General features: G+C 37.6%; 5 protein-coding genes across 8 annotated transcripts in view; 2 read left to right on the top strand and 3 right to left on the bottom strand.

Annotated features, from left to right (window-relative positions):
* Nucleotides 1-10559, bottom strand: part of gtf2f2b (general transcription factor IIF, polypeptide 2b) — a 21196-nt gene extending 10637 nt beyond the window's left edge. Inside the window, exons 1-4 of the mRNA XM_083536529.1 lie at nt 10359-10559; nt 10165-10238; nt 10035-10053; nt 9568-9712 (exon numbers count right to left, since the gene is read on the bottom strand). Of these exons, the coding sequence (XP_083392655.1) occupies nt 9568-9712; nt 10035-10053; nt 10165-10238; nt 10359-10427 (307 nt within the window). The 5' untranslated portion in view covers nt 10428-10559. The remainder of the gene's footprint in view (nt 1-9567; nt 9713-10034; nt 10054-10164; nt 10239-10358) is intronic.
* On the top strand, nt 3198-4688 carry kctd4 (potassium channel tetramerization domain containing 4). Its single transcript, XM_083536528.1, has one exon. It carries the CDS (start codon nt 3392-3394, stop codon nt 4166-4168), a length of 777 nt encoding a protein of 258 aa, XP_083392654.1. The 5' UTR covers nt 3198-3391; the 3' UTR covers nt 4169-4688.
* A 7700-nt stretch (nt 10560-18259) lies between the features above and the next one.
* Nucleotides 18260-44065, top strand: tsc22d1 (TSC22 domain family, member 1). 4 transcript variants are annotated; one of them, XM_083536514.1, is made up of 4 exons: nt 38047-38121; nt 38209-38314; nt 41463-41514; nt 42632-44065. In XM_083536514.1, the coding sequence occupies exons 2-4, from the start codon at nt 38229-38231 to the stop codon at nt 42890-42892; spliced, it is 399 nt and encodes a 132-aa protein (XP_083392640.1). In that variant the 5' UTR covers nt 38047-38121; nt 38209-38228; the 3' UTR covers nt 42893-44065. The 4 variants fall into 4 exon arrangements, with proteins under 4 accessions (XP_083392637.1, XP_083392640.1, XP_083392639.1 ...); XM_083536511.1 differs by lacking the exons at nt 38047-38121; nt 38209-38314 and adding an exon at nt 18260-21509; XM_083536513.1 differs by having other exon boundaries at nt 38058-38314.
* A 616-nt stretch (nt 44066-44681) lies between these two features.
* Nucleotides 44682-48538, bottom strand: serp2 (stress-associated endoplasmic reticulum protein family member 2). The gene is made up of 3 exons (XM_083536539.1): nt 48308-48538; nt 46097-46169; nt 44682-45060 (listed from the first exon to the last, which is right to left on the bottom strand). Exons 1-3 carry the CDS (start codon nt 48389-48391, stop codon nt 45020-45022), a joined length of 198 nt encoding a protein of 65 aa, XP_083392665.1. The 5' UTR covers nt 48392-48538; the 3' UTR covers nt 44682-45019.
* Nucleotides 48539-64859: 16321 nt separating this feature from the next.
* Nucleotides 64860-71103, bottom strand: lacc1 (laccase (multicopper oxidoreductase) domain containing 1). The gene is made up of 5 exons (XM_083536521.1): nt 70054-71103; nt 69144-69322; nt 68409-68574; nt 67749-67974; nt 64860-67440 (listed from the first exon to the last, which is right to left on the bottom strand). Exons 1-5 carry the CDS (start codon nt 70586-70588, stop codon nt 67263-67265), a joined length of 1284 nt encoding a protein of 427 aa, XP_083392647.1. The 5' UTR covers nt 70589-71103; the 3' UTR covers nt 64860-67262.
* Between the last annotated feature and the right edge of the window lie 986 nt (nt 71104-72089).

Raw genomic sequence — 72089 nt, 5'->3', positions numbered from 1 at the left:
TAAGAGGAGAAAATGTGTCCCCACAAAGACATTGTGAAGAGCAGCATGATCCTTCAAAATGATGAGAGTACTAGGAGAAAACTTATCAGAGAGGCTACCAAAAGGCCAACAGCAACACTGAAGGAATCACTGGAATTTCTGGCAGGTACTGGTCAGTCCTTGCATGCAACTATCATCTCCTACATCCTGAAGAGGTCTTGGCTGTGCAGTAGGGTGGTAAGATAGAAGCCAGTTCTTACAAAGAAGAATATGCACGCCCATCTGAATTATGCCATAAGATTCTTTCAGTCACCCAAAACCATGTGGGAAAATGTGTTATGGTTTGACGAGACAAAATATCAACTTTTTAGACATAATTCTAAATGGTTTGTTTGGCACAAAGCCAATACAGTAAATCATCAAAAGAACACCATACAGACAGTGAAGCATGGTGAGGGTAGCATTATGCTTTGGGGCTGCTTCTCTTCAGTTGGGCCAAGGGCACTTGTCAAGATAGATGGGAAAATGAATAACTCCAAATACCAAGATACTTTGGCACCAAATCTTCTGTCCTCTGTCCAAAAGCTGAAGGTTAAGAGAAATTTCACATTTTTACATGACAATGACCCAAAGCACACATTAAAATCAAGGAGGACATTGCTTCAGAAAAGGATGATCAAAGTCCTGGAATGGCCCAGCCAGAGCCCAGACCTCAATCACATCGAAAACCTATGGCGTAAAAACTCCATGGCGACCCGATTTCAGTACTGTTTTGCAAACTGTCTCTGAAAGATTACATATTCCTTTATTTTCTCAAGGTCTCTTCTATCAAACGAGGGTACCTGGCATTTACGAGAATTGAGAGAGTACAGGTTCGACATAACTGAATCATGTTGGCACGGTCGCTTCTCTGTGCCCAATTAATCCTCCTCCTTTTCCTCCTGACCTTGAGCCAGGCTTCCATTATAAAATTATAAAATTCTTTTAGAATAAAAAGTGGCAATGTTAGTTAATATTCCAAAACTCTTATTCGGTTAGTCTACCAGGAGTAATTTACCCAGTTTGTGTGATGACTTCCTATTATCTTCCATTGCATATTGCCATGCTTCGACTGTCATTTTTATGATGGTACATTTGTGCCAAGAACAGAATGACCTTCTACAAAATGTTATTGTCCATCATGAACTAATATGCAATGCAATAGTCCCATAGTCGTCACTGAGGTCTATATATGCATTTTCTCCATTATTAAACTTTGGATATCTTTCATACATGCCCGGGTGTCTGTGTGACTGATATTCCAGGATCCGTATTGGAGAAAACTAAACAAAAATAAGTGAGATGAGACTCTCAGTCATAGCCAGCTCAGAGACAATCCTAACAATGACCGAACAAAAGCAGCACACACAAGATCTCCTCGCAATTTGAAGTACCTTGAACTTTTTTTTGCAATAGATGGGGTAAAATTCCAAAATGTAGATGTTTAAAAAAAATGTATTCTAACTTTTAAGTATCTATAAAGTCAAAAGATGCTCCCGCAAAGTATTGATTGGGAGGGGTGTGCAAACTTATGCTATCAGGGTGTAAAAGTTTCCCAATAATTACATTTTTTTTCCCTTTTCTGTGGATTTATGTTTGTTGAAAGATCACATTAAAGATGTAACAAGTCTGACATTTAAGTTGTTATTCCTGACATTTAAAAGCCTGCAATTTTATAAGGGTGTGTAGACATTTTATATCCATTGTTTATCTAAATTATTACACCATCATGATTTTTCAGCTTTTCTATATCAGTTCCTGTCCCAAGTCTCTCTTTAACGCTCTATTTAAACTGCTTGTAAATGTATGAACAGTTTTCCTATTAAACTGCAAAGTCTCCTTTGAGAAATGCAGACTGTAACTTGATCTCCTATAAAGATGCAAAAAGGCACTTGAGACATGCTATTTCTTCGACAACTTAGAGCTCTTAAGATGCATGCCCTAAAACTAAAGCTGTTTATTACTAAGTGATCAAAAGATTACAGTTACTTATAATTGGGTAAAGTAGACTTAAGATCTGACTAAAACCATTATCCATAGTTTAAATTTTACATTATTATAAACGGCAAAATGTTAATTATTCCTTCTACCCTTGTCTAGAAAAACGAGCTTGGTGCTATTCTCAAACAGCACACTACTGTCATGCCAATGTCAAAGAGCTAAGCTCCCCTGACCCAGGGCAAAAAGATTATCTGAACTGACTGACAAGATGTCATTGTTAACAGACACAGCTGACGGAAATGCCATGATGGCTAAGTGCAGAGAACGATGCCAGAGACACATTAACACAACGGTCTGTATAAAAGGCATGTCTCCTTAGCGACAAACAGACGTTGCTTAGGCTGTCTGTTATTGTCAGCCCACATTCTTATGCTAATATCACAAAAAAAATATTGAGTCTTAACCCTGGAAGTGTTTTCATGGGCTAATGACAGTGTGTATCTCTTTTGTAATATATTCTGTGGCAGCCTGAGGTCAATTATGTGCCAAACACTTTCTCAGCCAGAGAATAGTTATGAATCAAAGCCTCTACCTTACCTCATAATCTGTGTGCCAGCATTTAAATTTCTCACTAGAATGTATACAAGCATCTTAAAGAAGATTTCCCCTTTAGGCATCTTAAAGTCTAAATCTTAAAGTGCATGCTGCATTGGATACAATTATGCATTCTGAAAGATGAGAAACAAGTCATTTACATAAACATGCCAATGCGCTGTTCTCGATCTGGCCGGGTTTATTTATAAAGCTGCCAATAGTCACTACAAGTACACAATAAGAACAGATGGCCCTCTGAAGGAGAAGACTGACAAAAGAGGAATAAAATGTGTGAAAACTATAAAAATTAATATACTCCCTATTTCCACTGGCTCAGTTTACACCCAGTATAAATTAAACTAAGCTTATGACAAGTCCACCAAGTTCACAAGCTGCTGTCCGGCTGATGATCTCTTTGATCAGAGCCAAATAAGTGCTAATTGCCTAACCAGAGCGGAGGAGCACATTGGAGTGGAGAGGTGATTAAATCCAGGCTGTGAAGGGGAGGCAGGGCTGCACGTGCACTCTCGCTAAGGCACCCTTTCTCTTTCTCCTTCTTTCTCTCCCTCGCTCTCCTCGCTCCCCTTCTCCACTGACGCAGACAAAACCACCCTTAACAGCCCTCCTCCTCCTCCTGTGAGACTGTAATCGTTTGTGACCGTGCTTGCGTGCTCTTGTATATGTGTGTTTGTGTGGCTGCGAAAGGCTCTGGCACTTGCTGGCAGGGCTTAGTGCTCCCGTGCTCCATGCCAGTGCCGCTGCTATTTGCTTGCTCGCCCGCACACACAAAACCACGCTCCTCCCCCCACACACTATCAGGCTGGGCTCAGGAAACGGCATGGAATGGAATCTCAGAAGGATGGAAAGCGAGCTAAGGCAGATCAATCCGGACTTGCTGCAACCCAGCAAGAGCTTTAAGAAGCCCTCCTCGGGCACCATCACCCTCAATGTGGGGGGCTACTTATATGCAGCACAGCGGCAAACTCTAGCCAAACACCCTGGCTCTCTACTTGAAGAGCTTGTCAGTGGTAAGAAAGCCGTGCAGCATGTAGACTCCATGGGCAATACGTTTATTGATCGTGATGGGCCTGTTTTCCGTCACATTTTGAATTTCCTGAGGACCGGAGAGCTGATTCTGCCAGATGACTTCAAGGAACTGGCACTTTTGCGCCGCGAAGCCGACTTCTACAGGCTGAGTGAACTGGCCCAGGCCCTGCAAGAGTGGGAGCAGCAACAGGCAGGTCAACGCGAGCCTGCCTTCCTTGAGGTGACCGATAGCCACGAGCGCTCACACGGCCTCAAAGTCTACTGCAGCAATGCAACCTTCATCGAGAAAGTCAAATCACGCCTGGTACAGATCTCCAAGAGTCGCCTGGATGGCTTCCCTGAGGAGTTTGTGGTTTCATCTAATATCATCCAGTTCCGGCACTTCATCAAGTCTGAGCAGGGTTCACGTCTGGTGCTCAAGGAGGACAGCACCTTTCTGTGCACTCTGGAGACACTCAAGCTTGAAACGGTCATGATGGCTCTTAGAGCTGGTTTTCGGCTGCTCACCTGCCTGGACAGTAGCCGGGGATCAGTAGTGCAATGTGAGGCTCTGCACTTTGTCAAGTGACCCAATCCAGCACAAACGTACCCATCAACCTACTTTGATGTTTCCAGCCATCGGCACAGGACCTGCACTGTATTTACAAAAAAACATTTTGCAAGTTATGCTGCTTCTGCATTCCTCCAGCTCCTACTAACCAGCCTTGAGAAGTCAAAAGAGGTTTTATGTATTGTGTTTTCTTCTTGCTTATAATGTTTAATGTTATTTGACACAAACTAACTTTTTTTTTTATATACAGCAAGACAATGAGCATATGGATAATGGTTTCTGAACTGCACTGTATTATAGAAAACCTTTACAGAATTTTTTCAAATAAGAGGAATTGATTCAGGCTCAGAACAGATTTAGAACAGGGTACACAGGCACTGTGATGTCTGATCAACAGGTTGAAATAAAAAAATGCATGGATAAATAATTCCCCTTTGGGAGCAAATGTTGTAATTGCTTGTGTTGTGAAAAAATACAGTTGACAGCTACTTTTATTCCGAATCTGTAAATGTTTTGCAAAATAAAAAGTATAAATAGTCAATTGTACTATATGCCTTATTTATTGAATGAATGAGTTTATTTGTACTTATTGCTTGTTATATTTAACATTTTTTTAACAGGTCAGTAGATTTGGTTAGACTGGTTTCAAATTTTAACAGTAATATAATGGCAGTGTGTATATGTATGTATGTATGTATGTATATATATATATATATATATATATATACATATAATCTTTTTTAAAGGCTTTGAATATTCATGTATAGGGTTGCATGGGTTCAATATGGACAAATGTAAAGCTCAATTCCTAAATATAATTGAACACAGAGACTACGTTGTGCCCTAAATAAGTGTGCAATATTTTGTATGACCTAAAAACAGAGGGCCATTTTTCAATAATTATAAAATTTCTCCTCAAGCACTGATCCCATTTTAAATGCAGCAAGCTTTTACTTTGTGACAGAACAAGTATCTCTACAAAAACTCTTATTAAGCACAACCAGCCATACACAAATAGATCACATTCACTGTTACCTTATCAAGGAGCTTTCAACATGCTTGTTCTATCAAACATATTTTCTTTGTCATTATTTTATCAATTTATTCATGCGTGACAAAATAACATAACTGTTTCATATTTTCTTCTGCCACCATAAAATACAAAATGAGCAATGCAACTTGATATAGCTTGGTAGTTATGAAGGATATTCATATACATACAGCTTTGAATATCAAGCAAATAAAAATACTAGTGAATGTTGATTAATACATTTGGTTGATGCCTGTGTGAATTCGATTACAGACGAATGCCAGTCATTTTTAAATGAAGTAACTTTGGACATATGGATACACCCACAACAAGGCAGACTGCATCTCCACACACAAAAATACATCTGTTTCCATAGAATCAGTCCTGCACTCATCTTCTGCTAATGAGTCACAATGAATAGTTGACACTTTAGAAGACAGAATCATTCCCATCCCCACAGTTTGTTGTGAGAACATCAAACTGGGTTTCATTTTTAATTGCAGATAAGGGTCATTCATTTTTGATGAGAGACTGTGGGGCTTATTAGCCCTTATCCATGACTGATGATGCAGCTCTAACCCACAGGCATTAGGGCAACAAACACCTTGCGGTGTGGGCAGGGGGAGGTTGTGTGCATTTATTTCAGATGTAACAGCCATTAACTGCTCAAATATTCATGGGTTAGTCTCACATCCATTTGCTGCCAGGCAATACTCCTACATTACAACAAAAGCCCACTGATTCTTATTAAGTGTTCCAGGGGCGACATGACTAACATCGGTATAATAATTAATCAGTCAAGATACCATGTGAAATCAAGTTTGCAAATAACCTTGACGGATCTCGAACACATTTACACCTGTAGAATGAGGCACAGTCAGGTTGGAGATATGATTTGAGTTCTTTCCATAAATTTACATATTAGTAATGTACAAATGTCAGCCAATCACCACACTATTATTTTTGTTCACCAGTCATTTATTCCTTTTTAATACTATACTTTTATTTATATAGCACAGAGTTACACCAAGGATGCAGACATATCACAATCAACAAAGAAAGATAAAAGAATATATTCTAATAAAACACTCACACATCACTCAGGCATTTGAAGGCCACTCTCCTGTGCCAAACTAATACATTTGCTTCAAATTCCTAGTGCGTTAGAATTGAATGTAGTCTAACCAAGCTTAGGAAACTCAAAAAGCCTGCCCACTCAGTAGCAAGGTCTTGTAAAGTATCTTACACAGAGGTGTAATAATAAACTGTGCATTTCTCAATTAGCCAGGGATGAATATCAACACATGAATTTGCATGTCAATTATGTCAAGAAAAGCTTTCATCTCACTATAATCACAATAGATAAACAAACCGAGCCTCTTTATGAGCAGAAATAAAATGTAGCTTTCTGGCTTTTACAGAAATACATATTAGAGGTCTTCTAGTATAGCATTCCTTCAAAACGAGAAATTACTAAAAGAAAGAGAATTGTTGGCTGTCAAAGCTTAACACCAGAGAAACCGGAATCTTAAAGAGAATCTTAAACAGAGCGTTTTGCATTAATAATGTGACGTGCTAGATGGGTGAGAATAGCTGGGTGCGAAGAAAAAAAAGAAAACCCTCACAATTAAGCAAAATCAAACTTCTCAACTTCATAATGATTAAACTTCCTCTGCGTGTGTTAATTAAGCTCAAGATACGGCTTATAGAGAAATGAATTTTAAATGGAAATGATGAATTCCTGAACGCATAATGATCTTACTAGCTTATACTTAATTATACTTTCATCATGATCAAGACACATCACCTTCAGAAATCAACCACACACTGACACATTCAACCATTTAACAGCTACAACGCTAAATATACTGTTTTTTTTGTTGTTGTTGTTTATAATTAAGAGCTGTATAAATGATCAGTAGCTGTAACTCCTACACAAGTGGACAGCGACAATCCTGGCACTATAGCTGGCTATACGCTAATACAGTCTCTAATCAGCTACTGTGACTCATATTTACCTCTTTAAAACATGCTTCAGGCTAACACCATTCTCCAAACACAGAAAAACTGAGAAAATGACTGTGAAAAGAGAGCCAACTTAAGCCTCACCTTCTACACTAATTATCTTGGTCATCCGACTATTATATTCCTTTCAGGTCGGCTCTGTTTTTCCATGTGCAGCATCATTTATGACTTTTTATGGATTCAGTTCATAATACCTGCTGTTTTATATAAGTACTATAATCATGAAACACCTTTCAATGCACGTGCATGCTTCAGCATTCTGCTTTTTGCTCCAGCCTGACCTGGCAACTGACTATATACGCCTACGTGAGTCAAGGAAAGTTGACTTTCCAGCCTGTCACTGGGTGAGAAGTAAGGCTGTTAACAAGCACCATCTCACATTTGACTGTGACACCTTATTAAAGCCTTTGAGGCACGTTCATTCACCACCACTCACTCACTCAACACACACACACACACACACACACACACACACACACACACACACACACACACACAAAACCCTTAAACCACACAGCCGGTTTACTTTGGGAAGGAATCTCACTGCTAAAAACAGTCGTTTCCTCTTTTTCCAAATGCTGCAAAAAACACATTTATGCGATTTAAAATTCCAACTAAATTTGGAGCCTGGGGCTCTTATCCAATGCTCAGCAGTCAGATTAATTATTATCTTGAGACGACTAGTCTGGAACTATTCTAGCTTCGATCCTCTCCAAGAAAAGGCTGTGTGTACAGTGCACATTTACAACAAGATTTTAATGGTGAAGCCGTGTCAGGTTCAACAGCTATGATTTATTTTTTATACAAATACATACTTCATGAGATCTATGTAAGGAAACTTTTCTTACGACGCAAAAGCTAAGATTTGTCAGCTACACAACAAAAAGCTATAGTATAATATCATTTTACATCTTCAAAAGCTTTAAATGCTCCCTTCTTTAATAATAAGAGACCCAGTGAATAGTTTGGTATATATCACAAAAATAACATTATAGTCCAAGCTAAATCTATTCGGTTAATTCAAAATCATTCAGTTGTAAAGGAGAATGTTGCTTTCTACTTTCTTTGCTGTAACATGTTTTGTATATTTTTCTGTGCATAAAAACAATTAAAAAAAATAAAAAGAGTAAAATGTACACATTTGAATTCTTAGAGAAATTCTTAAAATGCCAGCTTTGAGCATTTATATACTGTACCATTTGTTGAAGTGTTTTTTCACCCTGAACTACTTCAATTCATAACTTGCCTTGAAAAATATTCCCCCTCCCTTACCACCCCCATAGGCCAGAGAAAGCTTTTAACTGAAGCGAGAGCCTCTATTCATTGCCAACTTCGGTGGCTAACCTGTTGCTTAGCAACCACTTAATCAATACCTGCGGCTTGCAAAAGCTAGGCAGACGGCTGCAAAAAATATTCATAAGCAATGAGAACAAAGAGAACTTGAGCTTAAATTCCACATTTTGTTGCTTTTGCTTTCAGTCATTGGCTATTTATGAATAAATAAGCCCTTACTGCTAAATCATGCATCACCACATGCATCACTGAAATAGAAATTCTCGACATTGTTAACAATGAACAGTAACAAAAATGTTTGTGGTGTTATAATAATTCTAAACACAGACAAAGACAAAAGATATGCTTCATTAAACTACAGGTTTGGACTAAAGATTAAAGACTGGGGAAATAAATTTTTGTTTGCAAGATTTGTCAGATTGCCTGCATCTAAAACTTCAAAATATGTTTAGGTGCATCACATTGTACTATAAATGGACAGATATTATTGGGCTTTTGGAGGCATTTCAAGAACACTATTCTGAGCTTCAGCCAAACAGCTTGCATGCTTAAAACAAAAACAAAAAAACCCCACCATTTTTGAATATATATTAAAATATATTTGGCATGCAATATGTGTTCAGAGATTCTGAATGCTGATTTGTTGGCAGATTAAGTACATTAGTAGTGCAGACATATAATATTATTTATCAAGGAAAACATTCTAGTGAACTATAAAATAAGTTCCTCTTCTCACTTTTTTTTAATGTCATTTTTATGATCGACTGATCAGTAAAGTCCAGCTTTCAGGATTATTTTGCGATATACAGCGATATATCTATCAATGAGTGGCTGGTTAACATCGAAGACAACACAAGACAATTTTGAAAAACAAAGTGCAAATAGGCGAATGTTGAAGTTGAAGTTTCAACCAAAAATTATATGGAATAACAAATGTAAAATATTGATATGGAGGCCTTCCAAGGTGAATCTTTCCTTTCTATTGTAGATTTTATTAAAGTAGCAAAGAGATTTCAAGTTTCTGACAGACTCCTCTTTTCCATCAGAAGTGTTTGATGTCAAAGCTCACCTGAGGAGTTCTCTGTGAAGACGGCCAGGGTCTGACCCCCCACAGCCTGCATAGTGAATGGATGCTCTCTGGGTGCTCGCACTGACATGGCCTTCTCTCCTGAATGTTCAACCACACTTAGCTCTTCATTCAGATTGAATGACACCTTAAATACAGTAAGTAAGGCCATAAGTAACCCTGCCTTATTCTGTTGCACAGTAAAAATGCATTTTCCTAGGCTTTATGGTCACAGTCTAAAAGGCTGCTCCTACACCATAAATGACCAGTTACAGCAAATTGCAAAAACTGTCACTCTTTTCCTGAAGCCATACTTTTCACATCATTTCATTGTAATTGCAGACATACACTACATACCAATATATATGACCAATGAAACTTTGTGCTTAGCTGCCCATCAATTTATTATTTGTTATACATTTCACAGACAGTGGCTTTAAATAATCACTGAAAGCTGGTTTTATACTCACCATTGTTTTTCCTTGTTGTCTTGCAGAGATGAAACAAAAAGAAAATGAGGTTTGGGGGGAAAATTTGTTTGAATGATCTCAAATCAAATACAGTATTTAATATATTATGTATAAGGCAGATGATGCTTACTTAGTTATTTTTAGTTTGCCAACTTCTCCTCGTCCAGATGCTTTTCCCCACTGTTGGGCCAAATATTTAGGAATCTAATAGAGAAAACATCAGGATTCCAACATTTTTATTTAGACCATTTCTTGTATATGCTCACTAGTACAGCAGTGCATATTTTAACTTAATGTACGTTTTGAAAAATCTAAACAATGAACCTTCACTAGCCAAACGCCAGTGTTTTGTTTGGCTCTGGTTAAATCGACGTCGCGGCCTTTATCAGTCATGGCTGCTGCAGACTCGGATATTGTCTAACGAGGAAATGTGTGCTCCAATAAATAAAAACCCGGTGGTCACTCGGGGTAAAGTTGATTATATAGCAATGATCCAGGCTCATGCGTTTGAAACATAGCCCAAAAGTGCAGTGTATATATACTGACACCTAGTGGTCAAAACTGTTCCACAGTCACACGTGCTTATATTTTAAAAGCTTCAGCATGACACAAAACTAAATATGGAAGCTTTTGCATTTGTTTAGTAAATTGTATTCAACATGACATCTCTTAAACTGAAATATTTTCCAAAACTCAAAAACTTTTAGTCCTGCCTACTCGGCTCAGCCACATAACATTGTCAAGCCACATTGTGATGGACTGCATTCAGAAAATGTTACATGCTCATCACATTAGAAGGATATTACAGAAGTCCTTAAAATGTTCATTTGTCTGGATTTATGCCTGAATTGAACAATACATCAATCATATTCTGACAAATTGTACAATTGTAGTCTTTCTCTTGAGAGTGTGTTTCAGTCAAATTCTTTTTTTATTAAACCTAATCAAAAGTCTAGATAATTAATTTCATGAGCCTCATTTGTATAAATATATGTTCTTTTTTTAATTAAAGCAAATACTTCAGCAGACTATTAGCAAAAAGAATGTCTGTTTAGTATTTTTCTAGCTTTTACATTTAGAAATTCATTTTGATTTGCAATTCAAGTGATTTACTGAAGATAAAGTAAATCTTATCTACATCCAATGCAACAGAACCACCTGCGAGTTTGTGTGATTCAGATTTAACACACTTGCTAAATCAAATCTCAAACCCAAATGGATCTCACACACAAACAATTTACATCACTTGTTTGCAGGATGGTAAAAAATGGATTGCATATTGTCCAGGAAATAATAATAATAAAAAGGAGTAGTTTCATATTTACATTATTTAATAAAAAAGTTATTAAGTTAAATTTATATTTGCATCTGCATCAAACCTTTTCACTATTCAAACTATTCATTCATGCTGAATTGAAGGCTACTGAAAACTAGCAGGCCGTTTACTGCGCTTTAGTTTCACTTCAGCCACCAGGGGGTAGACATGCGCATATCTTACTTTAACCCATTTAATCCTAAATTTTTCCTAGAGATGACATATGAATTTGTGATGTATTTGTAAGTATATTAAACAATTATGGTCAATAATGTAAAAAAAATATTTGAAAAGACCATGAAAAAATGTGTTTTATCTCTGGTCACAGTTGTGACCGGTGGTAGAACACAGGGAGTCTAAGTCTATGGTGTATATAAATACAGAAAAAAACTCGTTTAAAGACTGGATTAAATTGTTGAAGTGTTTTATTTGATTAACAAATAGGTAAACATTATAAACATTGTGCAGTTTCAAAAATATATATATATATTTTTTTTAATTATGATAAAATAACACATTATAGGAAATTGCTTAGAATTTAATCATTATAAATGACACAAAATACTTAAAATTACAAAATGAAAAAACCTTTCAGAAATAAAATAATAAATTAAAACAATTAAATAAACATGTTGACCACAGCACTGTGGAGAGTCCAGGCATAAATTGGCCACCACCACTTTTTTGATCTTATTGTGCTGTGGTAACGGGACACCTGAAGATCAAGTAGATCTACTCCTCCCATTTGTGGATTATTTGAGGTTGCTGGAGGTAGTCATATGCCTTTCTTTCCTTATTCCATCTCCTAACTGGTAACTCTGTGTAGACATTTTCCACATTGCTTGCAACAGTGACCACACTGTTATCCCTCCACCTCACCAGTAGCTTTTCTCCTTCAGACAGAACTTCTGTGAAGCCTCTCTGTAACTTTTGGAATTCCTTCATTGGTTTAAATGGCACATCACACAACTGGTTTTGCCACATGGTCCCAGTGCACCCATATCCTCACTTTGTCATCTCATCAATCAGGGATAATGTGGTGAAAAGGTTGAAGGCGTGAAGTTGCATCCTCCTGGAACACCAGCTTGATCAGCACTACACTTGGCCCATGACCTAACCCAGTCTCTGGAAGAAGGGTATGCACTCCAGCATAAGGCTCCATGTGGTAGAGGTAACCCCCTGAGGACGCCAGGCTCCAAACCTTATAGCCGTAGCGGATGGGTTTTCCCTTTATGAACTGCTTGTACCCGTGTCACGCATAGTAGGGAATCACACTCTCATCAACTGACAGCCATTTACTGAATGGCAGAATTTTGTATGAGTTATTGAGCTCCTGGAAGATTGGCCTCACCTTAAAGAAGGGGTCATTGTTGCACTTTGTGTTGTCCACAACATGGATGGAAGCCATAATTTCATCAAATCTGTTTCGTCTCATAGCATTGGAGATGCTGCTGTTGTGGACATTCCCATCTAGTGACCAGAGCAAATGCCGTCGTGGAACAGTACAATATCCAGAGGTGGCACACTATAGAATACAAGTAGTTCAGCCATGCTTAAATTAAGAGGTGTGTATTTGTTCTATACCGAGTAGAGATTTGACATTTCTATGGTAAGATCTCTCAGAGATGGGAGGTACAATGCTACAAACACATCCAATGGATTTGGATTTGTTGCTTTTAAACATTGTCCTGCTGTTGGTTCATACACAATGTAGTCAGGCAAATTGCTTTTTGCAGTTTTTTTAGACTTTCTGAAAGACCTACTCTTGTTGTTCCTTTTAATCAGCTGAGCGGGGGTGCTTTCTGCCAAGGGCACTGGTATGGTGGTAGTAGTAGCATCTGAAGAAGGCAATACAGATGATAAAGCAGCTTCAAGTTGTTTCGTATGATTTCTGGTTCGGATTTTGAGGTTTGGTTGGTCACTGCAGGCAGGTTCAGGGATGTTTTCTGCAAAAGGCCGGTATGGTGGCAGTAGTAGCATCTGAGGAGGGCAATAAAGAAGATGAAGCAGCTTCAAGTTTTTTTGAGAAACTTCTTGTTTGAATTGTGAGTTTTGGTTGGTCCTCGCATTCAGGTTTAATTTCCTTAATATTATCATATCCAAACAGTTCTGCAGTAGAATTCAAAATTCTTGATGGTATGTGAGCTGAGTCACCAGTTAAATCCATGTCAGATACATCGCTATCACAGTCGCTTTCTATTGCATCTTTCTCTATCCTAGGGACCACTGTTATTTTACAAATTGCAGGCTCTGGATCATCAGTGTCAAGTAAATCCAAAACTTGACTTAATGTCAGTCTGAAAGAGAGTTCATAAAAATAACACAGAATTACATATGGGGAACATAGACTCCCTGTGTTATACCACTGGTCACTATTGTAACTGTCTTTATTTATCTGCAGTTTGACACCAGAATAAAGCATGTATTCATTTAATTTCAATGTGTATGTATAGATAACCCTTTCATGATGATATCTGCAAAAAAAAAAAAAAAAAGCTATTCAAAAAGGAACTTAGTATTTTTACCTGTCCTTTCTGAGCTTTGACGTCATCCTTCCGTTCAGATGGCAGCACCAGGAAATAAATGTGTGTGGTCACATGACCAAACTAACCATTCATGTTAGACCTGCCAATAACTCATAAAGACATCTTACATTTTCATTATATATGAACATATGCTCATAATATGAGTTACTTTTTTAATTTTACACAAAAACATGCAAGGAAAAATTGTGGTCACAATTGTGACCAGTGGGATTAAATGGGTTAAACAGTCTTGGCAGAAATACTAGTAGACTGGTATTCATTCATTCATTCATTTTCTCCCACTTATCCGTAATTCGGGTAGCGGGGGCAGCAGTCTAAGCAGGCCCCCGCCTTCGACTGCTGCCCAATCCTCACAGCACCGTCCCTTCCGGTCCCTCCTGCAGGTGGTGAGCCCACGGGAAGGCGGCCCCACGTCACGGACCTTGATATTTCCCTCGTAAGGGACACCCGGAGCATAGAGAGTTAAGCGCCTTGCTCAAGGGCCCAAGAGTGGCAGCTTGGCGATACCGGGGCTTGAACCCCAGACCTTCCGATCGGCAACCCGGCGCCTTAACCGCTGGAGCCACCACTCCCCCCAGTAGACTGGTATACTAGTCTCAATTAAATAAATGGAACCCTCAAGTATTTCAAATACTGTTCTGTATTTAATTGAGAGTAGACTGGTATACTAGTCTCAATTAAATACAGTACAGTATTTGAAATACTTGAGGGTTGCACGTTCAATTGACAAAACTAAAGGATTAGTTCAAGTTCTGCAATTTAAAGTTTTTCTTATCCACGCTTACCTTTCATCGTATTTATTTCAATTCAAGAGGTCAAAAAAAAAAAAAAAAAAAGAAAGAGCATAATGTGCATAATGAAAGACTGCTAAAACATAGCTGGCTTTAATAGAAAAAGTTTGATCCCCAGTTTGATCCTAAACTAGAAATACTGTATGTGTGGGATTTCCCCAGTATTATTGGATACTCTTAAGTGCTCTTTGAATGTGTGGGTGCAGAGTGTATTCCCACCTTACACGTAGGATAGTCAAGAAACTCGCTATAATCCTGACCAAGATAAGGCATTTACTAATTATTAATAAATAATCACACACACACACACACACACACACACACACACACACACACACACACACACACACACACTGTATATATAGTATTTGATTATTATTGCCTTGCATGCTGTGTCAGAATTTTTTATGGATGTGTAAAAGATTATATTAAAAAGTTTTTTCTTATTATTTTTCTTACTTCTCCATATGTGGGGCCAACACTAACATATCTGACTACATTTCAATGAACTAATTAAAATGGGGGAAAACATGGCCTCACCAAACTGTACTGCCAGACTTATCAGCTTAGAAAGGAACACGAGGAGTTGCATTTGAGAAGAGAAAAATGTATTGCAATGTAAAAGAAAATAAAAAACGAACTACTGATTTAATATTCATTTGGCAACCCTTACTTCACACTTTTAGATCCTTGGCTTTTGAACTCATCTACATGATTGTAATACACCATCTGTCAAATTAAAAGAATTGTGTCTGCACATTCTCCTGCAGTGTTTAAGTCCCTGTAACCCCCCCCCTTTCTTTTATTATTATTTATTACATTTTGGGGGGTTTTGTACATTTTAAACCACTTGTAAGGAGCTGAGCATTTGCTAATGAAAGAATAATAAAAAAATATGCACAGTTATATTAATGTAAATTTACAAAAAAACAATTCTTTAGCACTCAGAACTTATATTGGAATATTGCCTCAAGGTGTGGCAAGCTTGAGCATTTAGATTTTTGTTCAGACAAAAATCGAATTTATATTATTTTGTTATGAAATTGGGGCAAATAATGGACAGTATCGCTTTGTGGCAGTGGCAGCATTATCATTTGTGTCCCCCAACTCAGAATCAATTAATGAATATTTAGATTTAAATTAGTTTTGAGATTGGAATTGAGTTTGACATAAAAATGTTTGTAGCTTGTTTGAACAGCTAATTTGTCTATTTTGACGTCAAACACTGATGTTTACATGCAGTAAAATGTTCATTGTCCAGACAGACAGATTTCTTAAGCTTTTGTTTTTCAGGAATTTCATTTCATTACAGTGTGCATGCAGCCACATCATTTTCTGGCCTCACTTGTTAAATCCATAAACACTTTTTTTTTAGGCACATCTCATCTAATACGGCAAATTATACATAACAGTGACTCAACACTTTGTGGCATTCTTTTTTTTATCTAATCATAAAGATTTTCTAATAAATGTTTATGAACTAAAAACAGAAATCAAGCATAATTGTTCAGGAGGACAATAGCTCTCTGTTTGTTTAGCTGTAGAGTACCATTTTGATTTAAAGCTGCTGACAGCACCAGACACTTACATTGCAATTGTCTCTCTCTCTCTCTCTCTCTCTCTCTCTCTCTCTCTCTCTCTCTCTCGCTGACATTTGTATGGATGCGTACTCGTCTGTCTACCTGCTTTTCACAAAAGGCACATAGTTATTTTGGTATTTTCTTTTTCTCATACTTTTTGTTTTAGGTTGAAATCTTATCAAACTGTATTTCATACACTTCAGTCAATTTGATAGAGGATAGATATAGAGGAAAGATTCAAAGACAAGAAACATGCTTTAGCCCTAGGTCAATCATAACATCATTTCTGTGGGGAAAAACCCACAAGTGAAAGCTGATAGAGGTAGAGGTGTGAAGATCTTTTCATTATCAGCTCTCCCTGAATATGAACTCCCCTGAAGAGTCCCTGATGAGAAAGCACCTGTTTCTTTTAGCAGTTTGGAAATAACGAACATTTCAATTGAACAGAAATAGAAGCATAAAACGTCATTTTATGGGAATGCACTTAGACACATAATAACTTCTGCATAGACACATTTGATATATATGTACAGGTGTCCTGTATACCTCTGATGAAAATTGTCACTAGTATTTCTCCCGTTTGTCATCAAATGTGGACTGCCTTTAAACATTTATAAAATTACTTCATCATTATTCACAAATTAATAAAAAGGCCTTGTATTACTGCACTAGTTTTTTTTACATTTGACCTTACAGTGTTTGCTCCATATATGCCAAGTGACAATATTCCAGTGGAAAAACATGTTGATCGATAACATTTCATGCCTATCCGTTTAAGCTATAGTTTAACATATCACTTAACCATTACCTTGCATTAATCCCATATTCAGATTTTGCAGTCTAATGTAGCTAAGTATGTTTGCTCCTGTTCCAAACAGAAGCAAGGAACAATCAATAATTGTTAACTGATCATATGTCTGCTCACACTGGAAACATCTAGCAGTACTTTCACTGCAGTCATTCTGTGAGAGTATATCAACATGTTTTTCAATGCATTCTTTTGTTAAGTTGTTGTGCCAGTAATGAAAAGGCAATACTTCTTTTTCAGAGAAACTCTTAAATCATTCGTTCTCAACATGTAATCAGCTGAAGTAAAATATATATATATATATATATATATATATATATATATATATATATATATATATATATATATATATATATATATTGCTTAATCCTGTGTCTTTTAAAGTGGGATCGACTGGGTTTACAAAACACAAGGAGTTTCTAAACATTAAAAAAAAATTTTTAAAAATACTCAAATTAAATAACCACAATGACACAAAAGCAAATAGGCATACAAAAATAATGTCAGCTTGAATGATAATTTTAATGTTTTTTTTTTTTTTCTTAATGCAAAGTTTAGGAATAGAACTACGACTCAAAAAAATACAAAAATGTGATACATTAGTAGTAGTAGTATTAGTAGTAGTAGCTGTTATAGGGACCTTGGCAGCAAAAATGGTCACCCAATGTGTTGAATGATTATTTGTGTTTAAGTCTTTAGGATCTAGTTAGGGCGTCTAAACCAAAGGAAAAAAAAAACCTCACACAGTGGGTTAACTAACATTGATAGGAAGCGGACAAGAGACAAGAGACCAACGCCCCGAGATGCAGCTCCCCTCTCACGTGATCCTTTCTCGCGCGCGTTTGCACGCACACACCGAAATATAAATTGCCAAAATGATCTAATTCAATGTCAAGGATGCACAGTAACCCAGTAGTTACAGAAAATACTATTTTCTTTGATACTTTGATCTTTATTATTTATGAGGATCTCACAGCTATATTTGACACTTTCTCTGTTTCCTCTGTTCCGCCTATGACTGAATCTCAAATAATTTCCTTTCCAACACGTAGTACACTACATAGTGTAAAGTAGCCATTATATCGTACCCGGTGCAGTGCACTTGTAGAAGTAGTATGGACGCTATTTGAGACTCAGCCTTCTCTTCAGACTGGCTTTATGTCTGGCCGGCAGCACCGTGAACGCACATGCGCAGTCGCCATATTCCTGAATTCTCCTCCCCTTTTGGTCTCGTCACAGGCGGCTAGCACTAGCACGGCTACATTACAAGGCGATAGCTGTGGAAGAGGATAGCAACTGGTCTAAACTAAAGGCTGGATTAAAACAAGTCTTGCGGCACCGTCGATTTACGCGAATACAATCTGTCGACCTGCCATCGTCGAGGAGTTTGTACGTGTTAAAGCTTCACATAGCGTTCTATTCAAAATGCGACTTCCAGTCTGTTAGCTGTGACTGATAGAACCCAGTGTCGATGCATGCAGTTGTAGCCAACGCTGTCTAATATAAAGAGCGACGTGGAAGTCTTATTGTCAGTCTTGTTTCGGCAGAAAAGCAGACGAGGCATGCTAAATTGACTCGCTTTGAACGCGCGTATCCGATAAACAGCCAGCCAGACCGCTGTTGGCTACGCTGTGAGCTAGCATTACTCAACGACGACTGTTTTGAACTTAGCCAGCCTAGCTAGCGAATTAGCGCGCGACCTGGCCGTGGACATTGTTCAAACACCCGGAGCAAAAGTGGAATTACAGAATCCTGGCTGTTGTTCGTGAAAGCGGACCTTCGTTGTATGTGGAAACTACTTGGGCGAGTGAAACTCTTGCTAACAAACGGCCTGTCGACACGGCAGTTCTTCTAGTCTGTATTTACAACTCTGCCGGAGACCACCCGTAGAAATGCATCATCCTGAGTTGTCAGATCCAGCGAACGCTCGAAAAATGGCGCAGGCGGCGACTTGTCCCAGACGTGCTTCTTCTAACATTGCCGGTGGCTCATCCTCTGCGTTGGCTCCTTCATCGGGGGGTGCCAGTCATGGTAGCAACCTGATTCCGTCAGACGACTGTAAGCCATCAGCGTTGCTCCAGCCCTTGCCCACAGCCGCGTCTTCACTTGGGACCCAGCACCCTCCTCCCCACAGCCTCAACATCCTCTCACAGTCCTCGCTTTTGCCCCCAGGTGTGCCCCCATCAGGTGCACAGATCAAAAAGAAAAGTGGTTTTCAGATCACCAGCGTGACCCCAGCACAGATCTCGGTTAGCACAAATAACAGCATTACAGAAGACACAGAGAGTTGTGATGACTTGGATGAGTCCCACACAGAGGACCTGTCCTCTTCTGAGATATTGGATGTGTCCTTGTCCCGTGCCAATGATGCAGCCGGACCCGAGCGCAGCTCTTCAGAAGATACTCTAAATAACCTTCACGATGCAGAAACCCCTGGAGCCGTGTCCCCAAACCAACCGCCGTTACTCCCCCAAACTCATGGCACTATGGTTAATGGTGCTGTTCACCATCACCATCCTCACACCCAACACCAGCTTCACTCTGCTACTTCTGGAAATATTCATTGTGCTTCATCAGCCTCAGGTGGGACACAAGCTGGGATCCCACTTGGTAATGTTGTCATGTCTAATGTCACACCAAACCCTGGAGCTTTACCAATCATAGACCAGAAAATGCCTTCAAATGTGGGAGGAATAGGGGATAATTCCACTGTTGGCACAGTCAGTGTTGGTCAGCCCTTGATTGCTGCTGCCCCAGGAATGTCTACTGGAATGGCTTCTGCAGCATCAGGTACTACTGCTAGTGTTAAGCCCTTAGCAAGTAATGCTAATAATTTAAACTCCACTGTGCCTGGTTTGGGTGGCATAAGTACAAACAGTAGTGGTGTAGCTCTTTCTAGTGGCTTAAATAATACTAATAACCAAAATGTTAGTTTAATGCGTCAACAGAGCAGCAGCGCAAGTAGTGCTGTCGCCACTGGCACTACCGCTTCTGCCGTTATCGGGTCATCAAGTGCCAGCCATGTGGGAATAACTGACACAATTCAACCTTCTTCTGCTGCACCTGCCTCAAGCACTCAGCCCCAGCAGACCCCAATGCCTGCTCCTCATACCACCAGCTCACGTTTTCGAGTAGTTAAGTTGGACTCTACTTCAGAGCCATTCAAGAAAGGTAGATGGACATGCACAGAGTATTATGACAAAGAGGGTCCAGGTTCTGGGTCCTCTGAAAACGCGCCTAGCACCCGAACAGTGGAGAGCATCCGCCAGTTTGCACCTGACAGCTCAGAGAGAGAGGTTGTTGGTGTCAGCTCTGTAAGCAGCTCAGTCAGCACTCTAAGTCACTATTCTGAAGGTGTTCCCAGTGTGGATGTTGGGGGCTCTTCAATGTTACAGCAGAGCTTTCCACCACCTGCTCACATGCCTGCTAATATCACCAAGCCTCAGATGCATCCAATCAAGAAGGCCAACACTGCCACCCCAGTGCCAGGTAGCAATCATCAACAGGCTCCAGTCAACATGGGAGGCTTGCAGGCAACGACTGGCCATCCGTCTCCAGCTGTACCCCCACAGCAGCTGACATATGCTCAAACAGCACAGCTGACTCCAGTTCAGAATGTGCCAGGAGTCAGTCAGCAGCAGATAGCTTACTCACCTGCTCCACAGCCAGCTACAGCAGCCCAGGTAGCCCCTGTGCATGTCACTTCGCTAAGCCAAGGAGGTACCCGGCCATCTGATTTTGCCCAGTCTCCACAGTTAATCCAGGTTGCAGCTTCAGGATCAACACAAACCCTGCCCCATCTGTCAACCACTATGACTCTGACCATTACTGGTAATGGGCAGTTGATGCCCACTTCTCAGCCACCTGTGGGCAATCTACCTGCTTCTGTGGCCCATTCAGCTACTCAAGGTATCCTGCAACCCCAGCAGGCACCACAGATGGTCCAAGCTCCAATTGGTGGTGTCATGCCACAGTTAGTACAGTCTACAGGTCCTGGAGTTGTACAACAGCCTCCAAAAGGGCCTCAGCTGCCAACACAACTCTCTGTGGAGCAACAGACTCCTCTCAGCAGCCAAGGCATAGGAGCCCAGTTTATCCCTGTTACTTCAAGTCTGCCCACATCTAATGTGCCTCTCTGTATCAAGAGTGATCCTCAGGCCAGCTTATTCCAGAATGGCTCTAAGGATGGTGGGGCTCAGCCTGCAGTCAGTGCCCTTTATGCCACCCTACCACCGCTGGTTGCAACACAGCTGGAAGATGCTCAACGCCTTCTAATACAGCGGCAGTCCCTGCTCACACTTCCAAAACTAGCAACTGGTGATTTTGCCTCACAAAGTGGCACCTCTTCAGCTCCTGAGGAGAGTGGTGGAGTCAGTGCCTTAACTGCCTCAGCCAGTCTGCTGAAGAACTTGCCTGTAGATGGAGAAGATGATGGGTAAGTGTTAAGTTTGTGCTAGATAGTAGACTGATATCGTAATGCCTAGATGCAAAATCTACTGCACAGTAATAATTACTACTTTTCTAATTATTTTATTTTAAAGATTGTTCTCTTTGTTGCACTATTAAATATTGGCATGTTTTTAGTAATATTTAAATTATTAAGAAGAAAAAGAGAAGCACAGTCTACATCAATTTATTGCTAGTAACTGTCCAAGTGTTAACTGGTGCCGGCCTTTAGTTTTGCTCTCACAATTATAAGCTGTAACAGCTCGAAGGGTTGCAGTGATTAGTGTTGTTCTGGTGTGAAGTTTTTGATTGTATAATGGATTGAGCCATCATCATTAATTTAAAGAGACTGTTTAAAAAAAAAAAAAGTTTATTATTATTACTTTACAACTTATTGCGTTAATCAATAAATACAGGTGTGTGTGTGCGTGTGTGTGCGTGCGTGCGTGCGCGTGCGTGCGTGCGCGTGCGTGCGCGTGCGTGCGTGCGCGTGCGTGCGCGTGTTTGTATATCTAGTAAACATTATTCAAAGTAAATTATCTATATGCTATAGTTTAGCTCATTGTAAAACAACCTAGGAAAGCAATCAACTTTTATTCCTAACATAACATAAAATTACTGCTGATTACTTTATTTACTTAATTATCTTAATGATTCAGAATCCCCTTTGACTCCCTACTTATAGGGTGCTAGTGGAATTTAGCACTTTATGATTCATCTGTGTTTAAAGAGAGATGTGCAGCAGCATTTTAGTCCAGCTTTACCCCCTCTTCATTTGTATACCTTTCTCACACAGATCGGGTTAACGTTCACGTTAATTCTGGCTTCTTCTATCAAAGCCATTATTCTTGATATTTTCTGCTAGGTTTGATTGTCTAACTTATATTTACTGTTTCATAAAGTTGCACTGTGTTCAGAATTTTACAGTCCAGCAGTCTGGACAGTCTTAAGAATACCTGCGAGGACAGTATTTAAGCATTACCATAATATAGTTAATGGCTTGCAGGCTAAATAATAAAATGGCTTCCCACTCTTTTATTTTTTTATTTTTTGATGTAATTAAATTGAATGTATTGTAAACTTTGATATGGTGATGTTTGATTGGCACGATTTTGCAATTAGGAATGGATACTCATTTAAACAAAACGTGAGAGGAAGTTTCTGTCATACTTTTAGGTGTGACTGTTTGGCTTATAAGGAAGTGAATAATTGCCTACCCGAAGCATCATGTTGCTGACTAAGGTGCTGTGGAAGTGACACAGGGTTGAAGCAACAAGATTAATCAGCAAGCACAGAGAGTAATGCCTGTTGCTTTAGATCCAAAGGATAATTTGACATAGCCACAGATTGTTTCAGCACGTTGTCCAAACAAGCTGTTCTTATTATCCCCCAGCTGTTTTACAATTGAACTATCTTATCTAAATCTTATCACCTGTATCAGGACTAGCTCATCTCTTGAAGAATCTTAGTTGAAGAGCCAAATGTGTACTTGTACCTTTTTACATATTTATACTGACTTTAATTTACAGCATTGCTGCATTTTAGGTATAAACATTTTGCCTCTTTTTTTATATATTATTATTATTATTATTATTATTATTATTATTATCATCATCCCAAACTATAATTCTAAAGTGATGCTGCATTTACAAGGTTTTGTAATTTTCCTGGGTCTTGATGTCAACTGGTAGACTTATTAGGAAGATAATTATTTCATGTTTGCTTTTTTAACATAATCTTGCCTTGGCAGTAATTCAAGCTGTGTACGAGAGACTCAATGAATCGCTTATTGTGTGGAGATCAAGTAGATGATCTCTCCAATTAATGGACCTTGTGGAATGGCAGAGGACAGGAAATGCTTTCATTCTGCCAGTTTAGGCCAGAACAGATAAGGTACATGACTTATGCTGTGGTAAAGCTGGGTCTCACTTTCAACAGGCTGTTCTCTTAAAGTGACCGTGTTGTGTGTTTCTCTCACTCCTATGATGCTGCATTATCTGAATGTTCCAAATTGAAATTTACCATAGAAAGAGCTGCTGTCTAGTGTATTGCATATCCATAATGTTTACTTGGGGGGGTAGGTAAAAGTAGCCCAGCTGTTTCTCATGTTTGTCACTGGATTCAGACTATCCTTAAAAAAAAATGAAAAACTCTTTGTAGGTTGAAGTATCATAAAAAGGGAAAGGTCTGTAAGACCTGCAGATTTCATAGAGACTTTATAAGGATATGTTGTTTCTCCTATTAGATACTGATTTTGATCAAACAAGCTTTATTCACTAGCTACTATTACAAGCAAATAAGGCCTAGTTACGTGAATACATTTGTGATGTTTATGGTAATGGGTGTGTGTGTGTGTGTGTGTGTGTGTGTGTGTGTGTGTGTGTGTGTGTGTGTGTGTGTGTGTGTGTGTGTGTGTGTGTGTGTGTGTGTGTGTGTGTGTGTGAGATTTGTCATATTGTGTGCCAATCTTTAGTTATATAAGCTAGAAATAGTGCTAAGGCTAATTTCACTTCTGGATCTGAAAACATGCATTGACATCATGTGAAGATGCTCACATGCATACCTTTCAACATACTTGCACTTTACATGCATCCTAGAGTAAAATATGTGCATTTTAAATTGTACATTCTAAGCTGAAACATTTTGTGGAATAACATTTTGCATTAATTAAGCATTTAGTTTGCACTATTGAGTAACATATTTTGATTAAGTTTATACAGGCAAATAAAAATGTCTTTTCATTTTGTTCATTTAACTGAATAAAATTGTGAAGTCAGTATTATGAATCCAATCGAATTTTGAGCTGATCATTAAACACCTATTACACCATTTCAACACTTAGTGGTTGGCTAGTTTGTTTCTAAATTACTTTCTTTTTTGTAGAAGCGTGGACATGTTTTAGTGCATCTTGGCCATGTCATTTGCATGTTTAAAGAGCTACTGTGTAGCACAGTAGCAATTCTAATATTATTTTAAAGCCCTGTGCCCGCATTAGAGATAAACCACTGGGTTTGGTTCAGGCTAAAAATTGCTTAGTCAGATATTACAGGAAATAAATACTTTGTTTAGATTCTATAACATTCCTTCCAGAGTTCTATATGCCTGAATAACACTCAGTCCTTTCGGCTTTAGCACAGTGATATGTGAAGTGTCACGTGATGATAACATTAGATGATGAGCAAAGTTGCTATGACGACGTGTAGTTGGTTTTTTAGCAAAGTCTAAGGAAGTGTTAATAATATTTTTATTATGATTGTTGTTAATTAGAATTTGTCAAAATGTAGCTGTGTTTGCATGTTGTGTGATTAAAAAAACTAAAGGATGATTATAGATTGACGTGCCAGCTTCTTGATGGTTTATGGTTTGCTTTCAGGAATCCTTTACAGTTAGATACTTAGTGCTGTGCCTAGTATGTACCCAAAAAAAGGCAGAAGGGTATTTGAGATCAGCAACACAAACACATCACTATGCAGATCTTTTTCATCTGGTTTATTTAGCCAACCTCTCTAAAATTTAGTCCAAACAGAGACATGGCTAGTAGATCAAATGAACCTGCTCGATCTCTGTAGAGCTGACTGAGGTTCATCTTAATTCACTTATTGGCATTGATTTGCTTAGCATGATGCAGCACATATTTAATTATCTTATGTAATATTTATTGCGCATCTGATTTGGCAATTAGCTGCACGTATCGGCAAATGAGGAAAATGGCCATTGTCTCCTTTAATAAAATGAGTCAGTAATAGGACTACAGTTCAATTTGTTGAAACAGCAGTCTAACAAGCCTCTACTGTTTTATATTGAATCCAATTGTTTATACTTTGTGTTATCTCTCTATGAAAAGAGATCATATCAAGCCTCCATGAGGAATGTAGAACCTACCAATTATTGTGCTCTAATTTGTTTTTGTTTCCTTTTTTTTTTTTTTTTTGTGCTAATGCAGTGGTTGTACTGTGTTGTACTGCGTTGTAATTGAAAGCCTCAAAACAAAGAATACTGTTTTTATATCAGGACTGTGCTGGAGAAAGAAAAAGCCACTGTTAGGAATTATCTTTTAAAGGGCAGAGTAAATCTGTGTTCATCAGGAGTCATGGATGCTCTATAAGCAGAAACTGCTTTGCTAGATACTGAGACTTGGAATCAGAACATGCTGTTTAACTTGGTAATATGTGAATAATCGTATCGAGAAATGAAAATTCACTTTACTGTAAAATAGTGATGGAAAAGCCCCTAATAACAAAACATAAGAAAGGCACTGTTTAATAAAGCAACCTGTTAAAGTTCACACAATGAACAAGCTCAGTTTAATTAAAGGCATACCTTAATGTGCTTAGACAATTACTAGTATATTATTATAGTGGTGTTGCTTAAAGGTAAATGCATTCCTCTACACATAATGGCAGTTTTCCAATCAGAATCTCACCTTGAGCTCTCGCTACAGTTGTGTATGTGACGTGACGCATATGATTAGTTTATCTTTCGTCTTGCTCAACACTGATGCAAATTGCTGAAGTTCCACCTCAGAATGTCTTGTGTTGGACACTTATTTTAGATGTGTGTGTGTGTCTGAATTTCCCTGCATTAATATGGGTAGTGCCTTTTTTAAAATGTATGGTAAGCAGTGGTCTATTAAAACTATTTGACTAGAGCAGTAGGGCTACTGGAAGATGCTGAACTGTATATTGTTTCTGTGTAGCTGTACTGTGCAATCGCATTTTCACAATCATCTATTCATCCATCCATCCATCCATCCATCCAGAGTTGTGTTTAAACTGAAGTATTTAGTGGTAATCTTTGTTTATGCCTTGATTCTAGGTGTCTGCATTTATGTTAACAGGCTGTAAAACTGTTGGCTGAAGCTTTGGTGCATTTCATTCTTGGCCTTCCTTGGGCTGGTCTGCATGTGAGTCAGCAGAATTGGAATGTTGTATTACTGTAGGTTTAGATAGAGCAGGAAATCTCTGACTGAGGTGTACAACCTTGAGCATGTACCCATGTGTTGCTCATGCTCTGTTGCCCCACAATGAGATTTCCCCTCCTTGTCCATCAGCTGTGTGAAATGAGGTCAGAGAGAATACAATGGTAGCTGCTGCACAAACTGATGACTCCACCCCAGCAAGTTTATATGTAGTTTAATAATTTAAGTTTGTTAATTTTATTTCTCAAAACTGTACCATTGTTTTATATTTATGTGAATCTTTCAAGGATACACCACTTGTAATTGCACCCAGTATTGCATTCCAGTCTTGTATATGAAGATTTTTGTTGGCTAAATGCTAGATCATGCTTTCTCTGTTACTAGCATTAATAATTGTCTGACTATATGATGTCTACAGTTGTTTTTTGTTTTGGACTGCTTTTAAAACCATCTAAACCTAATTGTTTAAAAAAATAAATATTTTCTTAAGATTGACAACTGAACCTATAGACTTACTTACAATAGATACATTGGACTAGCATAAGTGAAAAACCAAAAAAGGGTTTGGTTTGCCACCAGCTAATACAGAGTTTATATGATTGTAGTTGTGCATCACCATGTCTAAAATAAACCCATGTGCGAGACTAAATAGTAGTTGGTTCCTGTGTTGAGTTTACAGCATGCCACTGTGTGAACTATTAGCACAGGGTCATTGTTTCAGTCGAACTGGCTGCCGGCCATGTCAATGCCCTCCATCCCTGCCCCACATGCTAGTCAGCCCAATCCTTTATACCAGTCTGCCCGCTTGTCTGAGCCACCCCCAAGCTGCTATAGCGACCAGCAGGCTAAAACCCCGTGGCACATCAATCCCCAGCCAACGTGTTTCTTGCCCTGATTCTCAGGATAAGAGCTAAGCGATTTAATATGGTATTTCTTAGTCGCGTGCTCTTTGTTTTTTTTAGTTATTTATGCCTTGAGCTCAAGTTGATTGGCATTTTAAAATGGAAAAGCTTTATATAATGTAGCAAGCTTCAGCATTATACCCACTGCATCATTGACCTAGCATTGCTATAGCATTACATGTAATCATTAAGCTTTCTAATGCAAAGCGAAGGACCAAACCTGCGAACAGTTGATGGTATAGTAAAACAAAACATCTAGTAAATGTGCAAAAACCTAAAGAAGAATAAGGTGATGGTGCTGGAGTGGTATAGGATAATTTTAATACAGACGCAGGACACAAAAGACAAGCCATAATTACAATTAATAAATAATACTGCATTAAAACAGCGTTACAGCAAATACAGTTATGTAAAATAAGTGCAAAAACATACTGAGCCCACAAATAGAGTTATGCTGTATTCATGTTAATTGAGAACTGTAAATTCAGTTGAATTTTATTGCACACTCTGTTTACATCTGTGCTCTGAAGCATCGATTTTTATTTGTCCTCTCTGACAGTGCCGGAGGTGACAGGCAGTGATGTAGCAGCACTGGCTGTCTTTCTGTATGGGTCAGTAGCTGATGGCTAGTGTTCCCAAATGAACTTGTTTCATTATTGCTCTGCCTTGGGTGCTCTGACTTTGCTGTTTGAGAGCGAGGCTTGTGTCCTTATTCAGAAATAGAGGCAAATGATTAGTGTGCGTTGGCTTTTTTTTATTTATAAGTTGATTGATCAAAGGTGACTTTAAAGTATCACTCAAAAAACGCACAATCAGTTGATGGTTGAATTGCTGACAGGAGCTTCCCTTATTCTCAGTTAGGGGCTTCTAAAGCATGAATTTAATGGAGGCTCCTGCCTGAGCTTGTTGCAGTGTACTGTGCCTGAAGCTCCTTCATCAAGCTAGGTTTTGCTCTGTAAATCCTAGTTATGTCCCTGTAGGCAGTTTTTACACACACACTCTCTCTCTCTCTCTCTCTCTCTCTCTCTCTCTCTCTCTCTCTCTCTCTCTCTCTCTCTCTCTCTCTCTCTCTCTCTCTCTCTCTCTCTCTCTCTCTCTCTCTCTCTCTCTCTCTCTCTCTCTCTCTCTCTCTCTCTCTCTCTCTCTCTCTCTCTCTCTCTCTCTCTCTCTCTCTCTCTCTCTCTCTCCAGAAGAATCAACACAGTTCATAATTCTAATATTGAATTTGTGCTGGAAATTCTTCAGTATCATTACAGAGTATATTGGCAGTAGATGATATGTTGTGTTTATCGTTGACAGATGTCATTGGTGTGCAGTTTCCGCTGGCACATCTCCAGAGGTTGTAGGAAATTATAGTAATTATACTTTGTGTGCGTGTGGTGACCTGGGTAAATCTTTTACATTTAAACTTGGTCCACTGTCTGTACAGTGTGTGAACACTTCTCTGTTTTGATAATTTAATGGTGTTTTAGAACATTTTTTTATCTGATTGTGCATATGCCCATTTCACTATGGTATGTGTAAATAAAACATGGATTAAATATTGCGAAAGCACACTTGACTAGCAACGTTTTTGGCACCATTGGGCAGACCAACATCATTTACTGCTGTATTTGTTAAGTTGGGCCACACATGATCTTTTCAGGGAGAAGGCCAGGGCAAGTTTAGAAAGTAGAATGAATAAGAACAATTACAGTTGAAGTACAATAGCTTTAAGTTAAGTTGCCAGTGTACAATTGGCAGAAAGGTTTTTTGGCTGTTTTCCAGGAAGCCTAGTGATATCAACAGGTTTTTCTGGTATGTCTCACATGTTGGTGAAATTGGGATCATAGCAAGTTGGGTTTATAAATTTTACTTGCATGTTATTGGATTTTAAAATTACTTTCATCTTCAGTGAGCAGGCTTTAACCATTTCAGGCCACACACACACACACAAACGCACACAAACAATAGAGTGGGTTGCTGCGTATGTTAGTATGGTGCAGCAAGCATAGATCCAGTGACATTCATGCAGTATTGATGGAGAACTTTCCTCTCTGCTCTCTCTGGACATTCGTTCACCCACCCAGGGGTGTAGGTAATATGAGAGACATAGAGAGCCAAACAGACATGTACCCACTGCTGGTGTCTGTCTCACACTGTCCTCACTTCATTCATGTGTGACTGTCCACAGTACTCACTCTCACTTGTAGTACTGTTAAAACAATATCAGTAGTTATGCAGGATTTTCAAATGAGCTCATTTTTTTTAATTCATTATTGAAACTTATTGCTGACACATTCCAGGGGGAGGTTGCTATTACAATAAGAACATTTTTATAAATATTGAAAATCTTTGGAGATAATTGTGATGAGCTCAAATGGATATCGTTCTGCTTTTGCTGTAGTTATTCTGATGAATCTACTAGAAAATAGCGTTGTGACACCGGAATTGCTCAATGGATTCTTGTCTGGCACATTGGATAGTTTTCATATGACAAATGTCAAATGACTCATCCTATTCTGTACTGAAATGATAAAACACACTTTAGCAAAGTGCTCCAGGCAAGGTGCATGATTATTCTTATCGTAGCAACTAAGCAGGCAAATGTGATGCAGGTGATGAAGGATTGTTAGATTTAGCTCAGGCTTGTGACTCATCTGGTTTTTAGTTGTAAAAGCTGAATTAAGCTGTAGTTATACAACAATTTATTTGTTTGCCAGTAACTGACAATTAGATGCTTATTATAGTTTAACAAATGAAAGAACTTAGCTGTCGAATTTGTGGAAAACTTTTAGAAAAACTGTCTACCCCTACACTGAGCAATGTAAACCAGTGTGATTGAAAGCAGCAAAAGACAAAACGTGGCTGCCTGGTTCCCCCTACTGTTGGCTTTTTTTCTTTTTGCCAGTTAGTTTTATTTACTTTAAATAGCCTGAAATCTTTTATTTTTGACTGTTGGACAAACAGTCCAGCAGCTGATGTGTAGAAATTTCTGCAAACAGAATGTATTATAAATTGAGAATTTTTATATTGTTGCATTAAAATTTTAGTCTAAGGATATTTCTTTTTTCACATTTCACGACATTTTACTTGTGTGCAAACTGTATGATTAATGCGTCTAAAGAAAAGCTTTTTATTTTTTTACCATAATCTGTGAAGAGAATGCCCACTAGTGGCGCATGCTGTGTAGTTGATATTTGATGACACGCTCTCTTCAAAGGCATGGGGTGGAGGAGGGAGTATCAGTATACAGCAGATACTTGATGTGCAAAACGGCATTCGAGGAGTATATTCTTTTAAAGTTTAGAAAGCATTGGATGATACAGATGCCAATCTCATTAGATTCAGTCATGTAACACAACTACTACAATGTGTAGGGTGTCGTTGTATCTAAAGAGTGCAGTTAAGAAATAAACAGGATTATAGTTTAAATAGCAGCTAAAACCATTAAAATCACCAGAGGTCTCCAATGACTCTGATATAAAGGTAAGGTTGTGAAAATAGTCATTATTTTGGGAAACGTTATCTGGAAAGATTCCTTAATTCGCTCTAAATTATGCATGATCACACAAACAAATGGCATTTTGGGTGGTTTGATCATGGCAATGTTCTTGCACATGCTTTGATGGAATATGCTTAAAATAATGTTTTGGCAGTGTGAGCACTCCTGAAAGCACTAAATATAGTCATTAGTGACTAAATATAGTCATTTGTTTTACATAAGTAATTTAAACAGAATGGACATACACTTTATAGAGGCAGTGAATAATAGTGACACAGAGAAGTAATAATACTGGTTAAGTGGTAAGGATTAAATCTCATCATTGTGTTTAGGGTGAAGTTTGCCGCTATTGATAACTGAACCATCAGATAACTGCAAAGTGCTTTGGTATTGCATTGGGTTCATAATAATTCATCTGCACATGTTTTGAAGATATTACAAACACCAGATCTCATGAGAAATGGTTGCTTTTAGCTTTTAACACATTACTCCATCTCCATTCTTTTTTGAGATTTGAACACCCCCAAGTGCAGATGTGCATTGCAAAACTAGGTAGCTCAGAGTAAACAGAAATGAAACTAACCATGCACGGATGTCAAAAAACCTCAGGGAAACTTGGATTACTTTTCTGTGCTGCTGCAGTATTTTTCAGTAAATAATAAGAAAACAGCATAGCAGCTTTGGTTAAATATTCATTTTCATCTTTCATTTTGTTTATATTATACTTCTTAGCTGTTGCACCCATTGCTGTTAGACGTCCATTAAAAGTATTTTAGTTTGGCAGAAAATGGTTTTAAAATTCTTGTCCATGTTAATTGCATGTTTTCTTTGGCCTGAGTAGTGCTGGACTTATTCATTTTCAAATGCTAGTCTTTTGAAAACCTTTAGGTTTATAGTGCATTACTTCAGTTTTGGTTTATTTATGAAACTGTATTTGCTTTATTTATTTAGTAAAAGTTTATTAGAGAATGTGATTAGTGCTTTATAGACCTATAAAGACTATTCATATTTAATCAAAATTACACTTTAACGATGTTGTGCAAGTTTACTTTGAATATTTTCAATATAAAAAAAAAAAAAACATTTTTAAGTATTTTCTTTAGCTTCCTGATACTGTAATGCTTTTCCAGGCTTTGCAATGCCTGAAATGTACACTAGGGAGCAAACTTGCACCATCAGAGATTCCTGCTTCCCCACACTTCTTTTATGCAAGCTTTGCCTTTGTTTGTTTGTGTGGGTGGGCATTGAATGTCAAATGAGGGCTTTTGTGGCAACTGTCTCACGATTAACCATTTCTCTGTTTCTGTCTACTTCCTAAAACAAATGTTGTCAGTTAGGCTCATTTCAAGGTGTTGGTTATCATTAGTTAGTTTTTATTTCTGATAATATTCATACAGAGTTTCTCTATAATTGGTTGCGAGTACATTAAATTGAGCATTAGAACAGGTCATATATTGGCTTTGATCTAGCCACACAATGTGTTTTTTGTTCACTTTTTATCTCCCCTTTTGCTTCTCTTTAAGCCTTGTTGACGTCTGACATTGTGGTGAGATACCAAGTTAAGAGCTGTGAGGTTTAAATCAGTAGATGCTGCCTGTGAAAATGCTGATGAAGTAGCAGTGGCATGAATGTGCAAAAAGTAATCTGAAAGTCACCACAGTGGCATTCTCACTATTTCACTTACAAACGTCATAAGCAGTCCTATTTCTATTAAGCTGTTCATTAGCCCTTAACACTGGGAATGTTCTGCTTGGTACTATGCAGATTAATGTTAGTTGTAAGGCCATTTCACTATGGGTGCTTTAGAGCTTTTCTCCTCGGAGTTTCACTGCCTACAGTGTCGATGTTTTTGAGAGGGGAAAAGCCCTTATGAGTTGCTTCCATCGTGCATTTCGGATTCTTTTTTTTTTTTTTTTTTTTTTTTTTTTTTTTAAACGTTATTTCAGTTTTCACTGTATGATCATTAACACAGTTCAGGATTGTTTTACATGTGTGATGTAGTGAAAGGTTTTCTCTTCCCAAAGTGCAACAACGGTGGCAGCATTTGTTAGTTTAATTGTAAATTTATGTGTAAATTTTCTCAGTCAGTTAAAACTGGTAAAGGCTCTAGCAAAAAGCCTGATCTGGGAACAGTGAGTTGGGAATAGACACTGGATAGAGCAGCAATCCAGAAAAGTGCACCATTCACATTTAGTCCAACCAATCCACAGATACGGGAAGAAATACGTAAAATGCCACACAGATAGTAGACTGAATTTAGGATTTAACCAGAATGGAGCTGCTGTTCCATTAGTTGTCTATTTTTTTTTTTTTTATTGTCATTTAGCTTCTTCTCTCTCGTTTCCAAATTGACCACGTTTTCTTGATTTGTTTTGGTCAAGGTTTTTTTCCTTATAATGCATGTCTATTTGTTTTGCTACGGCCATTACTTGAGCTTATGTTTCTATATGCTTTGGGATATCTAAAATGATCATAGAGAACCAAGCATCAGCTTTGCATCTGATGTAATCCTACACTAATTAGAGATACTTGACAATTTGTATTTTGTTGTTAATTTGGGTGAAGAGAGAGTGATTTACAGGGTTTTTAGTAATCCGAACAAAATCTATTGATTTGCTTACTTAATTGTAGCCAAATAATTATCCTTTTGCCCTATTTTCTCTGACTTTGGATGGATGAAAGGGTTTCTTATACTTGTAAAACAAGTCTCTCATATTACCATGCATATCCACACTTAAACATTGTGCAGTAATTTAGACACACAATCAGCAAAGATGGTGTACAGTCAACCCCCTGATAATTTGCTGTTCAGAACTTGCCACTCGGAAAATTTGCGGGTTCTTATTTGGAACCTAACTAACAGCAAGTTGCCGATTATCTTAAAATGTGCTGGAATCCTCAGCGGGACCGAATGTTTAGGAACTTTAAGAATATTTGTAACTGTTTTTAATAATAAATTCCAAAAAAAATTTTCAAACACATGATTGTATTTAAGTGACACTGTCTATATGAATTCACTAGGGTTCCATAGGGGCTGCGGGGGTGCGTCCAAAATCCGCGGCTCTTCAGAACTCACGGGGGATCTAAAACCGTAACCCCCGTGAGTTCCGGGGGACCACTGTATTTACAAAAACACATTTCATATGGAGTTAAAGACTCTAACATTCTCATATAAACCAGGGAAATTTGTTCTTAATGTGAAGGTATTCACTTAAACTGGTTTATGGTTTTCTGGACAGATTAACTCTACAGACTGACAACACTATCCTTTTATACCCACCTTTTAATTATGTGAAAGTGGCTTGTATTTAACAATGGTTCTTGTCATATTGGTGTGGTTCTGACTTTTGGCCTTTTCCAGTCTGTGACTTACTCAGGCTTTTCTCAGTCATGCATACCCACTGCTCTCTCAACAGCACACCTCTGTTCTCTTGCCAGGCGTGCGGAAGGCGGCAATGTGCCCGCTCGCTCAGAGCTCACAACCTGTTCCTGCCTTAACAAAAAGAACAAAAAGCAGAGTGGCTAATGAGGGAAGTGTTTAATCAAGCTCTGTGCTCTGCACTTGGAGAAATGCAAACTCCATCCAAAAATGAATACATTTTAATTTAGCTTTAGTTTTACAGGTTGTGCTTGAGGTTTCTTTTTATTTTATTCAGTGGCTGTTCATAAAGTGTTCAGCAGAGCCATAAGCTCTTTAAAAATTTTAGGAGCTCTCCATTAACTACGAGGAACAGAATTTTATGTATCAAGGGAGTCATGTTCAGACTGATTCTCTTATGCTCCCTTAAATTACATTTATTTGCCTTTTGAATCAAATGTTTTATTGATTTGGGAGTTAAACTGAGTGGGATTTCTCAATCTGTAGGTCTGGATTTCATTCTTTATCCTATATTCCACCCAATAGGATGCAACATTTGTGCTGGGATCATTTATGCTCTATGTATTTAAGGACTTGCAGTCGGACTACATTTTTTCTGGCAGTTCTGGCATGCAGATTGAGACGCTGCAGGTGTGCTTTCATGTACAAGCCAGCACAAGACTAAAATGCCCTTGCAATGCACAGATACTTTCAACAGAGGGATTGTTGCTCCCAAGCAAACTGGATCCTGCCGGTTGTTGTCTGTGAATGTTCCTCTTGGAATTAGGGCAAACCAATAGGGACAATCTGACGTGACAGATGGAGAAAGAGAAAAAGGGTGGGGAAATTAGCTCCGTGAATGTAGGAAAAAGGCAGCTCACCCTATAGTAGTAATAAGGTTCCAGAAAGAGTCAAAAAAAAAAAATATTATATTATGCGAAACAAATTGAGCTGCTGGATGTAGTTTTAGGTGTAGGCATGGTAGTGACTGATAATTGAAGCAATGTAATTGTCTTCTGCATCTTATTTCTTTCATCGGGATGAATGAAATCAAGAGATGATACAATTCTCAGTCATTAGTGGTGACCTTGTGTTCTTAGTGGTCATGTCCAGTCTAAAGCAGATGAGCCATATGTGTTTTGTGGCTTGAAAACTGTTCTCTTTGGTTATGACTGTAAGGTTTATGTGATGACACTAGGAAAAGAGAAAAATCTCCACACATGCCTGGCTTTCGATTAAGTGATATTTTTTTCCTGTTGGGAGCTTTTGGTCAGCTGCTGCATTCATCCAAAACAATAAATATAGCAGTGAAAGCACATTTTAGAAATAACAAGGCATGAGATGGAGGATGCTGATTGCAGAGCAATATTTCACAATTCCTTTTTAGTAAAAGCTTGAAGTGTGATCTATTGTGGGGCTTGCCTGTAATGTCTGGAATTTGAGTTATATTGGGTGTTTTAATTGGCTGTAATGTGTGTTGTTTTGATGATCATAAAAAGGTTGTGAAATAGCAGTACACCAACTAAAAAGCTATACATTTCATGTTTTTGTGTCATGTCATGCTCTTGACAGTTTTGCCATCATATGGTTGACATGATCACGTTAAGGCCTCATTTGGAAATAATGTTCATGCTTGACTGACCATCTGTATCAAGAACATCATGTAGAGTACAAACAACCCCCATCATTGCATCCCCACCATTGTGTCATTTCATTAGTTAACTAGAGCTTATCTTTACTCCAATCCTTGCTGGTCCACTTCATTGGAGCTATTTCACAGTTCTTTCATGTGTTTGAGACTTGACTTAAGAACAACACACACTAATAAAGTTAAAGACTCCATCATACTGTATGCACAAATTGTACATTCCAAACAGTTATAACAGTCAGTTAATGTACAGATTGCAGTGGCTTCAGCAATAGGGATAAAATGCATGTGTGTATGGATTTGGCTTCCACAATGGTGGCAATCAGCACATGCCTAATATATAATAAATGTTTTATTATATATTATATGTAGGTGACTGTTTGTCCACAAATTATCCCATGACAATGAAAAAGAAAAAAACATATAGATACTCAAATGTGCTTCAACAAGAACATGAGTTGTTGAGTAGGAGCTGATATCATGGATTGGGTTGAGGATGAAAGGTAATAATCCATATGTTTACCAGGATTCATTGAAACCCACTACACTCATCTGATTACACTTTAATCATTGGTTAAATGTATTTCTACATTGAAGCGGTTCACTTTGCTCCTCTTTTTGCTAAAACTTGCTGTGGCTGGCCAGTCTTTTCTGCGTGTGCTGCACTGTGAGTGTGGGAGCTGGAGAACACAGGATGAAGCTCTGTTGTGTAACCTGCTGCTGTCAGCCCAAATGGCATAATGACGTACACTGTCATGCTGGGCGGCAATGTGGCATTTATTCGAATGTGTAACACACAAGCATGTGCTGATAATCATTTATTTGATAAATCACTCGATATTCAGCATTCATGATATTGGAAAGGACACTTCTTAATACTATTTTTCCAGCCTGGAGAAGGAACATCTGCCTGGATAAACAGCATGTATGGGCTTCTGAGATTACGTTTGTGCTGTACCACTCAGAAGGCCAGGCAGTGTTATATCAAATCTATTTTATTTTAGCCAGTTTTAAACGGAGTTGTGCATGCATCCTTGTATATTTTTTGGGGGGGAGAATCCCTGCAATTTTGTTTGTCAACTCATTTAATAATAATTTTTTACTAAAATAACAGGATGCTATGTAACTAAAAGCTTTATTACTACTTGGTTTCTTTTTACTTGTGTTGGTTATACAAAAATGTTATATTTAATAATACAGCAGAACCTAAATGAACCAAATGTTTTTGTTATTGAGAAAGCAGATGTGAATGTGATACCTGCCGTGTCCTTTTGTAATGTTCTTTTTTTTTTTTCTGACGATATTTTTATTTATATATATATATATATATATATATATATATATATATATATATATATATATATATATATAAAATTTTATTATAATATATTTTTTATATTATATTTATTTTTTAAATTTCTATTTAATTTTACAGTAGTGTAGTGGCTCAACAGTTGAGGCTCTGGGAAAGAATTTCACTGAATCTCACTGTGTTGTGAGAAGTAAAATGCCCTTTTCTTCTTTTTTTTTTTTTTCCTTTAAAGCACAAGTTCTTTAGAATCCATATTTTTATAGAGAAATTAAATATGAATAAATAATTAAACAAGCATGTACATCAACCTGACTGACATTAGAATCTAATATTGTTTTTGAGCCTGTAGCAGAGTTGATGTGTTCATTCTGGTGTATTTGATTGCATAGAGACTCATCTAAACACAGCTGCATTTCCCTAACATCCAAAGCACCCGCTTGGTGGGGGTTTAATTTTTTTGGACAGGTACAGTCCCTCTTATTGTAAGGCTCTTCTCTATTATTTTAGTCCAAGCAGCCTAAGCCTATGAGACATGCACATGCTTTATCAGTTGTAGTCACTTTAAGCCATTGCTAGTCTACATTGCTGATGAAAAGTGACAAGATAAGTCCAGGCTGAAGTGCAGGGGCCCATCTCTCCACAAAGCTGTAGTTGGAGAGGAGAAATGCATGTTGCATTGGCAGAGAAAGAGGAGGAGGAGAGAGTGGGTTGGGCTATGAGAGTTTTTCTGTGCTTGCTGATGTGGTGTGGGCAGCAGCCTCCAGTGCATCAGTTTGTAACAACGCTGATCACTGGGAAGGTCCTAATCTCTGCTGATGGTTTATGTAACAGTAAGTCACATGACGTGACATCGCTGCTTGTCCCGCTCTTGTGCTCTATCAATTGCTCACAACTCTATTAGACATACAAAAGGCAGTGCAGTGGAAACAACTGAAAAGAGGCACATGCAGCCCTTGGATTTTTAGAATTTTTGTGGCAGGTACACAGTGTAACATACTGCTTGCTGTCCTAATGTGTATGTGTTTGAGATTTGTGGACTATAGTGGATTACATTTTGTTATTGAAGGATTGTTGATTGACGACTCAATGAGAGAAACGGATCTCCAGGTGCAGGGCCGGGAGAGAATGGCCGTAAAGCTATTGTTCTGGGAGTTGGAAAAGCATCTAAAGAGGTAAAGCTCACAACTGGAAAGAGCAAATGCCTTGTATAACACTGTTCTCAAGCCTCTATTTATAGTTGTGTGCTGCAATGTGTCTCTTTCTATTTAGTTTTGAAAAGTGCCTATAGACATTTTTCCTGAATGGAACTGCTATTTAAAAATGTGCCACTAGTTAGTGTAGTAATAAACACAGGGCAGTATTATAATTAATATGGTTATATTCTGAAACGTATGTGTTGTAATGTAATTTTCTACAATTTAATTCATTCAAAATGATGGTCAGTATTGCTTGGAGGAAGATTGTGTCATGATCTTTTTTTGGTGTGTTGTGGTATGTCCAAAGTGCTTAGGTAACTTAAAGTCACAGCATAGGGATGAATGAGCAGTGGTTTGTTGTAAGTCGCTTAAATGACATTAGTCTAAAGGACTCAGGAGGTCAGACCACAGACAAATGACGTACATTTGAGCACTGTAATTGCTTAAAGCCTCTTACAGTCAAAGACCCCAGGAAAATGTTCTTGTTCACTTGTGTTACTTGTAAATGTGCTTTTCTTTTCTGCCATTTGGTGCGCATGAGTATTTCATATTTGTAGCAGCTTCCATGCATGTTGGAATAGAAGCCTAGAAGTAGTCTTCATTACCATCTAGGGGTCAAACAAGCTGAGACCTTTAGTAGTAGTAGTATACATTCCCTTCCCAGAATGCATTCATGGTACACAGAAAGCATGCCTGTAAATAGCACTTTTCTTAGTCACTTCTGCTAATATATTGTTTTTACCGTACCAATTCAGGTTAGTTTAAAATTTATATATATATATATATATGTGTATATAATTTTTTTTTTTTTTTTTTTTTTTTTTTTTTAAATGATTATATAAAATAAACAGTACCAAGTTTGATTTTGTTTATAAGTTGGATAAAGTTAAGAACTGCACAGGAGCTGAGGGGTGGTATTAGAAAGTAATCGTTGATCAGGGTCACCTAAAACGTCACTTGATACTGGAGGGAAAGCAAATTCATTTCATCCTGTGCTTAGATTCTTCATGGATAGTTTAACTATAAATAATTATTGTAATAAAACCTGTAAAACCATACCTTAAGATAAGATCATATTTAGAACAAAGATTTTAATCTGCTAACACTGTTTTGTGTACTGTGCTTGTGTGTAAGGTGATAATTATATTCTGGTCAGCATTGTGTACGTCATTTAGATTGTCATGTGACATTGTATAAACACTCGGTAACAACCAGTCAGCTTTTTCCAAATGAGGATTTAATAAAGTTCATCTTACTTTATCACATGACTATAATTTGATTTTTGTGTGTCATTCTGGTCAAAGCGTTTAATTTTTCATGAGCTAAAATGCCTGTTGGTGTTGCACTGCCAGGCTCTTTACATGGTGTTGCTAATGAAAGGCAATTATTTGTGTCCAGGGCTGGCTAGAATATTATACATTATATACCTGTGCTATTGTAGGTCCCCTGGTGGTCTAGTGGTTAAGATGCAGCGCTCCAACAGCTGCGACCCGGGTTCGATTCCCGGTCAGGGAACCATCCCCAGCCACTCTTAGTGCCGGTCCCAAGCCCGGATAAATTGGGGAGGGTTGCGTTAGGAAGGGCATCCAGCGTAAAACGTGCCAAATCAAACGTGCGGAGGATCCGCTGTGGCGACCCCTAACGGGAGAAGCCGAAAAGAAAGTTATATACCTGTGCTATTGTAGGTCTGAATTACTGCTCAGCTTGCACAAACTATAACCGTACACTGGCCTTCTGCTAATAACTTAACCTTGCGTTTTTCTTTTTTTTTTTTATCCTTTAAACAAGAGCATTTTTCACAAAGCATATGCAAAAACATTGGCATTTTAAGTAAATAGTGAATGTCTCATGGATTTTATAAACAATATATTATAAATACAACCTGTTAGATATCACGGTTCTTTTTTTTTTTTTACTAACGAGTATCAGCATGTAAGGGAATTGTATGATCGCACATTAAATTTCAGTGTGGCTTTTGGCAGTATTGTGTGTTGGTTAGGAAAGTGATTGTTATTTTTAGGTGAAAATGTGGTTAGAGATTACAATTATGTCCAGCATAAAATAGAGATTAGAGATTACAATTATGTCCAGCATAAAATATTTTAATTTGTCGCCCCGTTTACAAAATGCATTGTTCTGGTGTAAGAGGAACTTCCTTATTAGGAGCCAGCGTTTTGAATAGATTTTGCGTGAGGGCGCTATTGAGTCTCCGGTGGAGGCGTTTCCCGTATAAATTAGTCAAATTAGGTTCCTTCTCCACCAATAGGCTGCAGCGCTGCGCTGTTTTTCTCGGATATATTATGCAAATAATACAGGCTGCAGATTTTCAGCACAGCGCAGATGAGCTGACCTTGGAGATCCTTTGTGCAGAGGAGGTGGATGTGCGCTCTGCTGATAAGCAGCCTTTCTTTCCGAAGGTCGACTTTTCTCGCCGACCGACTCCATGTAAACCGCGGCGAGGCTGTGTGACACTCGCGCATTGCTCCAGAGCCGCATTTTATAATTTTTTTTGTTCCCGCGTCGGTTTGTATGGAGAAAATAGCATGAATTCTCAATGCTATTCGGTGGCGATGGATCTTGGTGTATGCCAGCTAAGAAATTTTTCGATATCTTTTCTGTCATCACTGCTGGGAACCGACACTTCCTCTGTGAGACTCGACAATAGGTAAAAAGAAAAATCGTCTGTGTTTTAGAGCATGAGATCGTCTGCACTCGGTGGTATGTCTAGAAATGCCGTGTTTTCTCTTAATCAATCCGTGGACCTTCCTATAGCTCTTTCTTTTATCTTTACAACACTGAATCTTTGTGTATTTAATACCCTGTGGATGGTAATGTCGTTTTATTAAGGTTTAAAATGTGATTGGTTTATCGCACTCGATCCATTTCTCTTAGAGAAAGATGCTGCAGATACTGCTCTGAAAATCTGGACATTTTTGCTTCTCACTTCTAAAGTGGTGTCTTGTGTAACGAGAGATAACTGTTGAAACATGCTATATTTATATCATATAGTTTTGTGCATTAATGAATATTCAATTGTGATTGTGACAGTTCCCGTGTAATTTTTTTTTTCAATTTGTTTTCTCTTTTCACTCCGATTAATCGTAACTGTGTTGGTGTTTTTCAGTTCTTCGGGTGCCAGTGTTGTGGCCATAGACAACAAAATCGAACAAGCCATGGTAAGTGTGTGGGTTTCTTTTTTCTTGCTATATACATAATGCGGCCCTGCTGGCAGCAGAATAAGAGTGTATTTGTGTAGTAAAGCGAACAGTAGTGAGTGAGGATCGAGCTGATGACAGAGCTGCATCAGCATCTGTGTCTGTCCACTGAATTACATAATCACTGAACGGACACTGGTGCACAGCAGTTTGGTGCAAACGCTTTGGATCTGCAGTGTCGCTTCAGCTCTTTTAATACTTCACATTATTCTCTTATTATTTTTCTAGTAAGATTAATACAAATTTTTCTTTACGATTTCTCTTTTGTTACACATGCTGCAGCTATGCTGGGTTTTTTTTTTTTCCCTGCCTCAATTGTAGAATTGTTACAAGTGGATATTGCGGCTTCACCCCTTGTAATTATAATGCACATAACAAATAAGCAGTAGTATTTGACATTTAGGATACAATCTTTGGGGCAGATACACATTTTTTTCATTCAGTGCCGGAATATTCAGAAACCAGAAAAATACCCCTGCCTGTTTTCATGTTTTGAATGTGGAGTCATATTTCCTGCATGAAGCCGTAATCAGGAGAGCAGTCCTCGGCCTCACGCAAGCCTGTGCCTCGTTACTGTTGCTAGGCAAAGGCCGGAGCTTTTACAGGCAGTTATAAATATCTTGGTCTCTGATTGGCTGAGCTCAGTGTGGGACGACCATTTTGTTCTCTCTGTGACGCGGAGTGGAGCATAAGCCTGTAATGCTGAATGCAGGTATTCCCTAACTGAACATATGCCCATTGCTTTGCTTAGCATTGCATCAGTTTGGCTCAAATGCGCTGCTCCAGATGCATTTAAAATAATCAGTTTTGTCCACAATTTGTCTTCTGTATTTCAGTATATAAAAATTGGGGTTTCCAGTCAATGATATGCAAAGGAGTGATCATGACAAAAATGTCCTGCATAACTGAAAATCTTAACTAAATATATTATTACTGTAAATATTGGACTGTTAATTTTTGTTTGTACATGTTTTAGTTTCTTTGTCTTCTAATTCTCTGATTCTGTTGTGTTGAAAGTGTTTTATCCTTAAATTATATTTGATTCAGAATGCTGCAATGCTATATTCTCTGTCTTCAGGATCTAGTGAAGAGTCACTTGATGTATGCTGTTCGAGAGGAAGTGGAGGTGCTGAAAGAGCAAATCAAAGAACTAATAGAAAGAAACTCTCAGCTGGAGCAGGAAAACAACCTGCTGAAGAACTTAGCCAGTCCAGAGCAACTGGCCCAGTTTCAGGCCCAAGTCCAGAGTGGTTCTCCACCATCGTCCACACAGGGAGCACAGCAATCATCAATGCCGGTGCAGCAGCTGCCCGCACAGAACTCTGGACCCTCTGTGTAACTTTCAAGTTTCCTGTGAAGAGGAATAAGTGGTCAACTAAGCGAAGGCAGACTTCACTTACAAAAAACACATGCCTCTTGTACAAGAGTGCCATGTCAAAGTTTGCACATATTTAAAGTCTAAGAACCTGACAAGGCTACACTACATTGCTGTACACACTGCTGGCTGTCGGTTGCTGACATGTTGGATATTGCCAAACTTCATGGATTGTGACTGTTGGGAGAATAAATATTAAAAGTGGACACAACTCAAATCACTGTGCCTGTGTCTAAAGGATTTTAAGCGATGTCATTTTCCAGTGGTATCTCTTGGCTTTGTAATGGTGTTTCCATACCTCACTTACTTTTGTAGTGGAAATGCTGACCAGTCTTTTTTTAAGACTCCAAAAAGCAAGCACTTTAATGATGGTAAATGTGAAAATCCATTGTTGAACATCCAATCAGTGCACCATCAACATGTGCAAGGTATATGAGATGGTGTTACAATTATTTGCATTATGGTCATCATTATACCTGGGTGAATGAAGGGATTAAAGTTGGTTAGGAGAGCGGTGTTGATTTTCAGTATTTAACATTGAATTCCTTATTCGATCTGTTGCGACTTCAAAGCTGCTGTTTCAGTGCAGTGACTCACAAGAATCTGGGGGGGAATAATGTCCTGAGAGAATGAATAGAAGAATGAATGTGGGCTTCTGTATATCCTTGTATATTTAGTGTAAGTAATCTGTAAAATACCGATATTGTGAGAAACACTAAGAGACACTATTTAGGTTGTACAAACTATAGATTGGGTTGTTGGTTTGCCTGAGATATTTGACTTTTTTATGCTGTTATACAAGAATGAAGGTTTCAGTCTTAGGATATTTACAGGACAAAAGACAACAACTCAACTTCCTGGCTGTGTTAACACCTACTGTAAACCTTGTTCACTTGAAGTTATTTGAAGTATATTGCACCCATGTGATTTGTTTCTGTTTTTGACAGTGAAGTACGTTGGAGCTCAAACCTTCAACTTAGTTATTCTGAATATCTTTAATAACTAATATGCATTATTACTGCATTATATATAAGTTGTATGCTTATGTTGCGTGCATGTCTCTCAAAACCGGTGATAAGGTGTAAAATAGTTCAATTGCACTTCACAACTCCCAATAAAATGTTTAAGGAACCTTGATTGAGAAATTGTTATTTTAATTGTGTGTGTGTGTGTGTGTGTGTGTGTGTGTGTGTGTGTGAGAGAGAGAGAGAGAGAGAGAGAGAGAGAGAGAGAGAGAGAGAGAGAGAGAGAGAGAGAGAGAGAGAGAGAGAGAGAGAGAGAGAGAGAGAGAGAGAGAGAGAGAGAGAGAGAGAGAGGCTTAGGGTAGGTAAGGTGAACTATTGAGTCAGTATCTCTAATTTACTCCCGTCTTCCTAGTTTCTAGTATCTTTATCCCCTCTGCCCATTTGTTTAGGACAGGTGTCCTAAACAAGATAACATTGTTATTGTCATCTTATGTGTATAAAACTTTAAGCTACATTTTTCAAACTACAAGCACAATTTCAGATCAATATTTATCCTATTGAATTAATTTGTTGTTTAAATGCAGCAAGAAGGGAGTGGCTCTGCTATTTACACACCCATTGCTGAACAACATGTGCATAACAATGATAATTATTTCAATGCTATTTGAAAAACAGTAATGGATAAAGATTGTTGTTTAGCTTCATTATTAACTTTATAATCAAACATTATCTCTTCTTGCTGTATGCATGAGATCAGACTTGTGTATTTACAAAAGCAAAACTAGACATTTCCCAAATGTGCAGAATTTTATTTTGAAAACGGTCTTGCGGGACAACAAACAGAAATATGGCACAACAATAATGGTTACAAAAGGGCACATTCTATTGCACAAAAATGGTCCATAATAAGACATAAGAAGGCAAAGCCAGCCACAATGGTTCAGTAGAAAAACACTTGTTCCTGTCATCCAGGTACATTGTAAACAGCTGAATGGCAATGTCATGTACTGTGCACAGGGCTCTGTTCCTTAGCGTACAGCTGACGATCAAAACTGCAGCCTCCAGTTTCCCTTCTACTGTGCCTAATGGGCCCAGATCCTCTGAATGTGTAGAGAAGGTGCAGGACTCATATTCCCATTCGGATGCTCTGAATAATTTGAAAGATGGCTAGGAAGATAAAAAAAAAAACATAGAGCAAAGGTAATACAATTTTACATCTGCTAAAGTATTAGAATTAAACAGAATTAGTTTTTCTCTCATAGTCATATGGCGATAAACATTTAATCATGTACATATAAGTGAAAGATTAGGGGGAGGGAAGTATCTGATATTTGTGGAATTCCACTGAAAAGGCTTGGGTCCACTTAGAGGCCTCTGAGAGTGCAGGTTTATTGCAAATCAATATAAAGTTATTCTGACTGATCAATGTTAATCTGCAATAATGCATTTTTCTTTCCTTTTTTTTTTGGGTGGATATCCACAATTTTTGTACTCCGTTTCAGTCTGTTGCCAGTTCTTACCAGCTGCCATACTGGAAAGATAAAGACTAACACATTCTTCTTTTAAAAACAAATCCAACCAAACAGTTCTATGGCTCATGGTATGTTACAGGGCAGCATAACACACAGAGGAAAGCACTAGGTGTATTCCTTCACATACATGTGTTCACAGAAGTCCACAATAAGTTAGTGTCACAGTGACAGACAGGGAGGAGAAATTACATGACACAGAAAAGTAGCATTTGGATTCAAACTTGTGATATCCTGTTTATATGGATTTCCTAAATGTATATCCTGGTGGTAGTTCTATCTATCAGGATGAAAATGCCCCAATACAGAAGCACAAGGGTTCATGGCATCATTTGAAGGGGATAAAAAACAAAGTAAAACATATGCTATGGCCTTCACAGTCCCCAGATCTTAAGCCAACTTAAAACCTATGGGACAATTTGTTGTGACATGTTTGGCAGCACTAATCATCAAGCCACCAACTCTGGGGATATATTTTTAAATAAAAAAAAATTCAAAATTGTTGTTTATCCCCCTTGTACATTTCTAGAGATCTGTGCCAATGCACAATAAAGCTGGTCTGGCAGCTTGTGTTTGCCCAAAACCTCACTAAGTTAGATTATGTTGTTTGTTGTTTTTTTACTTTAATTTGTCACCCATTTGTATGTGGGTAAATGTAAGATGTGATATGTTACCTGATCCACAAACAACAAATACAAAGAGAGCCAAAAGCCATGGTCCCACTGGATATTTCTCCTCTTGTGGTCGCTGCAAGATAAGCAGAAAACAAAAAAAATTGCATTAAGTTCAGAAAGTAACACTAACAAATAAAAAATTACATAACTTCTGCGCTCATTACAGTCCATTCAAATAACTAGACAGCCATACATGTTGAATTATACACTTTTTGTGGTTCATTGACACAATCAGTAAATGGGAAATGTTTGAATTTTAGTTACTTGCAAAATAATCCCACTGGCTCAAAATGAGCCACCTGGTTATGAGATGGTAACATCTTTGTAAAAAGAGGGTGAAATCTTATTCCCAAAGGACCTGTGTGGCTGCAGGCTTTTATTCCATCAAAACCAAAGTATACCTGATTACATTCACATAATCAAATGATTGAAGAGTTGATCAGGTAAAATGAGACCCTTCAGCCACACAAGCATCTTGATAAGACTGCACACTTTTGTTTCTGAGTTTTATTTAAATTTATCATGTTTTCTCTTTAATTATATAGCCAAATTACACTCGCCTTTCAAATGACAAAATGCAGAGCCAAGGCTCCAGCCATCTTCACCTATAAACTGTCAATTGTATTAAGGCATTTGAACTATATAGGTTCATGGTATATTAGACGTTACCTGTAGAATATTTTTATTCTAAAATTTTTTAAACCTGTACCTGTAATGTTTCTAATTAATCAATGAAAACATTGTGTTTATAATGAAAGAACCTAATAAGTGCTTTATACATCTTTAGTAGTGGGTGCTTCATATATCTTCACTAACCACTTTATCCTGGTCAAGGTTGCATTGGATGTGGAGTCTACCCATGCTGCAAGGCAGAAATGCACCACGGATGGGGCACCAGTCCATCCCAGGGTACCACACACACATACACCTTGCACACGTTGTAGCCAGTCCATCTACTGCCATGTTTTTGGGAATTGGGATGAAACCCACGTGAACATGGGAGAACATCGGAAACTAACAGAGAGTAAATCAAGCTTAGAATCGATCCCAGGACCCTGGAGCTGGGAGATGAAAAAAAGACTTGCTGCACCACAATATCACCGTTTGGTGTTGTGTTCCCTCGCCAAATGGATTACAGCATAAAAAAAAAAATCTCTAATTACCAACACAAGACCAGTTCAACAGAAAAGATTAGCTGTTTGCATGTATGAATGCATGTACATTAATGATAGTTTCAGCCTGGTTTAATTTTAAGAACACCTGATTGTCATTGTCTGTTGAACGTTCAATCTAAGAAAGGCAGTTTAAACTAAAATTAGGATTTGATGGGTTGTGTAAATATCTCATTTGCTTTAACAACGACATAGGAGTCATAAACTATATCAATTAGTGCATATCTTAAAATGAAACTGCAATTGGACATGACATTAAATAAGATGGGACATGGACTCATGAGGTAAAGCAGTTAAGTTAAGGCCAGAAACAGCCATGCAATAAAACGATAAGCATATATAAACAAGATCTTAAAATACATCATATTGTATTATAACTTCTGATCTTCTGATTCTCAGCCCTGAATCATCATCTAGTTTCAGGTGTGTAGGCCTACAATACACTTATTTGTATTTACAGCCACATGTATCAGAGGGTGTGTCCACTGGGCTTTGGAGCATTTTTTTTGGGGTGGGAGTGATCTGGTATGTCACATCATGAACACATCTGTTTGAATATACTGAATGGAAAGGTTTGCACTGGGACTGTTTTTATGCTTAAATATTGGTTGTAACAAAAAATAAAAAAAAACAACAACAACAAAAAAAACGGGGCGGGGATAAATTAGTGCATGATCAAATATCACATCTGGATACACAACTGACGAACCCAGGAATGATTCATTACTTGCATAGGTTTATAAGTGGTAAATAGCACAATGTAGGATCCTGAGGAGCAAATGTGTAGCCTGTAATCGGAGTGATTGCGTTATCTATTACAACAGCAAGCAAACAGAAGTAAACAGTCGCCCCAGAAAAGAAAATGATGCTTCAGATAAGGAGGGTTATTGTTTCTCCGCTGACATGGGAAACGACTGAGCAGAGATAACGCAACAAAAAAAAACACCCTCCTTTAAAATTCTGTTATCTATCCAGATATATATATATTTGGCTGTAAATTGTTATTTCCCACAGGATTAAAGAAACGTGTCTGTCTTACCAGGGTCTTCGCCACGTTGCCCCTCTGCGTGATGTTCTTGCTGTGTTTCTCGTTGGCCATTCGGATCCTCTGTTTGGCGACCATCTTCTTGCCACACGGGGAGGGGGAGGAAATAAACGTTTCGCCGCTGCTATAAAATCAGATTGCGAAGCTAATTGTCCGTAATGGTGCTTAACCCCCTTTTCCCCGCACCTGCTCCCTTAAAGCTTGGGCAGAACGGACTGAAGGGCGCCTCCATCAAAAAAACGGCTGAAGGAAAGAGCAGGACGCTGCTGCTGCTGCGCTCCTTTCCTTGCATGGAGCTTTCGGTTATTAGCTAGAGCTTCCTCCATAACATATACTGGCGTGGTATTATGATATAATCCACTGCATGCATCTTAGGACGTATGCATTCAGCTTTTTATCACCCTGGCTGTTAGTTAGTATAGTGGTGAAAATAATAAATGGGGCAGGAATTTTTTTTTTTTTCCTTTAGGTAGACATGCATATTTCATTCATGTTCTTGCCATCTCCTCATGCACCACTGAGCTGTTTGCTAGCCTGGAGTTCAGAACGCACTATACCTTTGTACTAGCATTACTCTGTACGGTGGGAGGTTTGGAGGAGATGTGTCTTGTGCCTGGGTAATCTTTGCCCCATTCAAAAATAGTCTATCATATGCTTAAAAAAAATGTTTTCCCACATTTTGTAGAGAGAAAAGTAGACAAAAAATTTATGTAAAAACAGTGTTCTGATGGGACCAGATCCTGGTCAATGTATTTTAACATTGGATTCTCTGACATACTTCATCACATGAATATGTATGAGTTATAGTCAATGTCTCAGTTTATTAATGAGCATCAGCCAATACCCAGGCAATCCCTCCTGGAAAGTTTAAGACTCATCAGTTAAAACACAAGCTGGTAGGTGATATTTGCCAGCTGGAAAGTTATTAACTTTTGAAAGAAATAGATCAATACATGGTTTTTAAAACATGTTTTCTTTTTAAGCAACACTTAGCAGCTGGCAAAGATGGTCGACCAGCTCAGCCTGTGTTCTGGCAGATGGTTGCTGGTCAGATCCATCTGGATTTTTCAGCAGTGGTAACATTGGTACTGTATTTAATACAGAAAATGTGGGATCAGTGCATTCCTACAAACAAGTGAGCATTACAGTGAGCATTAAGGTAATCAAATCTGAATAGGTACCAGTTTAATGTTATAGACTGTACCAGTATTTCAGAACTGTATGCCACTGATATATGTATATTGTAAAATTTTTATTGTTATTATTTTAATTATGATTTTTATCAAATCAGGCAGGCCAGCAACTTCAGGTAATGTGCAAAGCAGTCATCAAAACAGGGAGAAATGTGTTTCTGAAACACCATAGCATAGTTCACGTTCCAAAGATCACACTTTTAGCCTATTCTTGTGTTTGGTGTGAACATTACCCGAAACTTTGACTTGTATTTGCATTATTTTGCTGTAACATGATTGCATGATTTGATCACTGCATGACTGTGTTCCTAATAAAATGAGTACAGTTCATAAAATCAATCAGACACAGAAATAAGCATGAGTGCATAAGTGTTCTTTAGCCAGTGTGACCACTGCCCAGGGTTCAAAAGCTCACTGTATACAGACAGGCATCCATTTTCCATTATAGCATACATTCATCTCCCTCACAGCTTCTCTCGGCATAGTGGCCTTCTGCTCAGAGCCAAGCAGAATCATCAAAATACAATCAGTTTTCCTTATTGTAATTGCCAGCAATATTCTCTGTTAGTGAGCAACAAAATACAATAGTTCTGAGAGCAGTTACATTTTTTTTCATTCAGTTTAGTGTCCTGCAGCATGAACTGCTCACCTGACTGTAATTACTCGCACTTTGTGCTAACAGCTAATTTTTATGGATATTTTAACAATGTTGCTTTTGGGCCAAAAAGGTCTCACCTAGATTGAAATCTGTTTACTCCTACATGACTTCTCTAATTACGCTCTTAAACTCTATGAGGGAAGTCTGTGTACTCAGCAGAGGTGGGAAGTAACGAAGTACAAATACTTTGTTTTAATGTACTTAAGTAGATTTTTCTGGTATCAGTACTTTACGTCACTATTTATTTTTAGACTTTTAAAACTTTTTACTTTCCTTCTACATTTTAACACAAAGATCTGTACTTTCTACCTCTTACATTTTTAAATCACACTCGTTACATTAGTTTTAATCTATTTGGTGAAATGTCAATATTTTTTCCTTCTCACTGCGCACCGTTTTCAGCCCTTCAAACTGTTTCCTGTCATTGCGGGGCTTTTTTAATCTACCACTGGTATATCATTTCCTGGCTCTCACACACCACAGATGAAGGCTAGTTTACAAAGTCAACAATGTGTAAGGCAGAAAGCAACAAGAAGTATGGGGCTGACGTGGATGAGACAGAGGGAGTCAGCAATGTAAACATGACTGAGAACAGAGACATTTCTGATCACCTGATCATCATCATCTTTTCTCTGCTTGTTTTCTTTATAATGGATGTTCAGAATGGATACATTCATTAGATAACAACATTTTTAATTTGTATTGTAATATTTGTTATATTAATTAGGGCTGCCAAAATAAAGCGTTAATAACGCGTTAACGCAAATTAATTTTAACTACACTAATTTTATTACCATTTCTATTTGACCCTCTTTTTTTAAAGAATATATATAAATAAATATAGTGCCGAAACAAACTCAAATTACTTTTAAATTTACTTTTTTAAACTTACAGATAAGAGCAAGACATCATTCAAATCTGTAAAGAGTCTGCTTTTATTTGTATACATGCTTTTGTAACGTTCTGTTTGGTGTCTTGATGATTTACGCAATTTTAAACACCATAATTACCTTAAAACATTTACAAGATTATTTTATCTTCAAAATGTTGAGTATGTTTTCCCAAGTAATAAACATACATTTGCATAAAGCATCTATATTTGTTCATGCCCATGTTGATTAGAGTATTAAAAACATGAAAAGCACTAATTTAAGGTACATTTAGAACAGATAAAAATGTTGCGTTTAATTGTGAGTTGATTAATAACAATCATGAAATTGATCACAAATAAATATTTTAATTGATTGACAGCACTAATATGACATGAAATCCAGTTACCAGTGTGACACTTAAATATTTAGTAGTATTGGTTACTTTTTACTTAAGTACATGTTAGTACCCAAACCTCTATATTTTAACTTGAGTAAAAACGTATAGCCAACTTTTACCAGAGTATTTTAAAACATGACTAAATGTACTTCAACTTAAGTGAAGGATGAGTGTTGATTTGCCACCTCTGGTACCTCTGGCAAGAAATATGTTAACAGGTAAAATCTGCTAATTTGAGTGGTGAATAAAGGATAAGGGTTCTGAAACGTACAGCTTGTCTAAACTGATCCAATAAAAATAATAAAATGTGTGGTGTGCAAGTCAACGTGCCATGATATATGAAATAACAGTAAGCATACATGAAAACCTAAAGCAGATTTAAACACAATTATGCTAAACTTAAAATTATGATAATATTTTAAAAAATTTAAGATCCCAAAGAATTTTCTTTAGAAGATTCTTGTTTGCTGTATGAAATTATATAAAGATTTAGTGGTTATATTAATCAACCTTTCAAACTAGCGGTAATATTACTGACAATGTGACAGACAATATACATTTGTGGAGATGAGAGCACACTTATAAATGTGCCCCTTTCATCCCGCTAAATTAAGCTCAAACTTTTCAGACTTCTGGGATTTAGACTTGTAATGTTCAGACATATAATTAGGTTGTAGGTCAAGATGTTTCTGCTCTGATCTGGAGTATGTCTTAACTGCTCATGTCTCTCACACATTTCTAGTAACTAGTGGAGGAGCATTGTAAGTATGGCACTGTTTAATTGAAAGCTTTGCGGAGGGATGGTATTGGCTGGTCTCCCTGGAACACACTGAAGTCTGTTCCCAGCACCATTTGGTCTTTGTGACTAGCCATCTAGGGGATATTGTATACCTGCTACAGATATAGCAGGTTTTGGGAAATTATAGGCATATATATATATATATATATATATATATATATATATATATATATATATATATATATATATATATATATATATATATAATTGTAACTAGTTTGATGTAACAGTGAGACAGCTTTAATGTATCGTGGGACACACTGGTCTACTCATTATAAATTATTTTTACTTATAGGATGCTAAATGGTATTAAATGCAACTTCTGAATATGAGACAAAATTCCTTATATGTGATTAGATGGTTGTTTTGTTTTAGCAAAACATGATGTCTTGTTGTTTTTTTAAATGTTTGTGTGTTGTTTTTTTTTTTGTTTGTTTTTTTTTGCATTGAGCTTTTTGTATTGCAGCAGTCATGGTGCATAGTTTCACATCAGGTGTGACTCCAGGAGTGAGGCTCCAGACATTTTCATTCTGAGTCTCCTTTAGTCATGAAGGCCAGACAGAGCTGACAGAATTGGAAACTGGAGGAGGAAAATACAGCACGTGTGAAGAAAGGCACATGTTGCTTGGATTTCAAAGAATGACTATGAGGTATACAGTATTGTGAGCAGGAGAACAAGAATATAGTCCTTTGAGTCATGTGGGTGGAATAAATTAGTCCCCAAGCTCAAGCTGAATGTGAAATCTCTGCAGGAAAGTTTGCACATATGTGGTGCTATATTTGATGAAGATTCAAGATCTTTTGTTAGCTTGTTTTTTTTGTTTTGTTTTTTGTTACCAGATACAAATAAGCTTTTTTACAAGAATGAAAATGATCCTAAAACCCAGACGACAGCCCACCAGATCATGTTTAATTTTCATCGCTACATGCAGCATGTATTAACAGCTTGAAAGTGGGATGTATGGTCTATTTGACAGACTTTATGGAATAAGCTAGACTAATCCTGACTTGGTTATATTATTCTTTTGAGACTGGATATCTTATTCAAAATTCATTGATTCCAATGTAGAACTGGTAATTTAGAACTGTAAGATCACAGGGTCATTAATACTGTAGGTCTAGTATAGCATTTTGGTCAATAATTGTGTGTGACATTATAGGCACTGTTTGTATATTAGAATAAATGATTAGGAGATCTAAAAAAGGTTAAATCTATCTGGCTGCTTTAATTTGCTCTTTCACCTAAAGAGTGTTACTGTGTGGTTTCACACACAGGCAAGTACTCAGTTATTGCCATCGACAGCTGTTGATGATGGGAGACTTGGCATGAAATAGAGAAGAGCCACACACTGCTCAAAGGTTATGCATTATTAATTACCTCTTGTGTTTGTGGATTGAACAGAGTAGAGTTCACACGCTAGTATGCAGTCACGCCCTTCTTGGGAACTTGCTGGATTGGTATAGGACAGAACCACTCCCAACAATTGAAAATGCTTTCAATCCAAACTTGATGTCTGCCAGCTTTTTACACAACCAGCTTTCTGAACATCATGTTGAGGTACTTGTTATTAAAGTTGTGCTCAATTATATGACGGTACAAGTAGCAAAAATATCTGTTGGTGGACATGCAAAGCATGTCTCTCAAAAAGCTGAACTGCAATACATTTTTAAGAGCAAAAGACAGGGCAGGCACTCAATGTGAAGTCCAGAGATGTTTGTGGGTTAGAACTTAACCCTATGGCAACCACACAACACACAATGTATAGGAGCATTTCCCTGAGCTCTAGGCAAGGGAGTTTCACCTTTCACTGAAGTTATTTGTAATGATGGAAATTCTGAATCCAGAAACATTAACCTTGTGAATAATTCATTAAAGTTGTTTTGGTAGCTGTCATTAGTATAGGCAGCAAATTAACTAATAGGAGGGTTTGTTTTGAAGTAAATATGCCAGGCGGTGGCTTGTTCAGTGACAGATGTATCAGAGAAAAACAGAGGCGAGGCTGAATCACTAGTCTAATTTTCCACATTTTTTAGCTGCATTTTCTTCAGTGGTAGTTTTCTGGCAAGCAAGTGACTAGCAAGTTTCTTCATTCTGTTTTATCCCAGAAACCATCTGAGTACAACACAGCAATAAGAATTAAGTAAGAGGGCACACTAAATTCATGAGGAATTGTGCATTATGAACAGTTATGGTATTGAGTGATTTAGATTCTAAAATTAATTTATTCTTGGTTTATACTGTATATATATATATATATATATATATATATATATATATATATATATATATATATATATATATATATATATATATATATATATATATTTGCAAGTTCTCCCACTTAGAAATCATGGAGGGGTCTGAAATTGTCATTGTAGGTGCATGTCCACTGTGAGAGACATAATCTAAAAAATAAAAAATCCAGAAATCACAATGTATGATTTTTAAGCTATTTATTTGTATGATACAGCTGCAAATAAGTATTTGAACACCTGAGAAAGTCAATGTTAATATTTGGTACAGTAGCCTTTGTTTGCAACTACAGAGGTCAAACATTTCCTGTAGTTTTTCACCAGGTTTGCACACACTGCGGGAGGGATTTTGGCCCACTCCTCCACACAGATCTTCTCTAGATCAGTCAGGTTTCTGGCCTGTCGCTGAGAAACACAGAGTTTGAGCTCCCTTCAAAGATTCTCTATTGGGTTTAGGTCTGGAGACTGGCTAGACCACGCCAGAACCTTGATATGCTTCTTACAGAGCCACTCCTTGGTTATCCTGGCTGTGTGCTTCGGGTCATTGTCATGTTGGAAGACCCAGCCTCGACCCATCTTCAATGCTCTAACTGAGGGAAGGAGGTTGTTCCCCAAAATCTCGCAATACATGGCCCCGGTCATCCTCTCCTTAATACAGTGCAGTCGCCCTGTGCCATGTGCAGAAAAACACCCCCAAAGCATGATGCTACCACCCCCATGCTTCACAGTAGGGATGGTGTTCTTGGGATGTACTCATCATTCTTCTTCCTCCAAACACGTTTAGTGGAATTATGACCCAAAAGTTCTATTTTGGTCTCATCTGACCACATGACTTTCTCCCATGACTCCTCTGGATCATCCAAATGGTCATTGGCAAACTTAAGACGTGCCTGGACATGTGCTGGTTTAAGCTGGGGAACCGTCCGTGCCATGCATGATTTCAAACCATGACGTCTTAGTGTATTACCAACATTAACCTTGGAAACGGTGGTCCCAGCTCTTTTCAGGTCATTAACTAGCTCCTCCCGTGTAGTTCTGGGCTGATTTCTCACCTTCCTTAGGACCATTGAGACCCCACGAGGTGAGATCTTGCATGGAGCCCCAGTCCGAGGGAGATTGACAGTCATGTTTAGCTTCTTCCATTTTCTAATGATTGCTTCAACAGTGGACCTTTTTTCACCAAGCTGCTTGGCAATTTCCCCGTAGCCCTTTCCAGCCTTGTGGAGGTGTACAATTTTGTCTCTAGTGTCTTTGGACAGCTCTTTGGTCTTGGCTATGTTAGTAGTTGGATTTTTACTGATTGTATGGGGTGGACAGGTGTCTTTATGCAGCTAACGACCTCAAACAGGTGCATCTAATTTAGGATAATAAATGTAGTGGAGGTGGACATTTTAAAGGCAGACTAACAGGTCTTTGAGGGTCAGAATTCTAGCTAATAGACAGGTGTTCAAATACTTATTTGCAGCTGTATCATACAAATAAATAGTCTAAAAATTATATATTGTGATTTCTGGATTTGTTTTTTTTGGATTATGTCTCTCACAGTGGACATGAACCTACGATGAAAATTTCAGACCCCTCCATGATTTCTAAGTGGGAGAACTTGCAAAATAGCAGGGTGTTCAAATGCTTATTTTCCTCACTGTATATATATATATATATATATATATATATATATATATATATATATATATATATATATATATATATATATATATATATTGTGTGTGTGTGTGTGTGTGTGTGTGTGTGTGTGTGTGTGTTTGTGTGTGTGTGTGTGTGTTTGTGTGTGTGTGTGTGTGTGTAAGCCTGTGTTCAGTCATTCGTTTTTTTTTTATTTCTTATGTAGTCATATTCTTGTTGGTTATCCTGCATATATAAAGGTCAGATTATTTTTGCACTATGATCCAGTGACAGCAATATAGCTTGTTTTGACTCTATATGTTGATTAATTTTTTTTTACCAGACACTTTTTTTTTTGTTTTTGCAATTGGGCCAGAGGGAGTGGTAGGTGAAAAGTCTATAAGATCAGACATGTTATAATGATGTTTCAGGCCAAACATAAATATTTGCATTCTTAAATTCTCCTCTGATAAGTGTACCGCAATCAAGGGACATTTGTCCGTCTTATTTGGATAAACAGCTGAGAAAATTTCTTTCTTTCAGTGTCCCACCATCTGTTAATGGTGAGTGCTTTTTAAATGAAGACTTGGTGTGTCTCACAGAGCCAAGATCAACAAAAAACATGCAAGTCAGGTTTCCACTGACACGTTGAAAAGCCAGACCTAGGCCACATAGAATGTCAGATGTTTGAACTAGGGAACTTCTCTGAATGGGCCAATGTCCATTTGTTGACACTTCCAGTCTCATTGCCTTATTGTTGGCTGAGCCACAAAAACTAGTCCACTTTATGACATACCAATTACATACTGAGGTCTTTGCCAACTTCATAAAAAAAGAGAGGAAAAACCAGAGCAGCGCCCTACTTATCTAGCTTAACACCGTCTAAGCCCATCTCCCATGGCTACTGTGAATTATATTACGCACATGTCTTAATTTTTCTAGGTCATTGGATATAGATGCACTACAATCTACAGAAAAAAAGGCATGTAAAAAGTGAACTTTCAAACTGAACTTTCCAACTGGGCTTTGTATTCTTGTCTCCTATACAACCAAGCAATAGAAATGCTCCTTCTTTATGTTGAGAGAACCTTAATGGACTAGTCAGCAAAGTTTTAACTGAAACTTTAACACCATGGGCCTTTCCAGGAAAAGGTATCTGATGCCTGTGACATAATCTGCTGATCAGGGATTGTGTTCATCCACAGGTGCATAGCTGACATAGTAACTTGCAGTCTCTATGAACAAACTCCTTTGTGGGCGGGTGAAAGGGAATAATGGGACCCAATGGGGATAAAAGATTTGGGTGAGCACTAAAGATAAACAACAAATTATGAATAGGCATGTAGACTATGCCAACAGATACAAGCTGCAGTGGTAGTGAGATAAAACCCATACAGTTTGTTGTTTAACTACTTTACTTTGTTTTATTTATTGATGACTTTGTCGATACTGAAATATTGGATGTGAGATGGCATAGTCTTCAACAAATCTGTAAATCTTTTGTCTGACTAAGACTCTAAGTTTTGTTTGAATAAGCCACACTTTGACTTACTTTACTAGGGGCTGGCTATTGCTGTGCCCCTACTGTCCCTTATGTCTGTCCAGTGATGTAATATATGAGCAAGACATTCCTTATCTAAGTGCAAGTGAAATGTCACTCAGAGATGGACAAGGTGGCAGGTAAAATTCACAGCAGCACGTGAGTGCTGTCATTCACACTGACAGTTCATAACATTTCAGTGACTCAGCACAGGAATGCAGAGAATGTCAATTCTACTTTATGGCTGGCAAGTACACTCCAGACTATCAACAGTCCTTTAAGTAGCTATGCTTCTGGCTTACATTCAGTTGGGAAAAACAGGAGTGAAGTCAACCGACTGCTCAGTGCTTTTAGGCACTGACATAAATACGCTTCCCTTTGGAAATAATAGAGACGATAATTATTCAGCTCTATGCACTCACACACCAACTTCTATATTTGGTGTACTACAGAGATATTATAGAGCAACATATGGAGTGTTACCCCAAATAGCCACATATTCACACATACCATATAGTGACAAGCATGTGGGAATGAAACTGAGAAATGTGCAAAGCAGTGACACCTGAGTCAGGTTGCTATAAGAAGAGGATACAAGGCCAATGGATTAGGTTTGTTTTGCTTCAAGCTTGCGGTGTCGCACCCTTTACTGTTCTTATGTGTCATTTGATGCTGTCACTGATGTGATAGAGTAATAAACATAGTGTGGGAAGCTACAATTTTTCATCCACCACAATTTCATTTTGGCAAGATTCCTGCGGACAATGACCTATTGTGTAGAATGTAGCACTTTTTCTGTATAACAGTAAAAGTGAACCAACCTGTAACAGGGAAAACAGGTAAACCCAGGATCAGCTGGGCTATCTAGGAGCTTTCTAGAAGGTGATGTAAACCTATAGCCTGTAGGCCAGATCAGTTACCATGATCATTTGCACTAATGAACAAAGTGAGTGAATATTCCTGGTACTGCCAGATACTTCCAGTGTGCAGGGCTTCCCTCACATCTCTGCTGGGAATAACATTCTAAAATTCAAAATCTGTTTACTACAACTAAAAACATTTAGTTACAGATCTTTTTAACCAGTCTTCAAATAAATATAATGGACAGTGATGTGACATCATGTGACCATTGACTATTGTGTGATTGTGAAGAGAATATACATACACAGGATATGGTTTTAAATTCAATAATTGACCTCACCATTAAGTATGTGCCTATTCTAAATATGCAGATATTGTACTGTAAAGGGTATCTTAAAATAGTATAGCATATAAATAATAAGAACAAAAACAATAAAAAAAAAATTGTACAATATTTTCTACAACAATTTTTATGATTTTTAAGTCTATTTTGAGAATTTTCTCAAATCAAATCAAATCAAATTTTATTTGTCACATACATACAGGGTACGACATGCAGTGAAATGCTTTTTACGACGGTCCAGCATGAGGGAATAGGATGGGGAGAAAAATAAAAACAAAGAAAAAGAAGGCAGATAAATAAAGTATAAAACTATATAAAATATAAGAGTATATAAAGATATATATGAGAAAAAAAAAGGTGTATATACAAAATATGCTTATGGCAGTTAACAGTAAAACAGTAAAAAAAATGTAAGGTGGTTTATGTGATTGTCCTTCAGCTGTCTGTGTGCAGTATGGTGTGGTATCAAATATGTAGTGCACTGTGCTGTGCGAGTCCAGAGCTAAAGTGACAGTCCAGAGTTTAAAGTGTCGTAGTGCGAAAAGAAAAAAATGTGCAGAGAAAAAGTGTGATGATGGAGAGAGTGAGCCAGTTTTTAGATCCGGTGTGTTTCCTGTTTTTTTCCTGTTTTTTCCTGGTTTCCTGGTTTCTATTCTTGAAGTTGTTATAAGTTGGTATTTTTTCCAGGTACTGTAATTGAGAATCTTTCTAGAAATAAATGAAATCTCTATCTGTAGTTAAAACAAAAAATTAAATTTTGAAGCTGAAGTAAATGTATTGAAATTAGCTTACTAATCTTATAATAATTTTATAATAAAGACAGTCTATGAGTACTACTGAATACAGGGTTGTTGTTTTTTTTTTTATAACTGAGCCTGCTCTGTTTAGACAGACCAGGACCAGACTCATGACTGAGTTTATTAATGAAGTTCCAGCTGTGCAGACACAGCTGCTTTGTTTACAGACACAAAATAGCTTTGTTGAATCCAGGAATTGTTTTATACTCTCCAGTGAACTTACAATCTATTGTGAGGAATTGTGGTGTTGTGCACCAGGGTAACAGAAAACTGAAACAGTTTGTGTTTACTTAAAACACACTTATAAGTATTAGACTGGTTAAATTTTAGCAACCACTTGTAAACCATACTCTAATATGTTATATTCTATCATACCAACGTTACTTTAGGTTTATTGGACAAGTTATGCTACATATATAAAATATCTGGTGTTGACACGTGCTCATTTGCAAACGTGGGGAAAGAAAAGTGTGTCATCAGGGTAATCTATTACAGAGACAAATTCCTACACAGCTAACCCAAATAGTCTGTTTAAACAGCACACACACACACACACACACACACACACACACACACACACACACACACACACACACACACACACACACACACACACACTTTTTAAATATGTGTGTATTCTGCACTTGAACAAAAATATTTGTAGTGGATATGTGATTGTAATTGTATTGCGGGGGGACGACTTCTCAGCAATGCTTTCTTTTAGATATTTTGGACTGTAGAGGGAAAAAAAATAAAATAAATACAGTGCTGGAATATAGGTCAGTGCTGCCATGCTAATAAAAGGTTCTTCTCATCCCAGGCACTAGTCAAACTGCTGAATGTAAAGGGGGAAAAAAAAACTTTATACTTGTTAACACTCATTAGTTTTGTAGGCTTGCATTAGGGCAGTGAGCGAGAGCGAGCCAGCACATTGACTTGAACGCCAAATGACCTATTCAGCTCTGCAGAAGGGATCACCTGCACCGCTGTACCTCACTAGACTTCTTGCGTGTGCTTCAAGTCATTGGAAGGGGAAATCAGCATCCAAAACAGCTGGCAGGCCCACCCTGCCTACTTCCTGTTGGAATGCAAAGAACCAGTTTAATAATCTCCTTAAGTAATTGTTGTAAATTCATTGTATAATTTATTTGTATGTGAAATATATTGGGCAGCAAGTGAACAGTCATGTCTGAAAGATGTAGGATGCAGATGGATCTGAGCAAGCTAAATCTAGACGACTGGGTCAGCGCATCTCCAAAAGAGCAGGTCATAAATGTATATTTAATAATTTTGGTATCCACACCAGCAAACAATTAACCTCAAAAAAACACATACATTTTCATTACGTGGTCTATTTTAAATGCAACAACCACTCTACAACGTTGCATTATTACAAATCTTGTAAAATGTTCAAAAAATGTTTGAAGGCAGTAGTTTATACAAAGCTCTCTTACGATCTTGCACAACATCACAGTGATGTTGAGATCTGAGGTTTTGACTTGGCCATAGATTCTTTTACATTTATAAACATTCAGATGTCAGTTTACTGTTGTTCTTAACTGAGATGTTGCATGTTCAAAATTTAGCCAAGAATAAGCTTCTGAAAAGATGTCATTTATCTCAATAATATTCTGGTGGAAAAAAAATCATCATGGTCTGAATGACTACAGGTTTCTCAGGTCCTATGACTGCACAACAAACCCAAATCATCTGCCATCCACCACCAAGTTGGTATGAAGTGTTTGTGGTGAAACACTGTGCTTGTTTTTTTTTTTTTTTTTTTTTATTAAATTTTTTAACCAAAAATACCTTTGTGATTGAAGATCACCATTTTTGTCTCATCATTTTGAATGATTTTGTTCCAGAACTGTGTTGTTTTTTTTCGCATGCAATTTTGTAAACCTAAATTGGCCTGCCATATTCTCAAATTTTTGAATGAGCATTTTCTTTGTTACCCTTCCTTGAAAGCCATACAGTCATTTTTTTTTATTTTGGCCGAACTGCCAAATGTTCTACTTCTATAACATTATTCACACTTCTAGATCATTAACTAATCCTGTAGATTTCATTTAAAACACCTGACTGCTATTACTTTCTTTATGACTGTAGAAGTATCAAGAGTGTACTTATTTTTCACACCTGGTTGTTTAAATGTGGAGAAACAATACTTTGTTGTCACCTGCTCATGTATTTGTTCAAAAAAGTAAAGAAGGTGTACTTTCTTATATATTGAAGAATATATACTTATATATTGTGGCACTTACTGTATATATTGTGCCAGTCAGAAAGCCACATTCTCTTTCAGCTAGTACAGTTTCATAAAGGTTTAAGAATAATAACCCCTGTCACAGTTCCTAATCCTGCAGGCTGACTCAAGCATATAACCCAGTCTTTTATGACTATAAAAAAAAAAAAAAAGCCTGTGGTCCATTAACAGTGTCATTAAAGTGATCAGAGCTCAATAAAAACAATCAACGGCAGGTTGATAACAGCTTGTTTTCCAGTGAGAGCTCAACTATATGTATCACTCTACCAACAGATACCATTAGAGCTAGTAAAACAAGATTATTCCTTCTGAAACAGAGAGTTCAGAAGAGAGGAGTGACCCCTTATTAATACTGCTTCTCTTCCATGAGCCTGTGGGCAATGCAGGGCTGCCAGAGAGAACCTGCTGACACGCCTCAGCCACCCAGGATGAAGAGGACACTCAGCACTCTTTACTGTATATGATTGCCTTTCCCTGAAAATAACAAAGCTCGAAGGGTTCATTGCCTTTATTCTTGAATAATTGTGGCCTAAAGATAATGGCTTCCGTTTAACACAAATTAACTGCTTATATCATTCATATATTTCATATAAATCATATATACATGTACATATCTACTAACAAAACAGTCAATGTTCAGCATATTTAAATCATGGGGGGGGGATTACTTAGACTTGTTTATCAATAAATTGGTAGGGAAAAAAAGCCAGCTGTAAGTAAATGTTTCAAACAGTAGATATGTTTTCTTGAAAGTATGTATTTCTTTAATAAGAAACAAGCCTGTATTTTGTATACAGTATAGAAATGTTCAAAGATTCATATTATAAGTGGCTATATTTCTTTTTAATTACTTTAACCTGACTAGATTGGGTGCAGCTGATTAACAGTAGTGTGGGACATGGCAGGACATTTTTTTCTGTCACTGCATAATTTTTTTTTATATCAGCTAGCCTCTGCAAGTCTGCAGGTGAAAAGCTGCAAGGAAAAGTGCTGCATCATCGTCAGTGCAAATGATTCACTCTGCAGCACCACTGGCCATCTGTACTGCAGAAAAGCCCTGCAGGCTCTGGAAAAGCTCAAGCACTCCAGTGATGAATACCGACTCTAATGGCAATCTAGGACCTCGCAATATTCATCTTGAGCACTGATGAGCCAGCATTCTCCCAAAAAATGGAAAGTCAACCTGGGCCTACAGGTTAAAGTATAAAGGTTTTCTATTTCTATTTCATTGTTTAACTTTTGAAGCACAGTTAGAGACTAGCCTTCTATCCAGAAATTGGAGTGTGGAATACTAGATCATTTACTATTTAAATATCATTGCTGCTCTTTCAGAATGCAGAATCCCATTCAATTTATACAGTATGTTTGCTAAATGGTGTTAGTTTCCCCTATGTATGTGAAGTCCACTACCTTAATTGTACCATGTATTTTCTAGTTTCTAATGCTCTGTCTGTGTAAAAAAAAAGTTACTGCGTCTACATTATATAAATGCAGACATGGCCCACTAACACATGTTTAAAGAAAACAGGGAAAGAACTAAAGCATTCTTTCCATCTTAGTGAGGGGAATCTCCATTTCTTATTATAGTTTCCTGGTTCACAGATATATATATATATATATATATATTTATATTTATATTCCAGTTTATACAAATTCTTACTAACTAGGTTACTAAAAACTCTACACAATGGAAGGGCAGAGAGTTGTTGCTATAGATCTCAGTGTGGGGGCATTTGAAGTTGTCTTACAAAGCATGTTCTTACTCCCTTTATGTAAGCACGGACAGGATGTGTATTTATGGCAGCAGGACCGATCTCTGTGGGTGGCTGATACAGCCGCGTGTATTTGTAGAGTGTGTATAGGGAAGATGTCACTGGCGAGGGTGGAAAGAGCGATCAGATTTATATGTCATTCCAAACAGAGGGAATTTTGAGCTCTAAAATAAAAATAAAAATTTTAAAGTTTCTTTCTGTATATGCTTTTTAAAATCTTTTGTAAGTTGAATTTTATGCTTTCTAAAGTTTTAAATGTGGCATAATAATTAAACTTTAACTACATTTTTAGTCCTTTTGTTTATCTTTTTTTATTATATTATTAACAAGAAATGATTAGCATATTATAATTAAGGACACTTTTAGCTTCTTCCATCATTTTGAGTACTTTGTCTATCTCAGAATAATATTTTGTCCCAACACTGTAACAATGAAACAACTGTCAATTATCCTCAAAAATCTTTTTGTTCATTGTCCTTAAAAACACTAACACACGCAATGGTGCTCCACTGACAAGACAAGATGATTAGCCTTTTCAATCCTGCAAACTCTGATAATACCAACAATAATAGATATGTTTCCTCCTTGGTTTCATCAAACAAATAATTTGTGAGAGGAAGTGGTCTTAGATCAATGCTTTGAAAGGTCAGACTAATTGCTGTGCCCCACTGTCCCTAGCCAATTACCACTACCTGCCCTACAAATTGTGTTGTTGCATAGCTCATGTCTGTATATGTTTATAATCTCAATCTTCGGCTAATGATAATATTGCAAACACCGTACGCATGCTCATGTGAAGTTACATATCATAAACAAACTGGACTCATATTATGTTAATTCATTCAGCAAAGAAGTGGTTTTATGTGCATCTATGAGTACAAATTAATTGAGATCATGTGTGTGATATGCATGTTTGTGTGTTGTGTGTGTGTGTGTATACACGTGTGGCTTATATTGTAGGGGGAAAATAGGTCTTCATGGACATCATTATGATCAAAAAGGAACAAATTTATGAGTTACATTATAAGCCACAGGCTTCATTAGCAAGCAACACACACACACACACACACACACACACACACACACACACACTCACACCTATAATACATCTAGAATAATGACCAAGCTAAATGTGCTTCATAGATCCACATGCAGTGAAGTGCTCTTAATCGTTTCTGAATGAACAAGCTTTAATGGATATGAAGCAAATAAGATGCAATGAAAAAAAAAATGTATACTGTACAATGCATTGTATTAAGAAAGTAACGTACATATTTAATGAGACTTAGCAAACTGAAACTCATGGTTCAGTTGTTTACAGTCTGAGATTTAAATGTGACATTAAATTAAATGTGTTTGATTTCAATTTCATGTTCTCCCTCAGTTCACATGAATACAGGTAACTGTACTTTTAATCGTGTTGTAGACACAAAGAAGACTGTAAACAAGCCTAAAAGGAGTGCCCCTCCCTTGGGGTGTAAGGATAGATTATGTGAGTCTGCACAGCTTAAACCGTGTCCTCACCAAACCTGCACTATACCACAAAGGCAAACAATAAATTCTCATGTATTATTAATGTTCTTATTTACACATATTATAATTATTAATAATAATAATGACAAGTTAAAGCTAATTGTAAATTAACACTGTGTAGAAAAGTATGTTCAATGTAAAAATTACAAATCCAATATCACTGACATTAGCTGCTTAGTCTATTCTATTCCTTCTCCAGGTCACTACAAAGCCATAGTAAGAAAAAACAACATAGTAATTACATATGCAAGCTGTGATTGCTCCATGAGGTAAGTTTAATTGCAGACCTTAAACCGCGTGCTGTGTATATGCATTTCCCTTTTATTATTCTGGGAAATACACAAGAAAAATGATGTATGTCTTCAGTCAAATATAAAATGACAGCTAATTTAAGGTTGGTTGCATGGTTTACTTCATGGCTTCCTGCAGCAAACATTAACCCCCTCACTTGTCTTGGAAGCCCTGAGGCATTTTTTTTCCCACAACACTATGGGATTCTATTATTGTTGAAACTGGGATCAGCGTAAGGCATTGCTTTTTTCAGCCACACAAAGGACACCAGCAGGTACACATCTACAGCCAACACTCATATAAGGGATAAGACAAATCTCTGAGAACTATTTCCTACAACATGTATGAAAGAAAATGCTGACAATTCTGTCACCCTTTTCTAATAAGATAGACAGCACATGTTGTGGTTTTTATGCCAGGACATAGCTGAGACGTTTATAATAGCATGGCAGAATGGATGATAAGGGCTGTTTATGATGGAGCTAAATTGCAGCTGGATAGGAGCCAACCATATTGTTAACATCTCACAAAACAAATGCTACTGCTCTAAAGCAAAGAAAACAGAGCCACCTAGTGTCAACTGTTATACACAGGCCCTTTATAACCGTGACCTACATAATCTAGTAAGAGGAGGTAAGACTGGGAACAGAACAAAAACAGTTCCTTTGTGGGTTTCCACTCTGAAGGTGAAGTAAGCTCTTTGTTGTAAGTGTTTTAGATATAGCTCTTATTGGGACAAGCCATAAAAAGTCTACGGGCCTATATTTAATCCTTTTAATTGTACACAGTTATACTAGAACTGTAAACACAACACAGGAGGAGAGTTAGTCAAAAATGATGAAAAATGATACTATCAACACCAGTTTTTACCATTCATTCATTCATTCATTCATTCATTCATTTACATATATACTGCTTTATCTTAAATGCCATAGATGTCTATTAAAGGAAACAGTGCAGACATATTCATAACTTTAGAAATGGCAGTCCACCTTGTAGCATGTTTTTTGTTTGGTAGGAGGAAACTGTATATCTCTGGTGAAACCCTTTTGGACATGCCAAAGTCCATTCTAAACTCAGGATCAAAGTGTTGTCCCTGGAACTGAAAGGCAACAGCAAAGCCACCCCATTTATATTTTGTCCATGTTTAAAAGTGATTTTTCGCTATTAATGTAATAATATTTAACATAGTGCCTCTGGCAGTTTCCGTACAATGGCTGTCCATCACTGTGTACACATAAACAGAACTGCCCTACATAGATCAGCTACTGAAAATTATATTCCATAGGAAATTGATATTGCAGGTCCCTAGAGAATTGTGTATTATTGTGTAATTGTGAATTAGTGTGGTATTCAGTGTACATTTACAGGGAGAATGTCAAGAGATGCTGCTAACAAATGTTTGTATTACTTAATTCAAACAGCAGTGTGTTAATTGTTGCAAATCATCAAAGTATTCAGCACAATAAAAATAACTGCATCATTTACCTCTTACTCAAATTTGGAATGCAAACTGCAAAAATGTTTCTTTAAAAAGTCACTGGGGCTCAGTATTAGGAAACTATGAAATGAGGTAACTGCTATAGAAGCAATAAGTCTTCAATTGATCTCTAAATGCATACATCTTACACCCAAATGTAAACATCAGATTCATAAGTACTATACATAGACGATAATAGAAATAGCTTTTTGCATCTGTAGTCAAAGATTGTGTAGTACAGGCACTGATTCTACAGATATGACTGTTTAAGCTAATGGGGCTCCTTAATCCATAGGAAACCAATCTGAGTGCCAAAGTTGAGGCCATCTCTAACATGAGAGAAAAAGGAGTCAGGATGACAGGAGGTGCAGAGGGTGATGTTGGGTCTATTTGTCACTGTGTTATCCTGGATATTCTCTGGTAGGAGACCTCCTTTCTCCAGAAGAGTTCTAAATTCATGAGATAGAGAGGAGATTAGGACAGGTTTCAGCAATGCTACAAAATGATATTCATCCTATGTTCACATTGCTAAAAAAATAAGAAAATCAGTCCTGGCAGTGTTTATCCAATTTAAAATTTCCCAGTGTTATTTTTTTAGCCAGTATTAATATATTAAACTTTATACTGTATATAATACATTATGTTTCAGTTATGTAAATTACTAGGTTTTTTAAATCATATCATCATTAATGGCCACTCAAATTAGTATAGGACATTTCTAAAGTATAGATTATTTAAAATATCTTTTTTTTTTTACCTAGTGGCAAGCCTGATATCCACGTAAGGCATGGGGGACTCCATGTCTCTGACACAGTCTGGGTGGATAGTTTGGAATTTTCTAGCCGAATTTTGTTCCAGAATGAAACAGCAGGGTCCAACAGAAGGTCCAATCACAGCTACTACATTAGCAAGCTCACTGCCGAACTCCCGCACCATGGCATTTACTGTTGCCATGGCAACTCCCATGAGAGTTCCCTTCCAGCCTATATAGAACAACAACAACAAAAAATCATAAACATCATGTTTGAGTCTGACTTTTGCATTCTAGCACTTGTTTGTTTATCTTTAAATTTACAAAAACAGTACAAATTTACTATATTATTCAGAAATACACTTACATAAAATACAAAAATCTAAATTGTTCACACCTTCAGTGGAGGACATTTCTCAAAAGAACAAGCAACAAACACTTTTCTGCTGTTATACATGTTTTTTTAACGCTGATTACCTGTTATACACTACAACGTAACTTTACAATGCTACAATCTCCAAAATCCCTGAACTTTTAAAACAAATATTTTTCCGTCATTACTATGGAATTCATAAGGAACTCAAATTTTTTTTTTTTTTTTTTTAACTAACAAGCAGATGCTCATTATTTGATGTGAAAGTAAAAGTGGAACATGAGGTAAGTCACCTGCATGTGCTACTCCAATGACCTTCTTCACAGTGTCAGCAAAAAGCAGAGGCATGCAGTCAGCTCCTGGGGCTGCTATTACAACTCCTGGTTGATTAGTCACAATGCCATCATAGCTCTCAGGTTCTGGTTTATTCATCACCCACACATCATTGGCATGGTTAACCTCATGAACAAAAACAGAAACTCCAATTTACACTTATATAAAGATTTTCTTAAATCATTATGAGAACAAATAAACCAAGTGAATCAGGTTTCCTGAAAATTCGGTTAGTTACTCAACTACTGGATCTCAAAGAAGTGTAAAGACACATGAAATCACATGAAAGACACATGAAAACTACTGAGTCATATCAAAATGTACAGGCATATGATAAATTGCGAAACAACTTTAAACCAGAACTTTGTGTGTCTCAGAGAGGCAGCGTTTAAACAGTCATGCCTGTGGTGTGTCAAATTTCTGTGTAAAAAAACAAAAACAAATCCATGTACAGAATAATATTATTTAAAAAAAAAGTAACTAATGCGCAAACTAGATCATATAATTAGTTTAATTACACATACACAATTTATGTATATGTAGATAAATTGGTTTAAAAAAAAAAAAAAAAAAAAAGAAGAACAAGAAAGCTTCATGGAAACATGAAACAATGTTTGTGTTACTCATAGTTTTATTTCCCTATGCTTCCTGATATGTTATTTTAAGTGAAGCCGGTGCATGGTCAGCTGTCTCACCTTGGAGAGTTGGAAGTGGTGAGGCTGAAAGCCAGCATATTGGCCAAGCCGGCGTAAATTCTCAGCCACTACGGCACGTGAGTCTCTGCGACGGGAACTGCTGAACAGGTTTAGAGAGCCCAGTGTGTTTATGTAGGAAATTCCTCCTGTTCTTGTGGTGAAACCGTGTGCAAAGCAGTCTTTATAGGAACAAGAAAAAAAAAAAGACACTTTTAGCTACATTCTTGTTTTCATAATTTCAAAGTTTCTTTAACAAAATAGCAAATAATTTGTTTGTTTAGTGTTCAAAAAATTGTTCAGAAAATGTCTTCCTTAGAAAAAGTAATGAGATTTCTGAGAGAATAATTATACAGATAAATGTATAGAACAAACGATTTCAACTTCAATCTTAATTCCTACAAGCATTTTACTTTTCACATTAAAGTTTAGCACTGTCGCCTGCCCCATGCTCTTAAAGTGACCAAGTCGGTCTTTATCAAAGGTCCTCAAGTAAATGATTTTTGATCTTATCTCAGGTCAGAATGATAACCTACTGCACCAAAGCGATCTACAACATCTGTACAAATGCAGCAGTAAATAAAACACCTGTACTGAGAAAAGATGAAAATCAATACTTGAAAATCAATGTAAAAGTAACGTTAAAGCGGCGATAAATGCTCTAAAAAAAGCCTCTTGACTTGACTTGAAATGTTTATGCGGAATTGTTTCTTGTAAGCAGGGACTTAGAATTAAGAACTAAGTAATCACCTTGGGCCTAAGAAGATAATTGTTCCCAAAAATGCAAACAACTATTATCAATGCTAAATAACACATGCAGATAAATTATATATTGATGTAAAAGGGGATCTAGTATTTTTTGCCAGGGGTCACCAAATCTATCCCTGCTCTGGAGTGTTCATTGCAAAATCACCTGGGATGAGTGAAGACTTCAGGAGGGTGATTTCTCCCCGGAGCGCTGGGAGGCGCTGTAGGAAGTCGCTGATCTGCTCTTTAAACTGGGTGTGCTGGGTAAACTGGGAGCAGTTGGTGATCTGTGCGAATGGGCAGGATTTGCAGTCCAGCACGCTGCTGTAGGTGAAGGTGTAGAGCTCGGTGAAGAGCTGCTGCTCACACTCCTGCAGCTCGGCGCGCCGCGCGCTGCACGTCATCACGTGCACTCGCGTAACAGTCAGCTGGTCCGCGGCGCGCTTGAACGCGTACAGCGCGGCTACGGAACTGCTCTCGGTTAGCACGTGCACACGTCTGTTCAGACCGGCGCATTTCTCCAAAAGCGAGCTCTCGGTGATTTCCTCCGAGCAGCCCGCGTGCTGCTGCACAATGAGGTAAACGGGCTCGCTCGTGCCACTTCCGAGAGCGCTGAGCAACTTGTTCACGCGCTTCTTTACGCACTGGCTGTACCCAGGACAGCTAGGATGAACCAGATCCGCCAGAATGACCTCAGCCATCTCAGCATGGAGCGGTTACCGAAAACCCGCACAATGCTCTACCATTCAGCTGAGGGTCGGGGTGGCGTCAAAACACGGCATAGGGTTGATGATTCCGGCTTGTGAGATGTGTGTCTTCTGTAGCGCTTCTCTCAAGTTTATTTGGAACCGGCTGTGAATGTGGACTTTATATAGCTAGCTGTGAGTGGAAGTACTAACGCGAACACTTCCTGTAAGCTGACTACACACCGCCCTTTTCGGAAAGTCCTGACTGGACAAGAAGATCATCAAGTTATGATTATTTTAGGAGATTGTGAGCCTCAAAATACATGCATGAAGAAAAACGGTCTTGGCTCTAATAAAAAATAAAGAAATAAACACGAGATCAGCGCTTTTCTCCTGTTGGTGGTAGTGATTGACACATTGTTCTGCAACAGGATTCACTTTTCTAACCTTTCACAATAATAGAAGTGTCTTCTCATTTTTCCCAAAACATTTTGTGACATTTGGTTATATTACAAACAAAAATAAATCCCATGCTATGGCTTGTTTTTTTAATCATGACGTTTTTTTTTTTTTTTTTTCTTTTTTCGTTTTTTTTTTGGCTGAGCTAACCACAAACCAAAGTAGAGCAGGAGATTCTCACATAATCATCATCTGCATCAGGAAATGCTTATTTTCCAAAGGTATGAGTAAACCCCATGGTTGACTGACTATACCTTCTTCCTCCTAGGAAAACCCAACATTGTCCCACATATCAAATCCTATTATGTAGTAAATAGGCTCTTACTGAGTGCTTACATGCACATAAAGTTAAAGCTAAAGATTTGCACACACGCATTTGTACTTTCCATATCTAATAACTCATGGTATATGTTGTACCACTAAATGGTGAAGTAAATTTTATCACACTTTTCTGTGTTGATGCAGAACCTATGTAGGCAAAAATCTAACCAATTTTGTTGTCATATCTAACCCAGTTAAGCAGTATATTCACGCTTTTACTCTGTTTTTAACCCTCATCACTAAGTAATATAAGTTCCAATCACTTGGCAAATTCATTTAAAATATATACAATTATACCTATTCACTATATAGGGTTAATCACACAACTTTTTAATAATGCTATTATTATTAATTTTATTATTATTATTATTATTCTTGTAAACAGCGAGGTTTTTTTTTTATACCACCTGGTATACAAATTCAATTTGAATCTTAAAGCGTTCTTATTACTTGAGTGGTTTCAACAATCTTGTGGTATTGTATGAGGAAGGCAGGAGTGTCAGAGAAGTATGTGAGGGTGGTGCAGGACATGTATGAGGACAGTGTGACATCAGTTAAGTGTGCAGTAGAAATGACAGACAGGTTCAAGGATCGGCTCTGAGCCCTTTCCTGTTTGCGGTGGTGAGTAGGAAGCAGGTGGAGAAGAGCCTGGAGAGGTGGAGGTACATGCTGGAGAGAAGGGGATAAAAGTCAGTAAAAGAGAGTACATGTGTGTGAATGAGAGGGAGGGCAGTGG

The sequence above is a fragment of the Silurus aristotelis genome (assembly GCF_946808225.1).
Source record: "Silurus aristotelis genome assembly, chromosome: 3".
In the NCBI taxonomy this organism is placed as follows: Eukaryota; Metazoa; Chordata; class Actinopteri; order Siluriformes; family Siluridae; genus Silurus; species Silurus aristotelis.
The sequence above is the reverse complement of the archived record's forward strand: the minus strand, read 5'-3'. Positions and strand labels throughout refer to the sequence as shown.

Coding starts and splice junctions, on each gene's coding strand:
- kctd4 (XM_083536528.1), top strand. CDS start 3,392: ATGGAATGGAATCTCAGAAGGATGGAAAGCGAGCTAAGGCAGATCAAT.
- tsc22d1 (XM_083536511.1), top strand. CDS start 18,967: ATGCATCATCCTGAGTTGTCAGATCCAGCGAACGCTCGAAAAATGGCG. Junction 21,510..41,462: donor GTAGATGGAGAAGATGATGG/GTAAGTGTTAAG, acceptor GGTGTTTTTCAG/TTCTTCGGGTGCCAGTGTTG. Junction 41,515..42,631: donor ACAAAATCGAACAAGCCATG/GTAAGTGTGTGG, acceptor CTCTGTCTTCAG/GATCTAGTGAAGAGTCACTT.
- serp2 (XM_083536539.1), bottom strand. CDS start 48,391: ATGGTCGCCAAACAGAGGATCCGAATGGCCAACGAGAAACACAGCAAG. Junction 46,170..48,307: donor GCAACGTGGCGAAGACCCTG/GTAAGACAGACA, acceptor CTTATCTTGCAG/CGACCACAAGAGGAGAAATA. Junction 45,061..46,096: donor ATTTGTTGTTTGTGGATCAG/GTAACATATCAC, acceptor TTATCTTCCTAG/CCATCTTTCAAATTATTCAG.
- lacc1 (XM_083536521.1), bottom strand. CDS start 70,588: ATGGCTGAGGTCATTCTGGCGGATCTGGTTCATCCTAGCTGTCCTGGG. Junction 69,323..70,053: donor GAAGTCTTCACTCATCCCAG/GTGATTTTGCAA, acceptor GTTCCTATAAAG/ACTGCTTTGCACACGGTTTC. Junction 67,441..67,748: donor GATATCAGGCTTGCCACTAG/GTAAAAAAAAAA, acceptor TCATGAATTTAG/AACTCTTCTGGAGAAAGGAG.